The following is a 61,797-nucleotide window of genomic DNA, read 5'->3' as shown; positions in this document are numbered from 1 at the left end:
ACTGCAAAAAAAAAAACAAACTCTGAGATCGCAGATGCCCCCGGCCCATTTTTCCATGAAATACAAAAAAAAAAGCCAGATACCGCATCCAAAATGAAGCCTCCAATCCGTGCAAAGGAATATCCTCCATCTGCGTCCCGTAGAAAAAAAACCTTAAAAAACCCCAAAAAACTGTATTGGCCGAGACTGCAGCAAAAACACAGAGGAAGGAGTTATCGGTGCGTCCCTTGGGGGTCCGATCCCTGCCCACCTACCTGCTTCAAGAGGCAGCGAAAGGACCTTGCCTGCATCTGCAGAGATTTCACCCAAATTATTCAGATAAAATGTATATTCTAGAACTTTTTCCTAAAAAAAAAAAAAAAAAAAAAAAAAAAAAAAAAAAATTGGTTCAAGAAGCCGCCTTCCAGCAATTATTATGGAAACGGAAACTGAAACGTGTAGTATAATTAATATTTTAAAATGAAATTGCACTTGTATTTTATATGTGATGTTGGGGGGCTGCGGGTGGGATTTTCATTCTTTAGCGTTTAGCATTCTAATCTAAACCCAAAAAAAATGTTCCGGATGTAAAGTTCATTCCGCGTTGTACAAAGATAAACCCTGCTGTCCTGCGCTTTTATTTTCTCCTAGAAAAATAATGTTTGTCCAAAATAAGGTGTCGTTTTCTGGAATCGCTTTTTTGAAAATTTAGTGTTTTTATTCATTGTGATTTATCGTCCCTAAATCCACTTCCAAACCGCGTTAACCAACCTGAAGCCGCCCGCTTCTGATACGTAGATAATTAAGGAAAATCCTGCCTTCGGGGTTCATGAAACTTACCGTGATATGGTGGGTTTAAACAAAAAATTTTTTTTTTTTTTTTAAATATGTAAGTTTAAAAAAAAAAGTTGTTTTTTTTAAAAATGCAAAGCTTCCAAAGTTTAGAATATTGAGGATTTTTTTTAAATGTAGAGTTTAAAAAAAAAAAAAAGTTTAAAATTGAATTTTTTTTTTAAAAGTTTAGAATTGATTTTTTTTAAATTGAATATTTCCAAAAAGTTTAAAAATTGTAATTTGTTTCCCTGTTACTCCTGCAAAGTAAAGTAAATTCTAATTTAAGCAAAAAAACTTACATTAATGAGTAGCGCATAAACCCAATGAATATTACATTTACTTTTATAATATCTACTCCCAGCATGCATCTGACATCTCCTTTCCGATTGGCTGCTCATTCCGTGGATGTTAAATGTTTTAACCTATAGATGTGTGCCGAGTATCCCATCGGAACAATGAGCTTCACGCCATGTAGATTGTATAATAATCTATTAACGTAACCGCAAAAAAATCTAATAAACATTAGCTTTTGGGTTTTAGGAATTACCAAATCTCTTATTATTTTGTTCTAAATATTCTCGCTCTTCGTGTCCTCCTTACAGCCTCGAAGAATTAGGAATATTCCCAATGTTTGAATGTCAGGTGGTAAAAATTGTTTGTAAAATAAGGGAATATTATTATCATAAAAACAATGTATCCGTCTTCATAATCTTCATCATTCCGTAACCTTCTGAAAATCAGTGGCGATCTCGGAACGTTTCAAATTAAAATAATAAAAAAACAGAATTTATTTTTTCTAGAGATGTCTGTATTTTTGATTTTGCTGTCCATGCTTGGCGTGAATTTTGTTCAGAGAGCTTCAGCAAGTTGTGTAATTTCTGTATTTGCGCCGCTTAGCCGATCGGGACCTAAAATGCGTTGCATAGAAAATCAACCTGTAGCTTGGGAGTTTATTGAGCCCAGCTGTCCAGATGATGGGGTTTTTACTAAAGGGCTTGGATATAATAATAACCAGAATTCACAGGTGAACAGATTGATTAATCTTAAACTACCTGTAACCAAATTGTAATAATTATTGATACACATTTTGCGGCAACCACAAGAGCTTACATTTTTCATTAAAACAATTTGGATGTAGTTCATACAGAATTGGTCCAGAACAGAAATTAACCTATCTTTTTATTTTGGGGTTAAATGTTTAGCAGCTACATCCTCTTCTCTGCTTCCACTTCCAGCATCATCCATTATTGGCATAGGTTTAAAGTCCATTGAAGCTGCAGCTTCCCCTGCGGATTCTACCCATTACTAGCTCCAGATGCCCATGTAACAGGAAGTAGAACAGAGAGAAGGATATAGCTGCTAAACCACAAGAAACCCAGAACCTGGTTTTCTTTTTCATCAGAATGCATGGATCAACCCAAAAAAATGCTGGGGTTACTGCTGAGCGCCAGGATATGACATCATACCCTTTACAGGACGCGCAGGAGCCGGCGGAGGCGATCTATGGAAACTGTTCTGACTCTGCCTCCATACCGGGCCATCCGGGGAGATCAGTGACCTTTTAACCGGCTCTGGTGGGGCTACAGGGGGCCGACTGACTGACCACAAGAGGACTCCCTGGACCTGATGTCCTTGGTCATGATTTGCCATGGTTGGCATGTAGTGATATTCATGACCAAACCAAACAATTAGGGCTAAAAACACTCAAAAGTGCTGAAAACGTAACTTTTTTTTTTCAGCAGTACAACTCAAATATTTGTCATGTTTTTTTCTGCCCCAAAAAACTAAATTGGCGATCAGAAGTATCTCATGCAGCAGAAGTATCTACTGAATAAAGGTCGCTAGCACCCCCCCCAATGCGTCCAGTATCATCTCCCCCCTAGAGAAAGTGTGGAACGCGTTGCCCACCACAGGATATAAACTATTAAATCAATGGTATATTTACGGGATGGAGACAGCGGGAATGATTGTGTTAATATGGGTAATGAATGTGCAGAAGGAAGGGGTTAAAAATTCTCAATATATCAAAATGTTGGTAGTAATATAAAGTGTCTTATTCTTTATTAAATTAACGGCTAAAAAACAAGCGTATAAAAGACAGACTATAACAAAACAGACATTCAAAAAAAAGAGTAAAAACCCATTAATTACCAGAATAGACATTTATGTCAGTCAAATTATGGAGAATGTGTTCTTTTTTGTAAACGTGACGCACCTTTCAAGATTTTTTTGTAATATGCAATTAATTGTACAGATTTTTTTTATGTATATTTAAACCTTTTGCAACTCATTGAAAAGATCAGAATTCACGTACAAACCTCAGAATTTTACTTTTTTAATTGTAACTGTATTATAATCGTAAATTCATTGTATCATAAAAACTATCGAAACTGTAATAAAAAAAGTAATTTTACAGTTGTTTGGACTTTTTTTTATGCCAAATTGGAGCCCTGGGCATTGTGTGCTCCCCATTAGGTAGGTAAAAGGGGGCTTCTTACCCTCTTCTGAATGTATATGTGTGAGAGAGTGTTAGCATGAATGTGCATGTGTGTGTTAGTATGAATGTGTGTGTATGAGAGGGAGTGTGTGTGTGTCAGCGTGAATGTGTATGTGCCAGAGTGAATGTGTATGTGTGTATGAGAAGTAGTGTGGGTTAGCATGAATGTGTGTGTCAGCGTGAATGTGTATGCGTGTATGAGAACTAGTGTGTGTCAGCATGAATGTGTATGTGTATATGAGAGTGACTGTGTGCGTATGAGAAGTAGTGTGGGTTAGTATGAATGTGTGTGCGTGTACGAGAGGGAGTGTGTGTGTGTTAGTATGAATGTGTGTGTATATGAGAGGGAGTGTGTGTGTGTTAGTATGAATGTGTGTGTATGAGAGGGAGTGTGTGTGTGTGTTAGTATGAATGTGTGTGTATGAGAGGGAGTGTGTGTGTGTGTTAGAATGAATGTGTGTGTATGAGAGGGAGTGTGTTAGTATGAATGTGTGTGTATGAGAGGGAGTGTGTGTGTGTGTGTGTGTGTTAGTATGAATGTGTGTGTATGAGAGGGAGTGTGTGTGTGTGTTAGTATGAATGTGTGTGTATGAGAGGGAGTGTGTGTGTGTGTGTGTGTTAGTATGAATGTGTGTGTATGAGAGGGAGTGTGTGTGTGTTAGTATGAATGTGTGTGTATGAGGGAGTGTGTGTGTGTGTGTGTGTGTTAGTATGAATGTGTGTGTTTGAGAGGGAGTGTGTGTGTGTGTGTTAGTATGAATGTGTGTATGAGAGGGAGTGTGTGTGTGTCTTAGTATGAATGTGTGTGTATGAGAGGGAGTGTGTGTGTGTGTGTGTCTTAGTATGAATGTGTGTGTATCAGAGGGAGTGTGTGTGTGTGTGTGTCAGTATGAATGTGTGTGTATGAGAGGGAGTGTGTGTGTGTGTGTGTCTTGGTATGAATGTGTGTGTATCAGAGGGAGTGTGTGTGTTAGTATGAATGTGTGTGTATGAGAGGGAGTGTGTGTGTGTGTGTTAGTATGAATGTGTGTGTATGAGAGGGAGTGTGTGTGTGTTAGTATGAATGTGTGTGTGTGTGTTAGTATGAATGTGTGTGTATGAGAGGGAGTGTGTGTGTGTTAGTATGAATGTGTGTGTATGAGAGGGAGTGTGTGTGTGTGTGTTAGTATGAATGTGTGTGTATGAGAGGGAGTGTGTGTGTGTGTTAGTATGAATGTGTGTGTATGAGAGGGAGTGTGTGTGTGTGTTAGTATGAATGTGTGTGTATGAGAGGGAGTGTGTGTGTGTGTTAGTATGAATGTGTGTGTATGAGAGGGAGTGTGTGTGTGTGTTAGTATGAATGTGTGTGTATGAGAGGGAGTGTGTGTGTGTTAGTATGAATGTGTGTGTATGTGTTAGTATGAATGTGTGTGTATGAGAGGGAGTGTGTATGAGAGGGAGTGTGTGTGTGTTAGTATGAATGTGTGTGTATGAGAGGGAGTGTGTGTGTGTTAGTATGAATGTGTGTGTATGAGAGGGAGTGTGTGTGTGTGTTAGTATGAATGTGTGTGTATGAGAGGGAGTGTGTGTGTGTGTGTTAGTATGAATGTGTGTATGAGAGGGAGTGTGTGTCAGACTAGTTGGGGCCGATCTGCCGGCAGGTTCTTGGTTTCTGCGGTGCCTCTGAATTCCTCATTTACCGGCGGATCAAATGCTTTAATACCCGGATCAGACGTTATTTATGGAGCCGCAATTCTGACTTTTTGCTTTTTTATTCTTTTCTTTGGTCGGAAACAGAATTTTAATCTGTAAATATTTGAATGGAATGAAATATTTGGGAATTTGGCGGTTTTTCCGGAGATCGCTATTAAAGGCTTAGAATTTGGCGCTTGTGGCTTTATTTATGTTTTTAAGATAAGAACCCAAGAAAGTTTTTTCTTCCTTCAAGAATCTTTTCCAACACCCGAGGCGAGACAGACACAGCGCGCCAAAACACGCAATGCACATAAGTGTAACCGCACATGTGTACAGGAGGATGGGGGGCAAGATTTCCCTGGCCACAAGAAAACACAAACACACTGGGGGGAAAATGCCCCAAAACGACAAAGTGTGAAATTCCAAAGCACAATTTTCTTACACTTTGTCAATCAATAGAAGGAAAAGGATGATGGAGAAAATAATGAGACGGGTCATTTTAGTGACAAATTTTCATTAAAATACCAGTGTTTTGCAAAGGATCCTGTCAGAAAGAGACAGGGGGGTTATTAGATATTTGGTAGGGCAACTCTGACCCAGCGGAGCATTGGGTGGGGGGGGGGGCAACTGAACCTAATATAAAATATATGGAGTTTTTGGATTTTTCTGCAGTAGGCTTTTGTCATGCAGAAGTTCATCTGTTTTACCACTAGAGGGCAGCAAATGAGAAAAAGTTGAAAAAATGTTTTTATTTACAGGGATAAAGACACTGAAATTCCCATCATGCGGGCGCCCGCAACATCAAACCTCCCGACTGCAGGAAGGGAACCCAAAAACATTTAGACAGGAAACAACAAAACAGTTTAAGAAACATTGTTTCCTGGGGAGATGAAATGGGCCGCAGCTTGAATATTTATGCCGCCGCGTTTTTCCTGTCTTTATACGATAAAAAAATAAACAGGAAAGGGTCTTGTTTAGGGCTCCGTGTGCCAGGGAGGGGTATTTACCCATTAAAATGTGTCCAGACAGGCCGAACACAGATTATAACGAAAAAAGAAACACAAAGCAGATGCACAGTAAATCCGGCCCCATCTTAACTCCATCCCTCCTCCCAGGAGAAGACACGCCCATGCAGAGCTTTGTGCAGCCAAAAGGTAAATAGAGACAACAACTCTTATGCTGCTCAGCCATTAATAGGTATCCTCCTTTATCCTTCTCATTGCTAGCTTAACGTTGGAGTGTTATCTATAGGTTACACCAGGTGGGGTCTGTAGCCTTCATGGGGTCACTTTGCTTTGTAATGCCCCCCCCCTGCTGTTTTATCTGTTTATATAGTATTCTAGGACCTGTCCCGGATAATATTAATGTGGCATTTAAATTAATTTAAGAGGTTAAATGTTTATCAATGTATATCACACCAGTGTAAAAATAAGTGATGTCTCTAGATAAGTGGAACAGCCTCCCAGCAGAAGTGGTAGAGGGTAATAAAGTGAAGGAATGTAAACAGAAATGGGATAGACATCCGGCTCTTGAATCTAAGACGAGACCAACGACTGATTAAGGTTTGAGTCTTTACAGCAGGAAAAATGGGCGACTAGACGGGGGCCGGATGGGGCCGATCTGCTGGTGGGTTCTAGGTTTCTCGGTAAATCCTAAATTTCTAAAAAAAATATGAATTTAGCAACCGGGTTTTTTTTTGTTTTTTTTTATTAAGCTTCTGAAATCATCTATAGTAACGCAGCTGCGTTTGATTGGCTGAGCCCAGATATACATTATATATATATATATATATATATACATGTAGGAAGCCTCGTATAGTGAGGCGTCAGGAAGCGGCGTCTCCCGCAGCCAGCAGATCAGTCCCAGCCCCGGCGCCCGCGTTTCCCTGAGCAGAGGACGCGAGGAGCTTTCATCCCTCCGTCCTCATTCGGACAAAGCAGACGTCATCATTGTTCACAGGTCAGTGCTGGGAGTTGCCCCGCTGCCGCCGTATTGTTGCTCCGGCTTAAGAAGGGGGCTCTGGGGAGGCTGAGCGATTCAGCGATCGGCTCCCATTGTTGGTTTTTACAGCCGGTTAATAATTTGGTTTGATTAGAGGGGGGGAGCGGGGGGGGGGGGGTACTCTCCAGAAAGCGACCTCCGCAAAATTCCAGCAGAGAGCGCAGCTAATCGGGAGACACGAACGGCCCCGGCGGGCAGATAAATCGCCGACCACAACCCCCCCCCCCCCCACACACACACACACACACACACACACACACACACACGCTGCGCGATACACAAACTTTCACCGACGGGGATAACTTTTTATTATTTCCGAACCTAAAACTCGACTTTTATTTACCAGACCGAAAAAAATAAAAATGTTACTTATTTACGGTTAACTCTTCGTGGGCTGCAGAACCATCACTAGCGAATCACCGCGGCGGAACCTTCATGACGATCTGTTACAGAGTCGCTCTGAGCTTTAAATATTAACCCTTTAATCGCACAGACCCTATGACGGTGGTTCTAATAACAGTCAGGAGGTGAAGATATTCTGAACGGAGTCACCTGTATTCAAGTAGGGATTCCAGCAGTGATATAGCAGGGAGAAAGGCACAAATCGGGACGCTCAGATATCATTAAATTAGAAGAGAAAATGATGGAGTCGGCTCCAGACTATGAGACCCCAGAATCTGCCCCTTCACCCCGAGACTGGGATAAAAACCCTGACAATCTACCAATTCACCCCAAGACCTTGAGACTGGGGTAAATGTTTTCTCCCAAGCCACAGACTTGGGGGTTATAAGGAAAGGGGCCGAAGACTCGGTGGGGGGATATCATGGAGCGGTGATGAGGGCAGTTTACAGGATAAAAATAATCAGGAGAGACTGAGGGGTCTCAATCTGTCCAGCGTGGGGGAGAGAAGAGAGAGAGAGAGAGAGAGATGGGGAGAGAACATAGAGATGGGATGGAAGAGAAGAGAGAAAGAAGGGAATAGGAGAGTGAGAGATAGGGGAGGGAGCATAGTGATGGGATGGAAGAGACATGGAATGGAAGAGAGAGAGAGAGAGAGAGAGAGAGAGAGAGAGAGAGAGAGAGAGAGAGAGAGAGAGAGATGAGATGGAAGAGAGAGAGAGAGATTAGATGGAAGAGAGATGGGGAGAGAACATAGAGATGGGTTGGGAGAGAATAGAGAGGGAGGGATGAGAGAGACATTTAAATACATAAAGGGGTTTAACAAAGCACCGGAGAGAAGTTTATTTCAAAGGAGAAGAAAAGATACAACAAGAGACTGGAATCTAACACTAGAGGATCAGAGGCTGAGATGGAACGGACGATTTACATTACTGAGAGGGTGGTGGATAAGTGGAACAGCCACCCAGCAGAAGTGGTAAAAAGGTAGATTGCAGAATGTGGAGTAGGAGCTCAATAACATTTTGGGGAATGTGAATAATATATAATAATGTTGCTCCAAGGTCACATTGGCTCTGAATATTTTATGTGGTGGATAAGGTGATTTATTAAAATACACAAACATCCCAAAAACATTAAAACAAATAAACAGAATTTCAGATATTCTGCTACAAAAGCTCTTATTGCCTACAAATTTATAAATAATTAATATTTATAAAAAAATATTGTTATTAACTCAGCTAGACCTTTTCTTTAATACCGGGAAGAGTAAATGAGGGGGGGTATGGCTGTAGTGTAAGGGGTTAATAAGGCATCGGGGCGCTCAGCACCGATGACTCTCAGGCAGCGATCTGTGCGCCGGCAGGACGCGGCTCTGGGTCTGAATAATATTTGCTGCTCCGTCTACATATTTTATCAAACATTGTTAATTATTGAGCAGATGCTGAGCAGAGAGTTTGTTAAATGAATGAGACGCGTCCGTGACCTCAACAAGAGCGCCATGCAGATCTACCCCGAGACCCCGGCACAGGGGGTCCGGACGTTCAACGCAAATCAGCCACTTCTCGTAAATCCGACATTAAACCCATAAAATGGTGATTACAGAATAAAAAATATCAATGTATTAGAACCTTAACTTTCTCTTTATTCCTCCCTGCTAAGTTATCTCTCCCCTATTAAGTTGCTGATTGGTTCAGGCGGCCTTTGTAAGGTTTGGGGGGAGGACTACAGGACAGGGAATTAATGGATAATGCTGGCTCTGCCACAGACTGCCACCGGTCTCAGTTTCTGTCTGTATTAATAATTCGAGTTAGTTGCCCTCATTGGGGGGTTACCCAGGGGCCAATAATCCACCGACCGGCCCTGCTGTTTCCTGTTGTCGGATTTACATGAAAAGATTCCTGGAAACCAGAATTTATGGTGCAAAGTTACAAAAGTGAAACACTCAGCGGGAATGTTCCACCCGTTTCCATAGTAACTGCTCCGCATTTAGAATTGGCTGCTGAGCGCTGGATAAAGTCACGCGGTTTTGTTGCAGATGTGAAGCCTGATGTGGCTTCGTCCGGAGATCGGCCCCCAATCTGATGCTGAAAACAGAAGGGGATTCGGCTCCATTTGGACGCTTCGCGGGTTTTCTGGGACTGGGAGAGAATCCTCCGCTAACCCCCCCCCCACACACCAGAAATCAGCGATCAATATCCAGCACATAGAGACCCGGAATCTGCCGGCAGATCGGCCCCATTCGGCCCCCGTCTAGTCGTCCGTTTCTGCTGCTGAAACCTTAATCAGTCGTTGATATCGTCTTAGATTCAGGAGCCGTATGTCTATCCCATGCATGTTTAATCCCCTCACTGTATTACCCTCTACCACCTCTGCTGGGAAGCTGTTCCATCTATCTGCCTCCCTCTCAGTAAAGTAAAACTTCCTTCCATTCCATCTCAGTCTCTGACCCTCTAGTGTTAGATACCGGTCTCTTGTTGTAATTTTTCTCCTCCTTTGATATAAACTTCCCTCCCGTCCTTTATTAATTCCCTTTATGTATTTAAATATCTCTCTGCTCTCTCTCTTTATTCTCTCTTCCTCTCTCATCCCTATCTCTTCTCTCCTCTGTCTATTCTCTCTCTCTTCCTCTTCTGTCCTCTGTCTATTCTCTATCGTCTCTTCTTTCCTCTGTCTCTTATTTATTTCCTCTCTCTCATCTATTTCTTCTCACTCTCCTCTTTCCTCTGTCTCTTCTCTCCTCTGTAAGGTTCTTCTGAAGTTTGGGTAATTCCATGTGATTTAAAGCGGCGTCAGTTAATTGCTGCGTGTTACACGCGTGTCCTGCGGCGACACGCAGAGTGAATCCTCCTTCCATTCCGGAGTAAAATCCTCATTAATACAAAAGAACAAAAAACCCCGATAACAATAACGTGTTTTTAGTTCTTAACACTTAATACGCGGCAGAAAAAAACAAAAAACAGGATGAATCCGGAAATTCCATTTCTGTAAATCTCTATCTTTATTCCATTTTAACCCCGCGCTGTCCGGTGCGTTTAACTCTCCTCTAATCTGAAGGTTCATTTTGTTAGATTTTTTTCCAGATTTTGGATTAATAATGTGGGTTTTTTTCTCTTTTTTTGGGTGATATTTTCGCTCATCATCTGTCGAAACCTTCATCTCCGAATCCCAGCCCCCCGCCTCCTTACAGATTCAGCGTGAAATACTTACACTCCGTTTCTTGCTTTTTTTTTTTTTTTTTGTTAGTTTTTCTTAAAGGGGAGAGACGAGGAGATGATGGGTTTTTTCCGCTGCTGTAGGAAGACAGGAGAGATGATAGCGTGAAAAAAAACAAAACACAAAAAAAACCCGTTCCACAGGAGAAGGATGGCTTTCACCCACTCGCACATGATGGCATCCAGACGGCACCCGCAGAGCAGGCTGATAATCGAAGTGGACGAGTACAGCGCCAACCCGACCCAAGCCTTCACCTTCTACAACATCAACCAGGGCCGGTTCCAGCCGCCCCACGTGCAGATGTGAGTATCGAACCCCCCCGGACCCCCGCGGCGTGTGCCAAACGGGGACTTATAGTAATATCGTGAAGTGTCATTGTGTAATTGTATAGCGCCAACAGAGTCTGCAGCCATGTACAAAGACAGTTATAGAGAAAGCTGAGCAGCAGAGCTTACACTCTAAAGGGTATAATAAATACAATGTAGCAGAATCACCAAAGCCACGCAGTATCTATCCATCTATATATTTATCTATTATCTATTGATCCATCCATCTATCGGGGTCTCAGCCCCCCGTACATTGTCTCATATGGAACCAGCATTAAGCCGATATTTATCGCTGCCGATTCCGCTTTTGTGGCAGCCGCAGGAAATAATTTTTATATATAAAAGGCGATCGATCTCTCCCGGAACGGGCTGCTGTCTGTGCGTTTATTGCGTGAATAAATTTTCCATAATTTGGGTAAAATAGTTGTTCGCTATCAAGCTGATTTTTTGGGGTACCTTGTTTTTTTTTGCTATCATTTATTTCCCGTCGGTTGTTATTTTACAGAATACGCTTTCTTGTTTTTTTTTCTCTAGAAGTAACAGATGTCACGAAACGCTTTGGATATAATGGATAATTTATGAGTTTAGTTGTTATTAATGATAAACATAAAACAGGACGGGGGGGGCATCCGTTATACAGACCTCAGTTTTTTGGGGGGCGCCAGGAGCCTCCGTATCGAGAGAATTTATTTTAACGCTGAATATTGCTTGAATTACAAAAAAAATATGGAAAGCAAATTTAAAATAAGTTACACATTTTTATTTTATTCATTATTTATAAAAAAATAAGGAAAACGCTGTAATTTAAACACATTTTGTTTCATTAAGCTTAATAATTCTTCATATTTTAGTATACATTTTATAATTTATGATAAACATAGGGAAAAGTATTTTTTGGCGTGAGCAGATACTAAGGAGGAAGTTCAGCAGGAAGTAGATTCCGCACGAAAAATGCTTCCCCCAGTCGATGGAAACAGAAAATGCAATTAAACAGATAAATAAAATATGGATTATTATTAATTATTATTAGCACTTTTAATGTAAAGAAACCTTATTTTTATATTTTATTTTGCAATAATTAATTATTCCCTTCCTCGAAACCCTAAATGATACAAACGTAGCAAAAAAACTTAGTATTGTTTTTACTTTCCTCACCCCTTGACCTGCACATTAGTAACAATCATTGTTTTCATGACTTTTTTCTCAAATAGTTTAACATCCTATTATCACCCGCTAATGTCCGTTCAACTCGTTGCCCCCCCTCTCCCAAATATCGTTGGTAATTTAATTGAATTTTTTTATACAGGAAAGTGAATTTTCTCAGAGAAATCATAATTAATGATGTCACGGCACGGAGCGCCGCGATCGTCTCAATTCACACTAATTAAAACCCGACACGCTTTATGGTAACCGAGGGGAATTAACACCTAGAATTTCTTGATCCTTAATGGGCTCATATATTATATATTCTCAAGTACCTGACTGCTCGCCATTTTCACGGGGAATACTTAATTGTCATGTGACGCAAAAACTCATGGATTTAAATCTCAAATGCTTCTTAAATAATTCTGGATTGTTTTTATATTTTTAAATCTGTTTATTTGCTGAATGCAAATACCCCCCCCATCTTATCTTTTCCATCTCTGTACTCTAAATAAACCCAAGAAATGTATTAGAAGAACCCCCCTTATATGCATGTCATGGGAGAAGCCATCTTGACCCCCTGTTTTCAGGGTCTGCATGATTATTCCTCCCCATTAAGTTCTCTCTCCTCTACTCATAAGGTGCCAATTGTTGCCGATTGGTTCAGGCAGCCTTTGTAAGGGAGGGAAAGAACGGGGGGCTCAGCCCACTTGCGGGGAATGCGGCGATCAGCCGGGGCCTTCATCCACAAATTGCCCTATTTTCTATTGATTTATTTCGGTTTTGTAGCCGGTTTCCATGACGTGAGCTGCAGCGTCAGGGGCGTAAGTGAGGGGTTCCGATGGCGGTTGGCCCAGTGGGCCGGTTGGCCGGTGCAGCATTGGGCCTTATAATGCGCGATATTTAGGGTTGCCATTTTTCTTGCAAAAAAATACTGGCAGTGCTAATTTGCATAATTAATTATATATGTGTGACATCACAGAAACATAATGTGCACCTACCCCCCCCCCAATATTTCCTGTCACAGAAACATAATGTGCACCTACCTTCCCTCCAATATTCCCTGTCACAGAAACATAATGTGCACCTACCCCCCAATATTTCCTGTCACAGAAACATAATGTGCACCTACCTTCCCTCCCAATATTCCCTGTCACAGAAACATAATGTGCACCTACCTTCCCTCCCAATATTTCCTGTCACAGAAACATAATGTGCATCTACCCCCCAATATTTCCTGTCACAGAAACATAATGTGCACCCCCCCAATATTTCCTGTCACAGAAACATAATGTGCACCTCCCCCCCAATATTTCCTGTCACAGAAACATAATGTGCACCCCCCCAATATTTCCTGTCACAGAAACATAATGTGCACCCCCCCAATATTTCCTGTCACAGAAACATAATGTGCATCTACCCCCCAATATTTCCTGTCACAGAAACATAATGTGCATCTACCCCCCAATATTTCCTGTCACAGAAACATAATGGGCACCTACCTTAGCTCACTTTTATCAGTGCAGGCAGGAGCTGGGACATAAGGCCTTTTCCTCCGAATCCACAGGCAGTGAGCTTCCACAGGCCGGCCAGTCTGCGGATGCTGCCAGACTCCAGACCACTGGAGGAAGTGATGTCATGAAATTAAACATCACTTCCCCCCAGCGCTCAGCCTCCGCCAATCACCCTGCAAAAAATACCGGCCATTGCATTGCCAGTGTTTTTAATATACGGATACCGGCAGGGTGCTCTAAATACCAGCTGTGCCGGTGAAATACTGGCCAGGTGGCAAACCTAGCGATATTATGCATTATAACTTTAACATTATTTATATCTTCTCAGGCCCGTAACTGCCAAATATTATTCAAGTTTTAAAACCCCGCTGAGGCTGCCTTAATTCAAACTCTGCCCAGAAATACGTTTTTAATCGTGTGAAACGTTACCTTATTTTTTCAGGGAATGCTTAACTGTCATGTGATACAAAGACATGCAGGCTGTTGCTATAAAAACTGAAAAAAGTGATTAAATATTCAGAGGAAAGAATAAAATAACAGATCTGAGGTTTCTTTGTTTCGTGTGATAGAATTAGAGTGTAATTAATGTTTAAGTGGAACAGAAATATTTCATTCAGAAATATTTCAAGTTGTTTAAGTAATTTTGGTAACTCCTGGGACGTTACATCCTGGTGGGCCGATTATTCCTGGAGATTACTGGATGAATATTTTCAAGTTGTCATATAAGAGAATAATAATAATAGCAACGATAATAATAACAACAATAGTAACAATAACAGTAATGGTAATAATAATAATAGCAACAATAATAGTAATTATAATAATAGTCATAATAATAATAATAATAGTAGTAATAACAATAATAGTAATAATAGCAACAATAATAACAATAATATTAATAATAATAAAAATAGTAACAATAATAGTAATGGTAATAATAATAACAATAGCAACGATAATAGTAATTATAATAGTCATAATAATAATAATAGTAGTAATAATATATAGTAGTAATAATAACAATAATAGTAATAATTGCAACAATAATAACAATAATATTAATAATAATAAAAATAGTAACAATAATAGTAATGGTAATAATAATAACAATAGCAACGATAATAGTAATTATAATAATAGTCATAATAATAATAATAGCAGTAATAATATATAGTAGTAATAATAACAATAATAGTAATAATAGCAACAATAATAACAATAATAAAAACAGTAACAATAATAGTAATATTAATAATAGTAATAGTAATAAAATATAGTAATAATAGTAATAGCAACAATAATAGTAAGAATAATAATAATAGCAACAATAGTAACAAAAACAATAATAGTAATAATAATAACAATACTAACAATAATAGTGATAATATTAATAATAATAGTAAGAACAACAATAATAACAATAATAGTAATAATAACAATAGTAATACTAATAATAGTAGTTATAAAATATAGTATAATAGTAATAATAATAATAACAGTAAAAATAATAGTAATAATAACAACAAAAATAATAACAGTAATAATAATAATGGTAATAATGATATATTTCAGAACTGATTCTATGCTGTCCTGTACTTTCTCTTTCTTGCAGGGTGGACCCCGTACCCCATGATGCCCCCAAACCCCCAGGATACACTCGATTCGTCTGTATTTCGGACACCCATTCCAGAACCGACCTCATCCAAATGCCGTACGGCGATGTTTTAATTCACGCCGGAGACTTCACCGAGCTGGGACTCCCGAGCGAGGTCAAAAAGTTTAATGACTGGCTTGGTGAGTGTAACACGGAGGGTCCCGAATACTCAACAACGCAGCAGCTGCTGAACGACCCCCGATAGGAGGCAGAAGAAATTTGGTGAAAATCTAATTGCTTAAAAAAATAATAAGAAGAATTAATCATAATAATTCATTATTTTCCGATCGCTGACTGGTTTTTTTCTTTTAGGAAGTCTCCCCTACGAGTATAAAATCGTCATCGCGGGAAATCACGAACTGACCTTCGACCACGAATTCATGGCCGACTTAATCAAACAGGATTTCTATTACTTTCCTTCGGTTTCGAAACTGAAACCGGAAAATTACGAAAATGTCCAATCCCTCCTAACAAACTGTATCTATCTCCAAGATTCCGAGGTCACCGTCCGAGGATTCCGGATATACGGATCACCATGGTAAGCACTGCGTAAATTGTCTGCGCTATATAAATAAAAGATAATAAAAATGATGGATAATAATAAAATGTAATAATAATAATTTCAAAAGATAATAATAGTAATACTACTACTACTAATAAAATATCGCAATAAAATATAATAATAATAATAATAATAATAAACGTTAATAATAATAATAATAAAAGATAATAATAATATAATAATAACAATAATAATAAAATATAATAATAATAAACGTTAATAATAATAATAACAACAATAATAATAAAATATAATAATAATAACAATAATAAAATATAATAATAATAATAATAATGGTAAGCAAGCCAAACGTAGTAAAACCAACATCATTTAATGAGGACACCCAAGAATATGTTGTTTCTGTAACAATACTGCGGGTACCGAGCGTCAGCGTGTCGGCTGCTGATGTTTCGTATAATGTATTACTTAATAAAAATGTTAAATTCACTTTCTTACGCCCGGCGCCCACCTGAGAAAATGTTTATTCATCGGACGGATGTTTCCGCAGGCTTCTGGGGGAGAATATCTCTTACTTTTTTATATGATGAGATGCGAAATTTATTATCACGTTGATATAAATGTGTCACTCGTACGGGGGAAATGATGCCGCGGGCATATAGGCAAATTCCGGACAACATATGAAACTTCAATATGTTTGTCTTTGTCCGCCCCGGGGGAAATATAGAATTTGTCGCATTAATAATTCGTTGTTTGGCTGTTGATGTGTTTTTTTATGAATTGTTTTATATTTTCAGAATGTAAGAACATGAGAGTTGTAGAGAAGTAGTCAACTAAAGTCCCCCCCCCAAAATTCAGAACATGAAAGCCAAATGCCCCTTACCCTATTCTAAAACAATCAACACGTGGGGCACGTTACCCACCTGTGTTAAAGTATTTTATTAAAATAAAGCAGAGAAAGAAAAGTTGGTTTTGTTGAAGTTGGAGGTTTCGAGCTCCTAGGGGGCGGGGTTAGTGAGCTGAGCACTAATCAAGTTGCAGCTCTGTATTCTGTCAGACTGGGCTAAAAACATTTAAAGGAAGAGGCATACTTTAACCCTTTGCTGATCGTTTAAATCACATACTCAGACGCTGTCACTTTCCTGGTGGCTCCTGTGATGCACAAAATCGCTCCCCGACTCTGCTGTTTGCTGCAATTTTTATTTTATTAGTTTTATTTTAAATGATCTTCTGTACGTTTCCCAGGTGTCCTCAGTGCATCCTAATGGGAACTTGGAAAGTTCACTCAGTCATCACTCAATGCACTCAGCCTGTCACTCTGTACACTCAACCTGTCACCCAATCCACTCGGCCCGTCATTCTGTGCACTCGGCCCGTCACTCAATGCACTCGGCCCGTCACTCCATGCACTGGTGGCACCACGGACACTAGTGCGTTGTGGGGGCGCTATCCATGTTTTCAGATACACTGTTATAGTTGGGGGATTCTGGGGCTTCCAGCCGGGTAACCAGTACCATTTTAGCTGATATCTGTATTACCCTTTAATGCCCCCCCACCCCATATTGTGCCCCAAAGCCAAAATCTATTACAATGCGAGGTCGTGACATGTGGCCCCTGCCCATGCGTAGCCAAGGACCCCTGAGTGGGACTCCCCGGCACTAAGATGAGTCTGGACTCGCATTTCTATTTTTTATTCTTTTCTCCTGACTCCGTCTCGTGCCGCCTGGGGAGCTCAGCGGGGATTATCTCGGGATTTTTATCACGGAACGCGGGCGACCATTTCCCAGAAGTGAAAAAAAAAACAAAAAAACTGGGGGATTTTCATTTGTTTTATCTCTGTGTAGAATTTCAGTTTTTTGTACTTCTCCTCCGTGGAGCTTCTCTCCGTTATATGATTTTTTGTCTATTTATCCTGCCTGGCAGTAGATTGTCAGCTTTTCTACCAAGGGTCAGTGTTTGGGGTGGTATTCGGGTTCTTTGGGGGTAGATTCATTTTGGGGAGAAATGGTGCAGCCGCTCTGGAGATGCCCTACTTCTTTGGTCCTGTTTGGCTATTGTACTGCGCTACGGAGTGAGATGGTGCTATATAACTGCAAAAAATAATAATAGGATAGAAACAGAGAACCTGCCGGCAGATCGGCCCCATCCGGCCCCCGTCTAGTCGCCCTACCTGCAGGTGGCTTATCAATCTGTGGATGGATACTTCTGGATACTTTGTATCTATTTGGATCATTAGAAATATTGTAGGGAATGGTAAAGTTTGGGAAAGCTGCAGTTGCCCCGGGGGGCCAGCCCCGGACATGGAGTTTTTAGGCAGCATTCAGGGGGAATTTTCGAATTCATTTTTTTCCCGTGGGTTCCTCTCTTTTTTTTTTTTGACGTTCTAATTTTCAACTAAATGAGACATCTGTTTCAGGGAAGAAAAATTTGCTATGGTTGCCATAGTAACTATGAATCTGTATGAAATTTATTCTAATGGTTACCTCGGTGGAGGCGATTCTCAGCACAAATCCCGAATAATCAGTTTTTACCTCCATTTTATTATCTCGTAGGCGGGAATATTCTATAAAGTGATCTGATGTTAATGTATAACGGGGCGGAATAACCACATAATGTCATAGAAGCAATCTATTAACGGTCAATCATACCCCTGTCTGTCTGTCATAATCTTAAGCACGGCAATGTTTTACCCCAGTCTTAGGGTAAAAGGGCAGATTCTCAAGATTTTTTACCCAGTCTCAGGGTCTCGGGGTAAATGGGCAGATTCTCAGGGTTTTTACCCCAGTCTCAGGGTCTTGGGGTAAATGGGCAGATTCTTAGGATTTTTAGCCCAGTCTCAGGGTCTCGGGGCAAATGGGCAGATTCTCAGAGTTTTTACCCCAGTCTCAGGGTCTTGGGGTAAATGGGCAGATTCTCAGTCAAAAGCCGATTCCATACTCTCCTCTGATTTAATGATATCTGAGCGTCCCGATTGGTGCTTTTCTCCCTGCTTTATCACAGCTGGAATCCCTGCTTGAATACAGGTGACTCCATTCAGAATATGTTTACCTCCCGACCAGTCCTGGTTTCCATAACGACCGTGAATCTCCGTAAAAGCACACTAACGTCTTTCTGTCTATTTTCTGACGTGTAACTAAAGAATTGCCCCCTCCGCAGGCAGCCCTGGTTCTACGGCTGGGGCTTTAACCTTCCCCGGGGTCAGGCCCTGCTGGACAAGTGGAACCTCATCCCCGAAGGCACAGATGTTCTTGTCACCCACGGGCCGCCATTAGGTAAGGAATCGGAGCTATAAATGAGTTGGGTGTTTAGAGCGCGAGGATCCGGGGTTCCGGAACGTTCTATTCTTCTCTGGCAGCTGCTCCTGAGACGGATGATAAATTTGGATGCGTAGAGAACGAGCTCCGAGCGACTAATTACGGCTCCATTCACTGCACGCTAATGATACGAGGGAAACGATCCCGCGCAGGCACGGCCAGGGTTTATCCTATCGCTAAAAGCGACCCTATCAGTGCTGGAGGGATCTGCAGCCCCAAAAGGATCTGACGCGGGGGGAAGGTGCTTTGTATGGGTTTTAGAAGAACGTGCTTTTACGTCTCTTTTGTTACTTATTGTAACAAACCTTAATCAGTCGTTGGTCTCGTCTTAGATTCAGGAGCCGTATGTCTATCCCATGCATGTTTAATACCCTCACTGTATTACCCTCTACCACTGCTGCTGGGAGGCTGTTCCATCCATCTACCACCCTCCCAGTAAAGTCCATTCCATCTAAGCCTCTGCCCTGATGAGGTCATTCTGTTGCTGGGGTAAATTGTAACGCATTCTGTGCACTTTAAGGATTTTTAGACTGGGTCCCGAAGAAACTGCAGAGAGTGGGATGCGTGGAGTTACTGAACACCGTCCAGAGGCGGATACAGCCGCGGCTTCACGTGTTCGGTCACATACATGAAGGTAAGGAACCCACATACATGTTCCGCCGGCTCCAAACCAAGAACCGGTTACAGTTGTGCCGATTTCTGTGGCAGAGTCTGACGCGCATGGGCTGGGCGAGCAAAGGGAGGCCTTAACGTCCCTGTTAGTAAAGTATCATCGGGTCTCCGGATTACCCAATTACCTGAATAACTGATTTAAAGGTAACTCATTATGGCATTGTCAGCGACAATCGGGCTGAAAAGGTCCCAGAAGCCATGAGTTTCAGCGCTTACTCATCGTGCCCAGCCCCCGCTCACTCGCGCTGAGTTCTGATGCAGGTCGTGGTTTAGCTGGGATGCAAGGAAACCCTCACCAGGCTGCCCCCAAGGGCCGTTACTCAGGATTTTGACACCTGCGACCCGGTGGCTCGAGCGCAAACCTCACCTCGCTGTGCCTGGGGTAGTTGCTGCCCCTCTTGCACCGTGGAAGGTAGAACCCTGATAACTAGAACCAGGTCAGCCGCCCAATGGGATTTGATTAAAATTAACCCCCGAGTGCCGCGAAACCAAATCTGCTGAGCGGTAGGTTCTCCTCTGGTGGCGTTTCTCCGGTGATACATTGTTTCTGATTCCAGGATACGGCGTCATGGCTGACGGGACCACCACGTATGTGAATTCCTCGGTATGTACTGTGAACTACCAGCCTGTGAACCCCCCGATAGTCATCGATTTGCCAACCCCAAGAAACACGTGATTTCAACGAACGACGTTATTTGCTCTCAGCGGGACTACGGAAGACTTTATCTCCGAATCGGTGGCCGGCGTTACGCGGTATAATAACATCGCGCCATCGCCTGCACGTTTCCAGAAGTACTTACCAATCACCAGGATAACAGGATTTTTATGGGGGGGGCTGTCCCGGATTATTTATGGTCTGGTTATTCTGAGATAAAAAAGAAAAAAAGATTAAATTATCCAGAAAAAAAACAAACTTTTTACATTTATTTTTCATATTCTTGGTGAATTTTCAGCCAAACCGTCAGATTTTTAACTGGATGATGAGTCTTCTTCAAGGAGATAAACAGATAAACCCAGACCCCTTGGGCCGTCGATGGCACCATCAGTTCCCTTCTCGTTACAACAAAAACAAAAAAACAACAAAAAAAAAACATTTTTTCTTAAGGACAAAACTAAATAAATAAAAATCAAAATGAAACAAAAAGCACATCTTGCAGATTTCTTCGTCCCAAATGATGCTGCAGGAACTTTCTGGATCGTTGATGAAAAAAAAAGCACAGTAACTGGAATACAAAAAGAAACAAGTTTTACATGTTTTGGGTAATGAGCTTCTGGCGTGGAAATTGATATATAAATTATTTAACTGCCTCCGGGCGGATGGGGTTGACGCCGTTTTCTCTCCATTTAGTAGTTCATAAATCCATTTTTTCTTCATATACACACATTGCAAACTGGCCTCTCGTCTTATGAATTCCCTGAGCTGGGGGTTTCGGGCTCCGTGGCCCCCAATAACCCCTCTGCTGGGTGATGTCAAAACTTGAGAGATTATCGCTCTGTTTGGTTTTTATTTTGTTTGTTGATTCTAAATGTTTTTTTTGTTGCTTTCTTTTAAATTATGGCATATGTTGTATGTAAATAAAATTGTGTTCCAGGCAAGTATCTGAGAGTCTTTTAGTTTATCACAGTTAAGTGTGAATCTCATTACTGCCAAGTGTCTCTGTTTAGTTCAGACAGTCCCTCTCCCAAATACCTGTGCCTCTCTCTCCTCTGACAGCCACCTTTCCTCTCGTGATTCCCTCTTTCCTCTTGTGGTCCCTTCTTTCCTCTCTTGTTCCCTTCTTTCCTCACTTGATTCCCTCTTTCCTCACTTGATCCCCTCTTTCCTCTCGTGATCCTCTCTTTCCTCTCGTGATTCCCTTTCCTCTTGTGATTTCCTCTTTCCTCCCTTGATTCCCTCTTTCCTCTTGTGATTTTTAGATATCCCTACACGTATATAGCTCTCTGTTCCAGATGCCCCGTCTAAAGAACAAACTCCTATCATTAGAGTTAAAGCGCCCGACGCACGGAGCCGTTTCAATGGAGAACGGCTGAATCTGAAAAATAAAAATTTCAATTAGAATTTTTTAACATTCTCTCACTGTTTTGATTCGAACCAGTGGAATAGAAAGTGTTCCAGAATCCACCCCCCCCCCGACTCCAGATGGAGACAGGCAATTAAAATGCAAATTTAAAATGCAGCAGGTTTAACACAACTTCCAAGAATAGATCGGAACTTATTTAAGTAAACGCAAAGATGGAACTGCCCGAAAAAAAAAACAAAAAAACCCCCCAGCTAAATGCTGTCATTTCTAGAACTGCAGTCTGCCCCCCCCCAAAGTTATTTACAATAATTCTAGGTATATTTGTGACATCATGAGAAATGTCATGGTCTATATGACAGCATCAACATAAAAGATTTATTACTTGTCTAGATTCAATTTATCAACGCGATAACATTTTTTAAATTTATTTTAAGAAAATATTTTATTTTTATATTTTCAAAAAAAAAAAGTTGGTATTAAAAAATTAATTGGTAATAAATTGGTTTGTACGTTAATTACATGTTACGGGGTATAAAGGATCAGTGAAATCTTAGTCTGGCTTCGGTATACGCCGAATACTTTACGTATTTGGTATTTAAACTCAGATTTATGTTTTCTCCGGCAAAAAAAACAGACAGAACATGAAATGTTTGTTTAATTATAGTTTTGGAAACTCCACATGAAGTCCGTCGTTATTCAAGCCGCTCTAAGCTAAGAATTGAGACGTCTTCGCCGAAATGTTTTTGCGGATACAAATAATAGGAGGCGATCGCGGTTAGAGCGCCGTTAATGGCCGGGACGCGGGGGATTCTTTTCAGCTCCTTGTAACGATCGGATGAGAAGAACAGATGCTCGGTGACAGAACACGCTGGAAATGGAGGTTTTTTGTTAGGCTGAGTGGAATGCTAAAATAATTGTTGATTTGGTTCTCCAGGCAGCAAGGCTTCATGCCCTAGAGGGAGAGGATGGTAGAGCAAAAAAAAGAAATCTTGACTCTAATGAAATATTTACAGCCTTTCCCATCAAAAAAGGATACAGAAAAAAACGGCAATTCCTTCCAACAATCGCAAGACGGAGTTCAAGCCGAAAAAGCGTCTGTGAAGTTATTTCATTCTAATAAAGTGTCTGATAGCATAGAGAATGCATACCTTCCAAGTGCCCCTGTGTAGTTGGTCCAGTCACTCCTTGGGCCCCAAACTCCTGTGCCTTTCTTTCCTCCTCTGTGCCCCTCTTTCCTCACCTGTGGGCTTCTTTCCTCCCCTCACGCCCCTCCCCCATGCCCCTCTTTCCTCCATGTCCCCCTCTCTCCTCCCCGATGCCCCTCTCTCCTCCCCTGATGCCCCTCTTTTCTAGGAGGTCAGAATGTTTACTGGGTATAAGGGGATCGCAGGGTTCTACAGCCCTAATAATGTGTATAGAAACAGCAGGAAACGGCATTATAAATTAAACAGGGTAAATAAACCCCATTATTCTTCTTTTACATGCCCCGCCCAGTTACACAAATAACCCCGCCCCAGTCACAACTCTAACCACGCCCCCTAAAATAAAAGTGCCCTTGTTTCTCCACTTCAAATTAAGACAACCCGTGCTTTAATAAAATATTTTATCCATATATATATATATATTATTAATAAAATAAATTGAACAAATATATACCGGTATATAGTTTTAAGCATTTTCCAGAAAATATTCTTAAATAAATGCACAGCATTTCAATAAAAGCGATTTTTTTAATACTTAAAATTGACACACAAATTCAAACAGTGAAAGAAATTATTTAAAATATTATGTATTGAAGATAATCACCTGCGGTGCTCTTCGGATCGTTCAAAACCATTTATAAATACTTTAATTTGGGGTAAAAAAATAAAAAAAAAATAAAAAAAAATTTCCCTGAAAAAGACAAAGCAAACAATTTTTTTAATGCTCTGTAAAAATGATGAGCTCCGGGTATCCTGGCGGAATTCGGCGCCGCTGATTCCTTTGTTTAGCCGATTATTCTATAAGCCATACGATAATTTCCTGCTTCAACAACTTCAATTTCAACTCTATTATTTTCTCTCATGCATGTAAATATTTTTTTTTTCTTACTTCAGACAAAAATATGAAGATGATCTTATTGTGTAACGCTCAACCGCCCTAAATTGAATCGTAATGAAATGATGTGGCACATTCTGAGAAAAAAAAATAAAAAAAATACACATTTTTCGGAACGAAGGAGTCGGGAATTTGCCGAGCCTTCAGTAACTGATGCTGCCTTTTAAATTCAATTAAATGTGTCTATTAGTTATATTTTTATACAAAATTAATTCATAAATACATGCTGAATTTATTTTTAGCTGTCAGAGTTTCATTATAAACAGATTACCTTCTAACCTGTTTTATCGCTAAAGAAAATTCCAAATTTGAAATTATTTGCTAATATTTCAGGAATGTAATAAATTACGAAGACTCAGAATTAAAAGTAAATTCTCTTATTTTTAAGGAAAATAAAATCTCTGGGTTTTTCTCGCGGATCTGTGAGGTCGGTTTTGGGTAACGGAGAGCAAATGACCTCACTTCCTGTTAGCCTTTGGGTAATACAGAGACTGTGATCTCACTTCCTGTATTCAAATTGACATCCTGCGCTTCCTGTGTGTTGAATATAACCTCGGTATCCCATCCCTTCCCACCGACCTCTTACGACTAAATTTCACTGGATTTGCATTTTTTTAAATAAAATATATATATTCTGTTTTTCTGTTCTGTGGTTGACAGGCAAGAAAAATGATTTTTCTCCCCCGTATTTTAATTAACTGTGATTATTTTCCAGTTAATCTAATATACGGTTCTACTTCACTAAATTCATTCAATTTTTTATTTATATATATTTTATTTTATTTTTTTACATTTTTTATCTTGGATTTATAGAAACTTGAAATTATTCTCATTACTTTTGTCTGATTGCCCTAATTAGGAGAGTGGGGGGGTGGGGTGGGGGGGTGTTTGTGCCCGTTAGCGCTGAATGTAATGTCTGTAAAAACACTTATTGCTTTAGTTACTAATGTTACTTATTAGACTGTAGTTCATGAGCCGCGTCCGGACTTCATATCCCGCTGGAGGGATCATCGTTTACGGAATTCATCAATTTAAAGAAAAAAAAATGAAAACGTGGCGCGTCCCCCGCTAACAGCGCTGTATACAGACCAGCGTAGGTGGTAATCGATGCGCTTTATCGGAGAAACTCGCTCAAAAAGTCATTGTAGGATATTTTGGACTCCAAGTCTTTGTCGAAGTATCCGGCGATGTGGAAGAATTCGTCTTCGGATAGATTTATTCCAAACTTTTGTAAAACCTGCAAATAAATAACAAAAAAATAAAATAACAAATAAACAAACAAATAAAATAAGTAACTTCAGTAAAATAAATAAATTAAATAAATAACAAAAACAAAATAAGTAACTTAAATAAATAAATAGATGTCCACATAAAGTCGCACAGTTTTGTCCTGGTTGCGTCCCCACCGTTGGCAGGACTAGGACAAAACTGGGCGGGGCTAACATCGTCCAGGATCACATGTCTTTTTGTGGTTCCCCTATTAAAAGAGCACTATAGAGTGGCCCCGAAATAATGCAACTTAAGATTTTTCTGAGGTCCATTCACATTTCTAGGAGCTTCTCTGTGAACAGACATGATGTAGAAATATTTCAGGGTCATTAGCTCCGGGCCTCTCCCCACCTCTCCCGCGTGACGGATTCCGATGTGGGTTTGTTTTTTGGGCACAATTAGGAAACGGTGGGAAATTGGTTAAATTGAAAAGATCCCCCCCGATTTTGCTGCTCCGGACACCCCCTACGCAGAGGCGCGTTACCTGTTTGAAGTCTGGGATGGTTATATACCCCGTCCTGGGGTCATCGCAAGCCACGAAGGCTCTTCTCATCGGCCTCCAACAATCCCGTATCTTGGGCTGAATTCGGAGCATGGCTTCCAGGAACACCGGCCCCTGCGCTCCCGAACTCATCTGCAAACGCAAACAGAGACTCGCTCGCTCACACTCACTTTATTAAAAAAAACAGGGAGCTACAATTGGCCCTCTCATTGGCCCTAGCGATGGGGTACCCCTGAGGGCCCTTTTCTGGACTTTGGAGCCTTGTGGCCACATCGCATGCTGCCTTAAGGTTTATACTGGGGGCCATGAGTAGCGTTCATAATTGGGTCCCAATGGGCTCCCTCAACTCAGGAAACTTAGGGACAGAAGTTGAGTGTCGTTTAAGACCCTCTTGGACCTGGAAGGGCCCGGTCGCGTCAGAAGGTGGGGGACAGAGGGGCCCCCCAAAATAATACCCTAAATATGATTGCTGCGGACGCCCCCTGCCAGGGTCCCACACAGTGACACCACGTTTGGCTAGAATTATTATTATTGATATTTTGATGATAATTGTTACTTAGAGGGTCTCTCTCTCGGGGGGGGGGATCTCTTTCGGATGTGACCGCGCTCACTTACCGGGACCCGGGGCCTCGGCAGCTTCATCCTCCGTGGGAAAGTTGCCTCTCGTGGCTTTTGGGCGAAGACCAGATTCCGGAGAAAGTCGGAATAAGAGAACTTTCCATTGTTTCGCGAATCGTATTTGGTTAATAACCGGTGAAGGTCGTCTGAGGTCAGATCCACGCCGAACCGACTCATCACGTCTGGAAGAGACGGCAACACGGAATTCAGTACTGTGCGTCACGGTATATATATGTACAGTTTGTTTTTGGGTGTGGTTAGAGGCGGGACTATCTGTGTAACTGGGTGGGGCACTTAGAAGAAGAATAATCTTATTTACCCCGTTTAATTTATAAAGCCGTTTCCTGCTGTTTCTATACACATTATCGGGGCTTTTAGGGCTGCAGAACCCTGTGATCCCCTCATACCCAGCAAACATTCTGACCTCCTAGAAAAGAGGGGCATCAGGGGAGGAGAGAGGGGCATCAGGGGAGGAGAGAGGGGCATCCGGGGGGAGAGAGGCTTCAGGGGTTTGGGGCGAAGCATTTTCCTTGCACACTAGTAACACAGACCTATGAACTCTGTGACGGTCACTTCTCCGAGGCTCTCGGGATCTTTGGTTCTGCAGATTTTGTGAATTTTCTGCCAAACTTTTTGTAGATCAGTCCTGAGTTTGCTCTCCACTCCGTCACAATTCACAATCGGAGTGGAAAGAGGTCCGGCGGTGTGCGGCCTCGAAATACCGATCTGTAGAGACAGTAGTGAAGAGGGTGATGTGTGTCTGTGGAAGTTTTACCGGGTAGATAAGGTGGTAGAGGGTAATACAGTGAGGGTATTAAACATGCATGGGATAGACATACGGCTCCTGAATCTAAGACGAGATCAGGCACCAAGTACCTACGTTTGATTTATTTAACACGGGGGGTGCAGTTTTGGGGCGTCTGATCCCAGACATTGAGCCGGATTTGGGGCGGCCGTATCTCAGAGACCGATCCAGCTTCTGTTCGCCGCCTGAGTTTCGGGACGACGGGATTTCAGGACGGAACTTCTTCAAAAAATCACGATATTTGAGATTTCCGTACGGATTGAGCGGTAATGAATTCCACAGATTCTCAAACTGCAGAGAAAAGGGAATGAATGCGAGACAATAACCCCGGCACTGTATACAGTAATATAACCCCGGCGCTGTATACAGTAATATACCCCCCCAGCACTGTATGCAGTAATATAACCCCCAGCACTGTATACAGTAATATAACCCCCCCAGCGCTGTATACAGTAATATAACCCCGGCGCTGTATACAGTAATATACCCCCCCAGCGCTATATACAGTAATATAACCCCCAGCACTGTATACAGTAATATAACCCCCCCAGCGCTGTATACAGTAATATAACCCCCAGCGCTGTATACAGTAATATAACCCCCCCAGCGCTGTATACAGTAATATAACCCTGGTGCTGTATGCAGTAATATAACCCCCAGCGCTGTATACAGTAATATAACCCCTAGCGCTGTATACAGTAATAACCCCCCCAGCGCTGTATACAGTAATAACCCCCCCAGCGCTGTATACAGTAATAACCCCCCCAGCGCTGTATACAGTAATATCACCCCCCAGCGCTGTATACAGTAATATAACCCCCAGCGCTGTATACAGTAATATAACCCCCAGCACTGTATACAGTTATATAACCCCCAGCGCTGTATACAGTAATATAACCCCCAGCGCTATATACAGTAATATAACCCCCAGCACTGTATACAGTAATATAACCCCCAGCGCTGTATACAGTAATATAACCCCCAGTGCTGTATACAGTAATATAACCCCCCAGCGCTGTATACAGTAATATAACCCCCAGCGCTGTATACAGTAATATAACCCCCAGCGCTATATACAGTAATATAACCCCCAGCACTGTATACAGTAATATAACCCCCAGCGCTGTATACAGTAATATAACCCCCAGCGCTGTATACAGTAATATAACCCCCAGCGCTGTATACAGTAATAACCCCCCAGCGCTGTATACAGTAATATAACCCCCAGCGCTGTATACAGTAATATAACCCCCAGCGCTGTATACAGTAATATAACCCCCCAGCGCTGTATACAGTAATATAACCCCCAGCGCTGTATACAGTAATATAACCCCCAGCACTATATACAGTAATATAACCCCCAGCACTATATACAGTAATATAACCCCCGGCGCTGTATACAGTAATATAACCCCCCCGCGCTGTATACAGTAATATAACCCCCCCGACACTGTATACAGTAATAACCCCCAGCGCTGTATACAGTAATAACTGATCAGGGCTCAGAAAACAGAGCGAGAACTCATAAAAATGGCTAATATGCCGCGTTACATAACGGGGAGGAATAATGAGGAATACATATTCCTTATTTTAATAAGTTTGATAAAATCTGTTTATTTAGCGGATAGAACTGAAAGAAAAGGATTTGGAGAAGCTGACGGAGTTTTTATGAGAGATGGAACTCCGGCGAGGGCAGCGGATGTTTTACCTGCTCGTCTGTCAGAAGCAGAAAGTTCCTGCTGAAGGTTTCTCTGAAGTCCTCTTTGGAAATGACGTGAATGTTCGCGTAATCCCGCTCTGCGAACTCCTGCAGGATGGCGTCGGATCGAGTCCCGACTACCTCCTGGATGCGCGTCAGGATGTCCTTCGTCGTTAGTTTCTGGCTGGACTTCGGCCGGGTGGCTTTCTGCACTTTTTCGACCCAACTGGAGGCCGACTACAAAAACATATCAGAGATCGTAAAATATTCCAAGGACTCGTCAGGACCCGGCTGCCCCCCCCCCCATACGGAACCCGGAACCTTCTACAGGAGCGGCCCCCGAGACGCCAAATACTAACCCTTTAAGAAGATTCTACTTAGCGCCTCGTCAAATGTGTTGGCTCTAATACCGGTTGTCATGGAAACCTTGACTTGTCATTATTTAAAGATACACTTAATTGAGTCACCTGCATTCAAGCAGGGATATCAACCAATTACATACTGGGAGCAAAAGCACCGACTGGGGGTCTTATATATGATCCCAGCGGGGGGAGAATAGGAAGGAGTCAGATTGTGTGACCCCCAGTATCTGGGGGGCAAATCCTGAGCCTTCTCAGGTATGCCCATAAGACACAAAGCAAGATCTCTGTTTAACCCTTTAACAATCGAACAAAAATAAAATCAGCGAATACGGCATCAGGACAAAAAAAAAATTACACATAAATCCCCCCCCCCCGAATATTTCTCCTTAAATAACTATCCAGGCGGTAATAAAACAATTAGGGGTCCGCACTACCCCCCCCCCCGCATGCTTACAGCACCCGCTATGATCCATAAATTATCTTTCTGTTGTCTCTTTATTCCTCCCCGAACTAAATATTGAATGAATTGCCTTTTAAGCTGTCGGCACGTATTGTTCCGGAACGAGGCTTGACAGCGATTTATCGCTCCTCTATTTTTTGGGTTTCTTTTTAATAAAAGCCCACTTTCTATAAAAAAAAAATAACTATTCATCCTCTGTGTGCCTAATTGATGGCTACGGGTGAAATTGCTGCCTATCGTGTGAAATGCGTGGAAACGTCTCATGTGCCGGCGGTGGTCAGGGGGGGGGTTCGTACCTGCGCGGCGGGGGCTTTTCGTACCTGCGCAGCCGGCGCGGGGGGGTTGCGGAGGAAGGCTCTCCAGTCTATGGTGTGATCGGCGCGTGGAACCGCTTCCCGCAGGAGACGCTCGAATTGCTCGTCCGTGAGCTTAAAACAGAAACTGTCAAGAATCCTGCGCAGTTCGGGGGGCTTCACTGACCCCGCGGCGTCCGCATCAACCGCCGAGAACGCCTGCAAAACAACAAGAATAACATTATTTTCATCTGTCAATTTGGGGAGAAAAAAACGAATCTGTGGGTTTATTGGGTTAAATAAACTCTATGTTTACAGGAGAGCCTGGCATTGACTGGTTGGTTCAAATCTGTTGGTTATTAAGACACCGGCATTCTGTACTATTACACAGCAACAGAGAACCTATTAGCCCCATCCGGCCCCCGTCTAGTCGCCCGTTTCTCCTGCTGTAAAGACTCAAACCTTAATCAGTCGTTGGTCTCGTCTTAGATTCAGGAGCCGTATGCCTATCCCATGCATGTTTAATACCCTCGCTGTATTACCCTCTACCACCTCTGCTGGCAGGCAGCACCACTTATCTACCACCCACTCAGTAAAGTAAAACTTCTTTCCATTCCATGCCTTTGTGTTCCCTCTTGTTGCCAAAATGCGATGCAGGAAAGTTTTTCTTTTTAAATATAATTTCATATTTTCACCCAAATATTAAGAAAGAGGCAAAAAAAATTGTCCTGAGGGTTATGGGCATTTTTTTGTGAATTTCTTTATTCAATATGGTTTTTTTCTATCCTCTAAACTGCAAAATAAAATTAATTTTTCCCCCAAATCCTTCACAAGTCTATTTTCTGTTACTGGTGGTAAGGGAAGAATCCTAGAAAGGTTCCTTAGCGGACGTGCCGTCGTGTTGGACGCGAGACTAGCGGAGGGTTAGCGTCTGAGCGCTTTGGGCCGCGCCGGGGGGGTCTCACCTTGTACAGCTCGTCGTACGAAGCGGCTATGGCTTCTCTCAGCTTCCCGAGCGCCTTTGGGGGGCTGAGGTGGAGGAAGCGGTCGGGGGGGCCGCTGGGTTTCTGGCCGTACTTTGAAGCCCGTCCGTCGTCCACGACTCTGAGGAAATCGAAGTACGAGAACTTCCGGTCCCGGACTCTGATCCTCAACCTCGGGGAGAGAAAATAAAAGCATCCGGGGGATTTAGTCTGCCGACGCTCCGCCGGTAAAGCTGCTGTTCCACTTACTCTCCGGCATCCAATAACTAAGGAAATGCCGCGTTAGAAGCACCGGTCCCGCTGAATTTCCCAATCCATCCCACAAATAATAATGACAGCGTCCAAATTTTGAATTCTGCATACATTTTGCCGGGAACACTTTAAGTGTCATGTGATGCAAAAAGCAGGCGCTGATTGGTTGTTACCGTAGAAACTGTAAACAGCTTCATAAAAAGCCCTGTGTTGGTTTTTTTTGCGATTAAATATTCAGAGGAAACCGTAAAATGACGGATCTGCTTAAAGATGGGGCTTTAAGGGTATTAATCTGGGGTGACTGTGAGCTCTATAGCCCCCCTTTCCTTTTCCATTTAACCCTGTCATTGACAGCACCGAGCACACGAGTTAACTAAATGGAGGCGATGCGCTCACCTGCAGAGGAGGTTATCAAACTGATCGTCGTCCAGATAAAAGTTCATCTCCTCCAGCATGCGTCGGAAATCCTGGACGGTAATAAAGCCATCTTTATTTTTGTCCATTTTAGCGAAAGCCGCGGCGAAATCCTGGTAATATTCCCTGAATTTATCCCTGGGGAGGAAAAAACAGGAATCGATGAGGAGAATGGGAATAACTTGCTTGAATAGTTACTGAAGAAGATGGAACTCCAAGGCAGCTCAATAATAACAAAAAGTTTTACTTTACTGAGCGGGTGGTAGATAAATGGAACAGCCTCCCAGCAGAGGTGGTAGAGGGTAATACAGTGAGGGGATTAAACATGCATGGGATAGACATACGGCTCCTGAATCTAAGACGAGACCAACGACTGATTAAGGTTTGAGTCTTTACAGAAGGAGCAACGGGAGACTAGACGGGGGCAATTATTATTATTTATTTTATATATAGTGCTATCATACTCCGTAGCGCTGTACAATGGCAGGAGGGGCAGGAGTGGGTTTATTGCCCCGCCGGCATCTTACTTGATCTGCTGCTCGATGCCCCCGAGGTCCAGCGCTTTGGTCTGCCGCCTGTGAAAGGCCTCCAGGTCCTCGGTCATTTTTTGCTGCCCGCCGTAATGCTTTAGCAGAGATTCCCGGTTGTTGTCGGCGATGCGTTGGCTCGGACCGCCGTCCGCCGGAGCGAAATGAACGCCCAGCTTCTGGAGGAACTCCGCGTGGCCAAGGTGTCCTTTACCCTCCGGGTCGTACCTGCGCAAAACAAACATTTAAAGGGGCCGCACGTAGATATAATATCGGTGCCCAGACGTCTAAACCACGCGCAGACCCCCTTCGCTAAGCCAAACGCCGCACGATCCGCGTATATTTTACTATAAACCGGACAGACGGCCGTTTCTGCCATAATTCTAGAAGCGTCTCGAAAACAAATAAAGGCTCCGGATACGAAGCGGCGAGAAGCGATTAAAGCCCCGCTGTGTGCCGTGATTTAAAGCACAATCTACTCGACGCAGCGATCTCCCAGAAACATCAGAGACGCCTGGAACTATTCACGTTAAAACAGCATAGAATCCGTCTATCCGTCTACCTATCTGTCTTACACACGGTTCAAAAGTTTGGGGTCACTTAGAAATGTCCTTGTTTTTGAAAGAAAAGCACATTTTCCTCATTAAAATAACATGAAATGGATCAGAAAACCAGCGCAGACGGGGTTAATGCTGTAAATGACTATTGTAGCTGGAAACGGCTGATTTGTAATGGAATCTCTTCCAGATTCCATTAATTCTTTATCACTCCTGGGTTCCAATGGCCCTTTATCACTCCCATCACTCCTGTGTCCCATTGGCCCTTAATCACTCCCATCACTCCTGTGTTCCAATGGCCCTTTATCACTCCCATCACTCCTGTGTTCCAATGGCCCTTTATCACTCCCATCACTCCTGTGTTCCAATGGCCCTTTATCACTCCCATCACTCCTGTGTTCCAATGGCCCTTTATCACTCCCATCACTCTTGTGTTCCAATGGCACGTTGTGTTCGCTGATCCGAGTTTAAGTTTAAAAGGATAATTGATGGTTAGAAACCCTTTTGTAATTATGTTACAGCCAGAAATGTCCTCGTTTCCATGAAAACAGCCAAATGACCCCAAACTTTTGAACGGCTGCGTGTATTGTTTTGGAAAATGATCTCCCTATAACGGGAGTCCCGGCCTTTTTGATGTCAAATTAACGCATTTCGATATTTCTGTTTTTGGAATTTTGGAATGAATCCTGATTTGTTTCCTTGCTGTTTTTAACCCCACCTGTTCCACAGCTTTTCAAACTCTTGCGATGTAATTGGAAGCGAAAAACGAAACAAGACGTTCCGTAAATCTTTTTTCTGAATGATGCCGTTCCCCTCGCTGTCGAACTCGCAAAAAGTCTGTAAAAAAAACCAAAAAAAACCCCACAAGCAAAAAATAAGACACATTCTGCCCGATATTGTTCTCTCCGTGAAATATTTCCCCTTTTAAAGCATTTTTTTTCTTTGGTGTCATTCAACAAACAGACCGCGGACCCCAAACAGGCAAAGAAAGGGTTAATTACCGAGTATTCCGGGACAATATCTAGAATTTAGTTTAGGGGAATTTTAGAAGCTAATTAGATTTTTGACTGATGGCAGCCTGTGGCAGATCCAGCATTATCTGATCAATTTCCTGTGCTGAGGCCAATCAGTAACAATCAGCAACTTATCGGCAGGAGAGAGATAACTTAATGGGGAAGAATAATCTCGCAGGTCCTGAGAACAGGAAGCTGAGATGGCTCCTACCATTGTGCACACATAAGCGGGGGGGGGAGTTCTAATACATATATGTTGATTATTTTGGGTGACAGACCCTCTTTAGTATGTATACACGCGGTGCGTGTGCGTGTGAGACGCGTCGGGTCGTCCGGACGGGTTGTTACCTTGGCTAGGTCGTGCCATCTGGCCTGCGCTTTCGTGACGAGGTAGTAATGAGCCTGTTCACACGCCAGATCCGCACAGTCCGAGGTCTGCTTCTGCCTTGGGAGACACATCGTGTGTTAGTGATATTCCACGGCTAATTCACTAACAGATCATTTTCAGCAGCTTCGTTTATAGCTTTGTGAAGGTGGCAGATAAGTGGAAGGGCCTCCCAGCAGCAGTGGTAGAGGGTAATACAGTGAGGGGATTAAACATGCATGGGATAGACATACGGCTCCTGAATCCTAGATGAGACCAACGACTCGTGATGTTTAAATAAACGCTACTTCACGGCCAATTAAATTTTCATGGTTTTCTAGGAAATCGAAGCTCCGCGCACGGCGTGACTTAAACGATAAAGATCGGCGAGGCCCGGATTACGGCACCCGCCGCCGGTGACCCTAATTCCTAAAAAAAATAATATAAATATCTAGGATTTGGAGGTGGGGTGTAGTCAGGAAGTGGGCAGGGCAATAAAAACACGTTAAGCCATGCCTTCTTGTTGCCATATCACCTCCGCTTTAGGTGTCCCGTTACCCCCAAACAATGATACCTGTTTATGGGCGAAGTCAGCCCTGCCTGGGCTAGGACAGGCACCACATCATAGCTGCCATAGACATTCACCAGTATCAGGCACACGGTGGCCAGATTATGGGGTGGGGGTCTGCGAGGCTGAGGTTTTTAACCCACCTGTAGAATGAGTTCAGCCACGGGGGGCCGTCGTCCTTCTCCTGCCTTTGCACCAACTTTAAGAATTCCACGTAGTTTAAAGTTGAATTGAGATTCAGCCCGAGAAGGCCCAGCAGCCTCTCAAACTCCTTCTGCGTCAAGACGAACATGAAGCTGTCGAGCAGGCGGCGGAGGTCGTGCATGGAAACGATGCCGTCACGGTTACCGTCTATTTTATAAAAGGCCGAATACGAGTCCTGGGGGGGGCGAGAGAAGCGGGGGTGAGAGAGACGGGGGTGAGAGAGACGCGGGGGTGAGAGACGCTGGGAACAAGACATGCGGGGAGAGAGAGGGATGGGGGGTGAGAGAGACGCGGGGAGCAAGAGACGCGGGGGAGCGAGACGTGGCCCGGTGACAGGTGAGACAGGTAAACTATACATCGTATCACATACCCAGTGGCAGGGCCCAGGGCCGCTGGCGGAAGGAGCTGGGATCCCCATCATACTAACCCAACCCAGGCATAGCAGGGTTTGGGCAACTCGCGCCGTTTAATCGGTTCCGACCGTTATGATTGAGCTTCCCGCGCTCAACCTGGGATATCGAGAAAATATGGCCTGGTTACGGCCCTTGGGGGCCTGGAGTTTGACACTCCTGCTCAAGGAGAAATGCATCTGGCTTGAGGAAGTTTTACTTTACTGAGAGTGGTAGGTAAGCGGAACAGCCTCCCAGCAGAAGTGGTAGGGGTAATACAGCGAGGGTATTAAACATGCATGGGATAGACATCCGGCTCCTGAATCTAAGACGAGACCAACGACTGATTAAGGTTTGAGTCTTTACAGCAGGAGAAACGGGCGACTAGACGGGGGCCGGATGGGGCCGCTCTCACATTATATGTTTATTATGATATATCGCGGCTCTGTCTCGGGTCTTATAAAAGATCTAGAAGAGGCAGAGAGCGGTGATGGGGGGGAGAGCGGTTTTGAAGTCTTCCCGGCGCATGGTGTGTGAAGTCCGCACCTTTAATAACACAGCCTGCGTTCAAAGAGCTCCGAGTGAGTGACGGGGGCCGTAGCGGGAGCTTCGCTGGGACGTGGGGGGGGGGGTGGTGTCTCTGATCTCTGTATAGGGTTTGGGTGCGTTTGCTGTGAATTCGGTCGAGCAGCAGGGAGCGGGAGGGATTTTTACATATTATTATTATTATATTATTACTGAACGACCAGCATTTCTTAAAGAAAAGGGGGACCAATCAGCAAAAATCAGCAACCTATCAGCACGAGAGATAACGTAACGGGGAGGAATAATCCCGCAGATCTGTGACGCTTAGACCGCGATGTTCTGTGGGGAGACGCGGAACGCGCGGGGGGGGCGCCCACCTCGTAACCTTCGTGCAGTTTCTCGGCCAATTGGCTCAGACATTCCTCCGCCTTGGTGTAGTGAAACCTCGTCCGGTTCACGCGGTGACTTGGGCTGTTCTGTAAGACGTCCCCCGGTCCCTCGCCTGTAGGGACTGTCCAGAAAAAGACAATTTTAATAACTTTTCTCTTTAAATGATTAATTCAAATATCAATATTTGTATATTAATGAAAATAAAGCCAATTAATATAAATTAAAGCAGAACATTTTTTTTTTCCATTATCAGTAAAAACTGCCCATATGTTAAAGTACTTTTAAGCGTTTCGGGTTTTTTAAATGAGGGTCTCTTGAGATTAAAACATTGTACTTATTATTTTTGTTCACTTGCAATTTACTAAAATTTATGTATATGAAAAAAAAAGGATTTGAATATCATTTTTGTCTGGGGTACCTTGAAATAACGACACGAAGTCTAAGTAGCCGAGTCCTTCTCCGGTGAATCCCAGTTTCTCGGCGAGTTCGTCAAACTGGTCGTCGTCTAGATGGATTCTGTGATCTTCCAGAACCTGCGGGATTCAAGCCACAAATTAAAGGGAGATTACAAAATATTACAAATATCATTACAAAAAAATGTGATTCTAATTATTCTCTCGATGTCTCCAGAAATTCTGTCCGATTACGTCTCCCCGTCTCCTCTGCTTCTTCTCTCATCTCTTCAGGTTCTTCTGTCTTCTTTCTTCGCCCGCTTCTTCCCGGTATCAGCTCCATTATTCGGGTACTTCGACAAAAGGGCGGAGCCGACGCGCACACCTTCTCCCCTGATTGGAGGAACGAGGGAAAGGCTGTCCCTGTGGCTCCGCCCCTTTTGTGGAAGTATTCAGAGAGGTCAGACTATTGCAGACGATTAACGGAGAAAGAGAAGCATTTCTGCCCCTCTCTATCTCCACAAATCTCTCTGTATTGTTTTTATTTACCTCCGCAAAAGGGCGGAGCCATGGAGCGCACAACGGGGACAGCCTCTTCCCTTCCTCCAATCAGGGGAGACCGGAGTGTGCGGAGGCTCCTCCCTCTCCTCGTGGAAGTACCCGGATAATGGAGCTGATACCGGACGAAGTAAGAAGATTGAGAAGAAGGTAGGGAGGCATTGTGAGAGAATGAATGAGAGCAAGTGAATTAGAGTGTGAGAGTGAATGAGACGCGAAGCTGAGGTCTGAATAAAAGACGACCTCGTTTATAAGACAAGGTCCTATTTTCAGATTATTTTTTTCATTGTTTTAGGATCAAGCAAATAATTGATTAGGAAAATGCAATTAAATTTGTTCTAAAATAAAATATTTTGGAAATACGGAACGTGTGGCTTTAAGAGAAAAGTTATCAGATCTGTCAATAAAAAGCATTTCCAATTTCCGCAGAGCGCGAGTATGTTAATGATCTGAAGGATTTCTCCGAGGAGAAGGAGCTTCTGTCAAAAAAAACGACGCCACGGGGATCCACGGAATTCTGAAACTTTGTTTCTTTCAAAAAAGTTCCGTTCTGGGCCCCCCGGGAAAAAATCTGGTTTCCAGAGGAGTCTCTTGGGAAGAAATTACCGACGTAACTCAGAAGTGACGGATAGAACTGGAGGAATAATTTCGCCGGATTTAGCTGATAAGCGACAGCTGGAATCGAAATTTTTTCCACCGAACTTGACAGCTTTTTTTTTTTTTTTTTTTAAATTCATCAAATCTCGATAAATCTTTTTCCTGAAAAGCTGTCTCCTTCTGTCTCGATAACGTATGAAATGTGTCAGCCTTTCTACACAGACGTCAATGATACGGAAGGTGACATCTAAACATTATAGATCGTCGGAAACTGAAAGCGATTCAGTCTGAGATCCAAATATTATTTTTTTTAAAAAGCAACATTTACCAAAATCTAGAAAAATCTCTGACTATATTCTAAAATATATTTATATTTTTTAATATTGTAATATTTTTTATTTAACTACAGTTGAGATTTTAATTAGAAAAAGCCATAATATAATATCCTGCCAGCAGATCGGCCCTGCCGGCCCCCGTCTAATCGTCCATTCCATCTCAGCCGCTGATCCTCCGTTAGATTCTGGTCTCTTGAAAGGGTTAAACGTACATCCAGCATGCGAAGGGTAACGCAGTAACGTATTTCGCAGATACCCTCATTTATTATGTGCGTTAATTACTGTGTTGCTCGCGGGGGGACGCGTTAATAGACAAGAGATTCCATTAACAGGTTAACAGAGAGCTCGCCGTGATACGGAGTCTCGCCTGCCATCGCCCGGCGCGTGCTCGCGGAACGCGTCGTCGCCTTATTACTGTTATACATTAGAATTAGACGGATCTGACAAACGGCACGCTGGTGGGAATCGGACCCGTCGCTGGCGCCTTGGCAGCATCTCTGCAGAAGTGGCAGATAGTTGTTACATTTTAACCCTTCATAAGCCAGGCCAGTGAGAACAGCACTGTGTCTTATTAATTTATATGGAGCGGCGCTGTACAATGGACATCCGCATCTCAGTTTGGACGGAACCAAAATGAACACTTAATTGCCAGGTGACAAAAAAAAAAAAAAAAAAAGTGGACACCGGTCTCATATAGGAAAGAGGAGGAGGACATGCTTCATTTTGTGAGTTACTGGAAAGGACATGCGAGTTCAGATTGAACTCGCATGACCTCGACTGAAACTTGCAAAAACGTGAGGTCAAGCGCAAGTTGTTTTGCGAGTGTTAGTATTGGAGGTCATGCGACTGGAGTTAACCCTTAAAACACCTTCTTGGTAATATTTATTCCAGATAGGATCTAAGATGTAAATAATTGTGTTTCTCACCTTCCTGAAATCTGCCTTTGTCACTTTTCCATTTCTCTGCTTTTTGCAGGCGAGGAAACTGTCTTTGGTGGCAAATTCTTGAATATTCATAGACTCCTTCAGCTTCTCGATGACACCATCCACGGTGATCTTCCTGATCAGATGATTGGCTTGGTGATCAATCTCTTTCATTCTGCCACAGAGAGAGACATTGTTAGAGGGAGACTGCAGTGACCTCTACAACAGTCAAGGTATGTTAGAATAATTGAGAACAATGTAGATCAGTCCCATCCGGCCCCCGTCTGCTGTAAAGACTCAAACCTTAATCAGTCATTGGTCTCGTCTTAGATTCAGGAGCCGTATGTCTATCCCATGCATGTTTAACCCCCTCACTGTATTACCCTCTACCACTTCTGCTGGGAAGGCTGCTTCCTGTATCTACTACCCTCTCTGTACACATTATACTGCTTCGGTTATTGACAGTGTAAGGTGTGATGTCTGGAGTTTGGTTGCATGTGACAGATCTGAAGGTGAGTGATTTGGAAGATGATTTACCTGTTGGAGAGGTCCGTCTGCCTGAACTCCTCTCTGCACTGACTCTCATTGAAGATATTGGTGCTGACGCCATTAATGTCCTCGGCGTGCGACAAGACGATGCCCATGTTCTGCAGGAACTCTGGGTATGCAATGTACTGGCAAGAATCGTCCCCATACCGCTCATAAATTCTAGGAAAAAAAAGGTTAAATATTTCTTTACATTTACATTTTCTCCTAAGGACCAAAAAATGTGCAAAACGCGTTTACACAAAACCTATGTTTTGGGAATAATTCACAATTTTCAATAATGGCAAAAAAATCTGAATACAAACTCAGAGCAAAGATAAGGACATGGATAATTCAACAGAGTAGATTCCAGTTTTGAGGATCTGTGGGGTTTGATCCAAAGCCAACACAAAGTGATGCAGATTAAGGGTCCTGCTTTTTTATTATTATTGGTATCAATATAGGACTAATGAAAGTCTATGAAGGAACGGAGTTATTACTGTATACAGCGCCGGGGTTATTACTGTATACAGCGCTGGGGGTATATTACTGTATACAGCGCTGGGGGGTTATATTACTGTATACAGCGCTGGGGGTTATATTACTGTATACAGCGCCGGGGTTATTACTGTATACAGCGCTGGGGGTATATTACTGTATACAGCGCTGGGGGGTTATATTACTGTATACAGCGCTGGGGGGTTATATTACTGTATACAGTGCTGGGGGTTATATTACTGTATACAGCGCTGGGGGGTTATTACTGTATACAGCGCTGGGGGGTTATATTACTGTATACAGCGCTGGGGGGTTGTATTACTGTATACAGCGCTGGGGGTTATATTACTGTATACAGCGCTGGGGGTTATATTACTGTATACAGCGCTGGGGGTTATATTACTGTATACAGCGCTGGGGGGTTATATTACTTTATACAGCGCTGGGGGGTTATATTACTTTATACAGCGCTGGGGGGTTATATTACTGTATACAGCGCTGGGGGTTATATTACTGTATACAGCGCTGGGGGTTATATTACTGTATACAGCGCTGGGGGTTATATTACTGTATACAGCGCTGGGGGTTATATTACTGTATACAGCGCTGGGGGTTATATTACTGTATACAGCGCTGGGGGTTATATTAATGTATACAGCGCTGGGGGGTTATATTACTGTATACAGCGCTGGGGGGTTATATTACTGTATACAGCGCTGGGGGGTTATATTACTGTATACAGCGCTGGGGGTTATATTACTGTATACAGCGCTGGGGGATTATATTACTGTATACAGCGCTGGGGGGTTATATTACTGTATACAGCGCTGGGGGTTATATTACTGTATACAGCGCTGGGGTTATTACTGTATACAGCGCTGGGGGTTATATTACTGTATACAGCGCTGGGGTTATATTACTGTATACAGCGCTGGGGTTATTACTGTATACAGCGCTGGGGGTTATATTACTGTATACAGCGCTGGGGTTATATTACTGTATACAGCACTGTGGTTTATGCTCGGGGAGAATTTCGTGATTTCTTTTCCATGGGTTTACGAGCGTTACGCACAGTTGGAGGTGTTCGCCGGATAATGCCGGGCAGTGCGTCTGCAGGATTGTTTTAAAATGTTCCCTGCTGATGATTCCCTGGTTTTTACTGTCGTACGTCTGCAAAGCTTTGGAGAAGCCCCTCCAGTTACTGGTGATTTTTTCACGCAGAATGTTTTCCATCTAACGGGGAAAGACAGAAAAACCGTGACGGGCAGATCCAACGACAAAATAATATTAACAGATTTCGTCAATAAAACGTTAACTATCAGTTAACGTCAGAGCAAGACAGGGAGTTAAAGAACAACTCTCATCACCCTCAGCTAGCCTACAACTGGCTGACATAATGAGCAACTTTATTATAACATATTTGCTAACCCTTTCAACCAATAGGAGCGCAAGAAAAGGCGTTAGATATGACGTAACATGTAAAATAGGGATGGAGCACAGAATGAGAACATGCGTGGGTACGTAGAACGCTCCTGTTATTGGAAACATAATTAATTTATATTTTTATTTTTAAGTTCTAAACACAGATATTCAGCCGTGTTGTATTTACAAGAATAAAAAAATAAATCTGAATTTTTCTGACATTTTCCATTAAAATATCGTTTTTGCATCTCATTTCTTTTTTTTCTTTTCTTTTTTTTTTTTATTGCTTCCCGAATAAAAAGATCTGTTTGTATCCTCCAAGCAAGCGATTCGCAGACTTGGGGGGGGAAGTAAAAGTTTGAGCCGGCTGGCGGAATAAATTAATTCTTATTTAAATGGTTTGATGTTCGTCTGCCGACTCTGCATTTTAAGTAGCGCTATTATGTTGTTAAAAAGATACAGAAACGTGGCAGAGCGATTTACATACAAACATGCTCTTTATCTACACGCCAATCATTAGCACACGCTAATCTGTAGGAATATTTATTTTTTTGTAATAAAAAAAAAGCAAACCAAATGAGTAAATAATAAAAAAAAATTACATTTGATTAAATCTATTTCTGAGCTTGAATTATTTATATATATATATAAAAAATAATGATAATAATATTAATAAAATAATATTAAAAATATTAATATTAATAAAATAATAATAAAAATAATTAAAAATACATTCTTACATTATGACTGATTATACCTATCTACATTTTATTTAAAAATTTTGCTGAATTAGTGACAGATACTCACTGCGTCCCATGACACTTGGACTGGGATTTCCCGCATTACCTGCCTTTTATTATTTAACCATTTATGACCTGTCTAAAGAAAGAAAGAAAAGACGTTTGTGACCACAAAAAGAAATTAATATTTAAGCCGAAAAAAATAATCCTTTGGCGGTTCCGAAATATTCATTGCATATGCATCCCGTTCAATGTACATCTAATTTTCTGTATAATATTATTCATTTTGAAGCAACGGTTTAGGATGGGCGCAAAGTTTTATCTCCTTTACTCCACCTCGAGAAACTGGTAACAATATAATTCCTTGTAATTTGATACATTGTATTTTAGAACTTTTTCTACTTTATACGCTCAAAAAAATGAATTACAAAGTGTGAGCAGCGATAGAAACCTAGATTTCCCCTGCATGTTTAAATCCCCTCACTGTATTAGCCTCTACCACTTCTGCTGGGAGGCTCTTCTCGTGGCAAGAGCCTTTAAGGGACTATCTGGCATTGACTGCGATTATCAGGGATAGAAAGCGGGGAGCCTGAGCGGTACCCGAAATCGGGATTGATAGTCAGCGGGGAGCGCCACGTACCACAGATTCCTTCTCCTCGAACAGGTCCAGGAACTGGTGGTAGCTGATGAATCCGGTGTGCTCGGGGTCCAAGACGATCATTAACTCTTTAAACTGCGCATCCGTGATCCGGAACAGCATGCAGTCCACGATCCGCCGCAGCTCCTTCCTGCTGACCTTTCCGTCGCGCCCCTGATACACACAAACATGAAAGTGCTTCCCGGCCGCTCCGACCAAACGTATTTTATTGCTATTTATTTTAAATCAAATGTGGGTTTAGTGAAAGATTTCAAACGGCCGACCGCCCGGATCCCACTGTGAGGCTGTTCCGTGTATCTACCACCCTCTCAGAAAAGTAAAACCTCATTACATTCTGTCTAAGCCTCTGACCCTCTAGTTGTAGATTCACAGCTCTTTTATACTGACACATAAAACGGGTCTCAATCGGTAATGAGTATCTACCTCATCCAGCACTAGAAATGCTTCCTTCAGGGAATGGTAGGACTCCTGCAGATGATTCCGTAGTTTATGAAGAATATGATCGGTTGGAAAAGTCACGCTCGTTCCTCTCACCGGATTGACCCTGAAACACAAAGAGTGTTCAGATCCGGCCCCGGGATTTACCGAGATCCGGATTCAAATAAACCCTCGATCCACACATTACAGGGTGGAAAGCATGGGCCGGGATAGTAAAGGGTTAAACGGCACGGAAGGCACCCGTTTTAGGTGGGACGTGCCACTTACTTGTGATTGGGTCTAATGGGCAGAGTCTGCCCGTTCTCGATAGGCTGCGGCTCCTGGAAAGCTTTCAGAAACCGTTCCCATTGGATACTGCCTGGGGATTTAAATCCAAGCCTAAGAACAAAGAGAAAGAATAATCAATATTCTAATTTATCTATACAGTATACAGGGGGGTGGCTCGCTGATTTATCTATACATTATACAGGGGCCGGTCACTGATTTATCTATACATTATACAGGGGCCGGCTCGCTGATTTATCTATACATTATACAGGGGCCGGCTCGCTGATTTATCTATACATTATACAGGGGGCCGGTCACTGATTTATCTATACATTATACAGGGGGGCGGCTCGCTGATTTATCTATACATTATACAGGGGGGCGGCTCGCTGATTTATCTATAACATTATACAGGGGCCAGTCAATGATTTATCTATACAGTATACAGGGGGCCGGTCACTGATTTATCTATACATTATACAGGGGGGCGGCTCGCTGATTTATCTATATATTATACAGGGGGCCGGCTCGCTGATTTATCTATACATTATACAGGGGGCCGGTCACTGATTTATCTATACATTATACAGGGGCCGGTCACTGATTTATCTATACATTATACAGGGGTCCGGCTCGCTGATTTACCTATACATTATACAGGGCCGGCTTGCTGATTTACCTATACATTATAACCGTTGGATGGCCTTTTCCGGTCCGTCATATTTATTGAGTATTTAAGACATCGATTCTTACCTGTTCATCAACTCAAGGAACGCTCCATTTGGTAATTGGAAAATAAAGTTATTAAGCACTGATTTTAAGTCATCCAGAGCGATGTATCCGCTGTCGGCTGCATCAAAAGTTCTGAAAGCCTTAACGAGACTCGAGTACGAAGCAGGGATCTGTAAAAAATTTAATTATGCAAAGAATATGTTTAGAAAAACGTACATTTACAGTTTGTTCCCTCCCCTTTTCTATTATTCCATGTCAATACAATTCTCTCCGATAACCCAACGCATTTTACAGAGAAAGCTATAATTTAAGACTAAAGAATCAGAAGATTAGATGGAATGGAAGATAGTTTTACTTCTGAGAGGGTGGTAGATAAGTGGAACAGCCTCCCAGCAGAAGTGGTAGAGGGTAATACAGCGAGGGGATTAAACATGCATGGGATAGACATACGGCTCCTGAATCTAAGACGAGACCAACGACTGATTAAGGTTTGAGTCTTTACGGCAGGAAAAGCCATTAAAATGTAGATATGGTTTTGAAACAAATACCTTAAAAAAACATTTTTTATACATTTTATTTATATCCTTAAAGAATAAGTCTAACTGAATGAAAATGCAATGTTTGCCCCGTACGAGTGCATTGTATGTGATGGAATATTCAGATTCGTGGTATTGTATACTCATTGGCTGTTGCTATGGTAATGCATTGTTCCACATAATAAAAAAAAAAGAAAAAACACTGCACGGCAATCTGTTATAGAATTATGATGATTTCTACCCAGAAGAAATCTATTCAGTCAGTTAAATGGAAAATTGTGGAAAAACGGAAAACATGGAAATGTTTGAAACAAGTGCTTTAACCCCTTCGTGACAAAGGCTGATTTTACTTTTTGTACCCTTCGTGACAATGGCCGTTTTAACATTTCTGCGCTGCTCGTGTTTAGCTGTAATTTTCTTCTTTCCCGTTTACTGAACCCACACACATTAGATATTGTTTTTTTCAGGACAAGAAGGGCTTTCTTTAGATGACATTGTTTTGATTGTATCATATTATTTACTATTAAAAAAAGTATAAAATATGGTGAAAAATTTTGAAAAAAATGACTGTTTCTAACTTTTAGTTGAAAAATCTTTTACTCATCTATAAAAGGTAATAAAAAAACCTGCTAAATAGATTCTACTATTTGTCCTGAGTTTAGAAATACCCAATGTTTTTATGTTTTTTTGCTTTTTTCTGCACGTTATGGAGCAATAAGTACAGGTACCGTTTTGCTATTTCAAAGCCATTTTTTCCAAATCTGGTAATTCTTCCCCCCATGTGCCATTTCGGGTATCTTTGAAGCCGGCCAATGCAATTTACCCCATCAAGTCATATATTTTTGAAAACTAGACAGCCCAGGGTATTCCAAATGCTGGTATTTTAACCCTTTCCAAGCACTTATTCTACCATCAGCCTTTGTCAAACTTTATGGTAGTAATTTTTTTGCATTTGTTTTTTCACACACATTTTACTTTAGGTATAAATAAACAGGTTCTGGTATATGTCACTATCAAAAAACACCCCAATATGTGTTTAGCAACATCTCCTGAGTACAGCGATACCTCACATGAATGATTTTGCCTGGCTGTTTGGGGGCAAAAGGGCCACATTTGGGGCATGCACATTTTTCAATGTTGCACTTTGGCATTTGGGGATCCACTGCCCATGCCCTATTTGGTACATCTTTGAGCCGGGCCATTTCAGTATGCCCAACAAAACCATATATTTTTGAAAACTAGACACCCCAGGGTATTTTAAATGCTGGTATTTTAACTCTTTGCATGCACACATTTTACCACCAGCATTTTTTTAAAGTTTGCAGTAGTATTTTTGTGTGTGTATTTTTCCCACACACACCTACTTTATGTATGAATTTACAGCTCCTGGTATATGCCGCTGTCACACGACACCCCAATATGTGTTCAGCAACATCTCCTGAGTACAGTGATACCCCACATGCATGGGTTTGTCATTTTTGGGGGGAACTAAAAGGCCACATTTGGTACGTGTGCATTTTTCTAATTGGAAATTAGATGTGTGGCCATCCTTCCCCCCGTGTTAATTGGGACCTTGTTGAACCCGGCCAATTCAATTTACCCCATCAAATCATACATTTTTTAAAAGTAGACACCCCATGGGCATTTAATATGCCAGTATTTTAACTCTTTCCATGCGAGAATTGTTTTAAGCTAATATGCTAATTTTAGGACTTGCTCACAAAAATATATTTTTTATATATATATTTTTTTTTTGCCTTTTTTTTTTTTAACATTTTTTTTCAACTTGAAGGTTCCCCTGATAGTGACATCAGTGGGAAATTATTTTTACATTTTACTGTTTTTTTACTATTTTTTTTCTAATTATTATTAATTTTATTTTATTTTTAATTTATTTTTTCTAATCACACTGTGATTAGAAAGCTGAGCTCCATTGACTTGCATGGTTGAATGCAGTACCTATATTCAACCTGCAAGTGGAGCCAGAGTTCTCTAGAGGGTCTGGAGACCGTCTAGCGAACTTTTTAGACTTTATTGTTTCTGTATTGAATTTTCCCGGACCGCCGCCATCTTGCAGATGGCGAAGATCACCGGCAGCTGCGGCTGTGACCGCTCTCCGGAGCGGTCACAGCCCATCCAAAGGTAAGTGTTTGGTGGCGCTTGATGCCTCCTGATCGAGGCATTCCAGCGACACCATTTAAGTTTAGGAGGCGATCGTTGATCGCCTCCTAAACGCTTTTAAAACGGGCGTCCGCCGCCATACAAAGTATGGCGGATGTTGACGCCCCGGGGAGGGGCCAGAGATGGCCCCTTTGTGCCGATAATGGCGTTGCTGAATGCCTCGAGGTCGAGGCATTAGAGCAACGCCGTTTCGGTGCAGAAAGCGAAAATAGACCGCTTTCTGCACCCGTTTAATGACGTGCCGGTCCTGGCACGTCATTTGTCGTTATCGACATGAATTTCCGTGACGTACCCGGACCGGCAATTGTCATCAAGGGGTTAAAGTCGCCGAGATCGGATAACACTCTTCATTACGGAGACAGGAGCCTCAACGCCATAAAATAAATGACAGCGGTAATTAAAACATCCTTCCGGCATCGTTTATTTTTGGGGAAATTAAAAAGGAACTGATCATTTTTAAGATAGCAAACTAATATTTTTTTGGGGGGGGGGTATAAAATAATTCAATAATACGCGTCAATAAAAAAAAATGTTGTTGGGACTGCCCTGGTAAATTCTGGACTATTGGTTGCTATTCTTCAGCGAAGATATAGATTGCCTCCCAATCCAGAACACAGCAAAAATAAATATTTTCCAGAATTTATAGGGTAAAAAAGGCCCAAATGTAGGCAATACCAACGCATTTTGCTGTCTGGTTGGTATTTAATATATATATTTTTTTATTAAATATTAAATTCATATTTTATTTAAAATAATAGTTAAAAGGATATAATTAAATTAATATCTAAAATGATATCATTAAATTAATATTCAAAATATGAATTGAGCCATTTCTTTTTTTTTTTTTTTACTTTTGTTCCCTTTGCTCGTGGTAATATATTTGAAAAATTAAAATTGTAATTTTTTCATTTATTTTATAAAAAAAACCACACAAATTGAAATATATTTTTACCGCTTTCCTAAAAGCTGCTTCCAGATCCTCGGCGGTGCATTCCTCCGCAGCGAGACCCCTGGACGAAGATGAGGGTCTCCAAACATTTTGCCTTTCCTTCTCCAACCGCACACTTTCCCAATTTAAGGCTAGAACGACATAGCAATATGCAAATTAGCACAATCATTAAACAGAAGAAAGATATAAGATAAAGATATGTGGGCCGGTCATTAATTAGTATTTAATTGCATGAAATGAAAATTAAAAACTGGGAAAAAAAATAAGTGGGGCTTGATTAATCTTTATAATATGTATATGTACCCCCCATGCCGATTGTCATGCGGTCCGGGCGAGCGTCGCTATCAACAATGTAATATTGTAATCATAACAATAAATCATCATAGGGCATTTTTAGGAGAAAAAAAATCTTGTTTTTATGGGGGGGGTATGAAATGATTTTTTTTAAATATTATTTTGGCTATTACTATATTAAAGCCAATATTTATAGTTTATATTAATATATATTTATATAATTAATATAAATATATACATTTTCTATAATATATAGATTTATTAAATTCCATTTTTTATTTTATTATTTTTTGTATTAAATATTTTTGTTATCATCTTGTGTTTTATATTTAAAGAAATGGGTAAAAACAACAAAACGTAGTTATTTAAATAAGGAAAAGCTATTTTTTTTGTGGCTGTAGAACATGATGATGTAATCGTTACCCGTGTTTGGTTGCATTATGGTTTAACTCAAATAATAAAAAAGGTAAAACTTTAATTAAAGCAAAAAGGAGCTTATGGAATATGATCTATGAATTCGCACTTACGTCATCATTAAAGGGTTAACCGTTCCTGTTGTGGCATCCGGTGAATGCAGCAAGAAAACGGCAAAGTCCATAAAGATTACAAAAAAACCATTCAAATGCCCCAAATTTCACCAGAAAATAACTGTAAGCTAAGATGTTCCGTATCTTATATATTTATGTATAGCGACAGCCTTAGCAGATCGAGCATTTTATTGTTTCCTCTGATTGCTTAATCATATAAATCATATAATCTATAGAATATAGAATATAATAGAAAAGCAACGTCGGAGAAGCTTTTTTCAGTTTCTATGGCAACAACCTATCAGCAGCGCGTTTATTCGTCACATGACAAATAAGTGTTCCCGGCAGAATTATGAATGGAAATACATTTCACATGATTAAAGGATTATTTCTGGGAAGGGTTTGAGGGGTTTTCTTCCTGTTTTCAAATAATTTTGGTTAAATACACTTGCCCTCGGCTACTGTTTCTTTCACGGGCTGGCTGTGGGCTTCGGAATTCAGCCCGAGGTTTCTCAGCATCTCTCTGTAATCCAGGGTGTTCCCTTTCCCGACGCAGTACTGATTCCAGAACCTGTCATCGCAAAACAAGATTTTCCAGGGGGAAAAAAACAAGAATTCAGGAAAAAAATGCAAGAAGCAAAATGCATTCATAGCAAAAAAAAAATCAAACACAGAAATAAACTGATAAAAAAAAAAACTGGTTTCAGTAAATTTAGAGAAAGCTGTAAAAACAGACGCTGGGAACTGAAGCGGAACGCGACGGGAGCAGAATGACCCAGGATGCGCAAAAAAGGCAACTGCCCAAAATAAATCGTTAATCCTAATTAGGTCATAGGGCCCCATCCGGCCCCCGTCTAGTCGCCCGTTTCTCCTGCTGTAAAGACTCAAACCTTAAACAGTCGTTGGTCTCGTCTTAGATTCAGGAGCCGTATGTTTAAATCCCCTCGCTGTATTACCCTCTACCACTTCTGCTGGGAGGCTGTTCCACTTACCTACCACCCTCACAGTAAGGTAAAACTTCCTTCCATTCCGTCTCAGCCTCTGATGCTCTAGCGTTAGATTCTGGCTTCTAACTTTTCTCCTCCTTTGAAATAAACTTCTCTCCTGTACTTTGTTTAACCCTTTCATGCATTTAAATGTCTCTATCACATCCCCTCTCTCTGCACGACTTCCTGCTGCCCCCCAGCTCAGAGTAAGAGGGGACACTGCGCATGCACACAGAGATTTATATTCTGTTTATCTGACTGCTCCTCGTTCTCCGGCTCTCAGTATGGAAGCGTCTCTTTATTACAGCAATGAAAAGTAACTGCGTTTTTATTCTCGCTGTATGTGCGGCGCGCGGCTCGCTACGCGGTGCGACGGCTCGGGGGGAGCAGAGCCGCTGAGCAATAAAATCCCCCCCTCTTTTTATAAACTCTCTGCTATGATTTTTAGTACTTTAATTGAAAACCGCGCAGCCGTCCGATAATTTACCGCTTTATGTGAATTAGAGGGCTTTAAGCTGTTTGGAAATCGCGGTAAAGAATGTGAAGCTTTCTGCCAAATCCGACGCCGGGCAGGGTTATTGTCCACCGAATTCTCACTGCCGGTGAACCAGTCAGGCCGGCGCACATAAGGCTCCAACTCACAGGCTTATCACGTGGGGAAGAAGCCGCCGCGTTTCATATGATATTGGAAGATTTATCCCGATTGCCTTTAAAGGGACGCGACGGCCGCGATCTCTACGCGGTTATTAAATGATCTTAAAATAAAGTGACAGGCCGGAGAGAAACGGCTGAGGATTTATTTTATGGCAAAGAAACTGTAATAAAATATACGAGGCGACCGATCTAACTTGTAGCTTAAACTTGATCATCGATGTGATCTTGTTAAATTGCTGGAGCCCCTGACATAGGCATAGAACGGGGTCCCTGAGATTACTTGCATAGGCGTAGCCTGGGGTCCCTGAGAGCATTCACTTAGACAGAGCAGCGGGGGCCCCAAAGAGTACCGACAAAGCTCTGGGGTCCAAGAGAGTAGTGAGATAGACATAGCACTGGGGCCCCTGAGAGTCCTTGCATAGGTGTAGCACGGGGTACCTGAGAGCACTGACAGACATAGCACTGGGGCCCCTTAGAGCCCTTGCATAGGTGTAGCACGGGGCCCCTGAGAGCACCGACATAGATATAGCACTGGGGCCCCTGAGAGCAGTGACGCAGGGGCAGCACCAGGGGCCCTGGGATATGTGCTTAGTGATCAGTAGCCGGGATTCTGGAACTTACTTCTCATACTCCGCGTTCTTCATTTTGAAGCAGTGGCTCTCGAGGATCCGGCGCAGCTCGTGCTTCTGGATTTGGCCGTTTTGATTGTAATCAAACAGTCTGCAGGCGCGAACCACGTTTTTTAGGTTCTTTGAGATCTGTAAACATAGAAGAAATTCTCTGAATCAGGTCGTTGCTTCCAAAGTCTGACCTTCACAGTGAAAAAGTACCGTAAACATATTAACATTCCTGTAAACATCGGTAACATTCCCGTAAACATTAGTAATATTCCCGTAAACATCGGTGACATTCCCGTAAACATTAGTAATATTCCCGTAAACATCGGTGACATTCCCGTAAACATCAGTAACATTCCTGTAAACATATTAACATTTCTGTAAACATATTAACATTCCCGTAAACATCAGTAACATTCCCGTAAACATCGGTAATATTGCCGTAAACATCGGTGAGATTCCCATAAAGTTTATTATTTTTCTACACGATAATCTCATTATCTAAAGGTAAAACAGTTCATTTTGGGTTATGACGTGCGCTGGGGAGCTGGAATGTATCCGGATACCGCGTAGAGACCGTTACCGATGCAGCCCCCCCACGCGAACCAAAAAACCCATAAACACATAAAAAACGCGTTCGTTTTATTATTATTTTTTTGTTGTTCTTGTTTATGTTTTCTCTTGAAATTGTCATTCTCAAGAAAGGGACAGAAATGGATGAAACGGCACAGATGAGCCGTTATCAGGAGACATTCAGCGCTAAACGATCTGGAACGGAATAAGTATCGAGACGGCGAGGTTGTCCGCGTTGGCTGCTTTCCCGCGGCAGCGAAGCCTAACTTGTCTTTTTCTATTGACTCCATCTGTTTACGCTCTGCGGAGGATCGGCGCCCCGCTGCGCACACTTCCTATTTACCAGCTGGTAGCGCTGGATCCGTTCCAGGCTCTGGCACTTTGCCTAGAAACACAAACGGGGCTTTTAATACTTTGTTCGTCTCCCGTTTTTAATTAACTATAGAGTCCGGTACAACTAGACGGCGTACATAAAAATCAATGTGTTCAGTGCTAACCTTCTTAAACCCTGGCGGATCGGCCCCATCCGGCCCCCGTCTAGTCGCCCGTTTCTCCTGCTGTAAAGACTAAAACCTTAATCAGTCGTTGGTCTCGTCTTAGATTCAGGAGCCGTATGTCTATCCCATGCATGTTTAATACCCTCACTGTATTACTCTCTACCACTTCTGCTGGGAGGCTGTTCCTTTTGTCTATCACACTCTCCTTTCACAGACCTGTGGCCTTGTTATATCGCATATTGACATGTATCAATGCTGTTTTCTGTTGATCTGCGATACAATGTAAAGATATCCCCTTTCATACATCAATTAGTTGTTTTTTTTTTCTATTTTCGGTAGCTGAGACAAAAGGACAAAATCCTTCACCTAAACATTCGCGCCAGGCCCAGCCCTCTATATTTTTGCAAATTTTTTTTAAAAAAATGGATATTATAAATGTTTCAGACTCGTTTTTCAGATATAATAATATTGTTTAAAGAAAAAGTATTTTTTTGTCGATATTTTTTACCTAAACCTCAGGGAGTCATAGTTTTTTTTATTGAAGTCGTCGTGGAAACCTTTTTAAATGATGCCACACCGTCTCAGCGACTCGTCTGTGCCGGAATCTCGCAGTAATCCCTCCCGCGGAAATTCTTTTTATTTTTATTGTTTTGTAAAATAAAAGCGGCTCTAATTTGGCGCGGATATGATTAAAGGCCGTAATTTTGGAAAGACTTTTATTACACGCCAGGCAAAAATGATCAAAGCTTATGTAGACCTCTGGCAGGGAAGGGACCAACAATAACCCTTAAGATTTCAGGTTTTAATCATCCCCTCCGACACATGCAGGATTAGAGAACAGCGAGAGACGCTGGGCGGCGGATTGATACAATTACTACATCTCCACGCGGCCGACCAAAGTCGGAAATGGCACATTAACAGACACAGCCCAAAGTTCCCCACTACTCCCAGCTACTCCCAGACTCAAAATCCGTAGAAGATATTCTCTTAACTTTTAATTTCTGAAAAACAATAAAATAAGACAATTTCACTTATGCAATTCTGGGGTAACAGAAAAGCACTCCAAACCAATAGACAGAGGGACCAGGGGATGGACCGGTGGATGGACTAACGGATGTGTGGAGAGGGACCGGTGGATGGATGAACATGTGGAGTAGATGGAGGGACTAATGGATTGTCTGACAGAGGGACCAATGGATGGACAACTGGATGGATGCGTGGACAAAGGGACCAGTGGATGGGTGGATGGACTAAGGGGTGTGTAGAGGGGGAATGGTGGGTGGATGGACGGATAGGTGGATGGATGTACTAGCAGATGAATGGACAGAGGGACCAATGGATGGACAGGCGGATGGATGGACAAATAGATGAGTGGACAGAAGGTTCAGCCAATGGACATTGGACAGGTGGATGGATGGACTGGTTAATGGATGGACTGACGGATGAGTGGAGAGAGGGACCAATGGATGGAAGGGTGGATAGACATGTGGATGGATGAACGAATGTATGTGTGGACATAGGGACCAGTGGATGAACGAAGGACGGAGGGACAGATGGACGGATTGGTCGGCTCCTTGGATTATCACATGGATCTACAATTATTTTGACTCCACAGATCCCATAGACTGTAAACAGGGAGAACGGAATTAGCGTCTGTATTTTCAGAGGGGTAATCGGGGGTAAATGGCCAAGCGTAACTTTCAACCTTTGGTGTAACAGGGGCTCTAGAGAAAGAGTAGCATCCCATCAGCTCTCAGAATACACAAAAGCTTACAATCTATTATATAAAAGCACCCTCGTCAGACACTGGCTTGGCGACCGTCATCAACGGACAGACAGACAAACCGACAGGATACCTTCCAAGCAAACTCTACATCAAGCTGCTATAGGGAAAACATGTTTTAATTAGATGAAAACCCTGCCGCAGTATAACAAGATTATGCTACAATAACAAGGTTTCTTCTAATTACAATTTAATTGGCTGATCCTAATTAACCCAGCTTTAATTATCTGTAACTTGTCTGGGTATTTGTTAGTCTAAAGCCTCGATGCTAACGGCTTTTGTTTTTTGCATGAGGTTGAGAAATGTAATTTTCACGTTACGAAACTTTTATAAACAAGACACAGAAACTTGATAATCTGCGTATTAACCGTATTTATGCCCAAATAGTGCACATTGGATAGGTTACTCCTATTTAATGGGCTGTAATGGAGATGCCAGGTTATGATGTCATGTCCTATCAGCATAGGTTATGATGTCATGTAACAAGAGCATAGGTTATGATGTCATAAATATATATATTTCTTATTTTAACCATTTTAACATGGGGTTTATTCATAGAACTGAAAAATGCAGGATTCGGGGAAAATCCAGAAAAAAAAAACTCTGATATATTCTGTGCCATTCTTTGCGAGTGTACGAGGACCACTGACTGTGAAATCGTTGGTTCCACGAGAGCTTTGCCGCCAGAAGGTTTGTTAACAGTTAATCTGGATTCTCACCTTCAAAAATTAAAATGTGAAGAAAACGGGCAAAATCCTCCAATCTCAATTAAACACTTAAAGTGTCGCCTATTGGTGAGATAACGCAACGCGCGCTCACCGCGGACGCCGAGACGTCTCCTGCCTCACGCGCCCGCGAGCCATCTCTCCCGCAACGATGACAGCGACAGTTAACGCTAAAATATATATATTAACCCGTTAAACTCCAGGTAAATCCACACGACATTAAGAGTTATAATAATTAAAGAAATCTACTTTAATGTTGCATTGTATTGCAGTTATTTATTATATATATATAGTATATTATATATAATAAATATAATATTATAATTATTATTATTATATACTATATATACACACTATATATAGGGTCACACCGCACCTTATAAATTTTAAGGTTTCACGGGTGCAATCAGGGGCCGCCATCACAGCGGGTACAACCAGTAGGGGCCGGTTTGTTAATAAGTTTACTGGTTCTGTAAATCTCATACCGTACCATGTGTCTCAGCTGGGTCTCCAGTTCATTCAGGGTGAGAACCTGGTTTCCTTCGGCGAGACTCCACCTGAAAAAGAGACATATTCCCCAATTTAGGCGCCTGTCTAAAGAACCCGCCGAGACCTCTCGCTCGAAGTCTGCGTGCTGTGAAACCGAGGAGTTCCATCAGCCGCAGCTCTGTCGGTCGGAAGCAGCAGGGTGGTGGTGAGAGTAGAAAACACGCGGTATCATTTTATACTCCGCTTACAAAAAGTTTTATAGGAACCGATGATGAAGACGAATGTTACGCAGCGGGTGAACATCAAACTGGGAACCGCAAAATATAAATAAAATTCCCTTTATTGAAAATATTGTCCAGTTTCCAGCTCCGGAAACAAATTGATGGAGTTTTATAGAGCCTGTCGGATGCCAGAAAAAGTGGGAACGATGGTTTATGATTAAAGCTTCCCAAAAGAGGGTTTGTGTGTGTATATATATATATATATATATTTTTTTTTTTCTTTCTGTGCTATATAATAGAAATAAATAAATATATAAAGTGTCGCGCAAAAAGAAAAAAAAAAAAAAAAAAAAAAAAACCACAATTTAAAGATATAAAATTCACCAAAGTTGTGACACACACAGTGTATAATCCACCAGAAATATAATTGAAAACAATACTTATATCCTCAATTAAGTGGAATTGGCATCCAACCGTTTTCAAATGGAGGCTTGTTGACATATGAAAATCAAAAACAAATAATAATCATAGTGCTTTCTATATTATATCAGTGAAAGACTTCCCCCCCCAGGATAATATTGCACTCACGTAAGGTTGAGCAAAACAGCTTGCTCAAACTAGACAAGCGTTGTGGGATTTCTCTCCCAAGTTGTATCTCCTCCGTTGTTTACGTTTGAACCGTTTTCTGATCCATACAAATAGCGAAATGCAGATGGGGAGACAGGATATGTATTGCAAAAAGATTTATTTGCAGCAATAAAGTGCAATGTGCTCTTGAATTAAAGTCTCAAAGTATCGGAGTCCTCTTTGTAGCTCCAACCGGCGAGAAACAGCTCCCGGGTATAACGTCAAACACCTAACCTAGGTGTTTGACGTTATACCCGGGAGCTGTTTCTCGCCGGTTGGAGCTACAAAGAGGACTCCGATACTTTGAGACTTTAATTCAAGAGCACATTGCACTTTATTGCTGCAAATAAATCTTTTTGCAATACATATCCTGTCTCCCCATCTGCATTTCGCTATTTGTATGGATCAGAAAACGGTTCAAACGTAAACAACGGAGGAGATACAACTTGGGAGAGAAATCCCACAACGCTTGTCTAGTTTGAGCAAGCTGTTTTGCTCAACCTTACGTGAGTGCAATATTATCCTGGGGGGGGAAGTCTTTCACTGATATAATATAGAAAGCACTATGATTATTATTTGTTTTTGATTTTCATATGTCAACAAGCCTCCATTTGAAAACGGTTGGATGCCAATTCCACTTAATTGAGGATATAAGTATTGTTTTCAATTATATTTCTGGTGGATTATACACTGTGTGTGTCACAACTTTGGTGAATTTTATATCTTTAAATTGTGTTTTTTTTTTTTTTTTTTTTTTCTTTTTGCGCGACACTTTATATATTTATTTATTTTTTGGGTATAGGGGGTATACCTCTAGTGCTCGCAGCATCCACTTATTCTTTTGAGTAGTATTTACATTTTTTTGGAGCTATATATTCTTGTATACTTTAGCGCTTGATCACTATATAAATTATTAATAGAAATAAATGGCTATCATGAAAATCCTATCAGCTTTTCTGATGTTAAAAACAACCGTGAAAGCGTTGTAAATAATAACCTGCTTTGGTGACTAATAGCCAAGAGTCTAAAGTATGGGAGATATTCTTTAGACAGGTTTATTATATATGCATTAGATTTAACAGTAGGCACAGGGGTGGAGGCAATGCCCCCCACCGCAAAACCAGGGGCAAATCATCCTCTTGGGCAATCAGGTCCTCCGGTGCGTCAAAGATCAATGATCCCGTTACAAAGGGAGTACTGCCTCTGCGGAGCTTACAATCTAAGAAAAACAAACTGGCACGCGGCAGTCTCTGAAACGCTCGGCGTATTTGGGAGCAAAGACCAGACTTAAAGCCGCCTTTATATACGAGGCAAAGATAAGTATAAGAGAAGCCAGGGGCAGCGTGGTTTGGGGGTCCATGACGCTAAGCAGCCCCTAAATAACTACTCGCAGGTATAGGTAAGAGGAAGCTAATGAAACAGCGCAACGGAATCTGTGGGCACTATTCGGAAAGATCTGTGTTTAAAAGATAATTGGGGAAAGTCTTTTTAACATACAAAGAAATACGGAAAAAAGAGCATTCCCAGAATATCGGGTTTCACTAAATCCACGTTATTTGTCTGTCCAAAGCCAGATACAAAAGGCTTTTAATGTATTTGCCTTTTGTTGTTTGAAGGACAAATAACGGGTCCATAAATCGTTTCTCTAACACAATAATCTGTTGCTATGTTGTTGTGCCCTTGTGTCCTACTGAAAGGAATGTTTTGGTTCCCATTCAGACCGGTGCGCTGATACAAACTGCAATGTTCGTGGTTACATTGTATCCAGCGGGCAGGAGCCGTACGTGCCAAAGGCTTCTAGGCTTCATCAGGTGCGATTAGATTCCGGATCCTGGTTACAAACCCCACTGATCACAACAAAAGAGCGTCGCGTTTCCAGTAATGATGATGAGTTTATACTGGGAAGGAGGTTGGGCGAGCGCCCAGCATTCACACGGCTCAACGCGGATTAGTTATAGAGTGTGCCTGCCAGATACTGTATCTTTTTTGGGGGGGCCTTTTACAGAAAGGATCTCCTTACGCACAGGTGTGATGTATGGGGTTGAGGTCTATTCGCTAAATTGGGGATTGGCAAAAAAAAAAATGTAGGTCTGCTAACGCCAACTCGCAAAAAAACCCACTGGCAACCTGCATTCGCTCGCCTGAAACTTGCATAATGGGAACGCAAGCTGTTTAGCACGGGAGGGCATGCAAGTGCTGGAGAGTTTGCCGTAGCGTGATCAAGGCTTTAAAAAATGTCTATATCATCCTTTTTTTTCATTACACATTTTTTTTTTTTTATTAAAAAACCATGCAATTTACGCATATTAAATAATTTTTTTAAATGTTGGCTTGCGGCACTTAACAGCCTGTTTTACGATAAACTCTACTGTTCAAAAGTTTGGGGTCACTCAGCTGTTTTAATGAAAAACAAGGAAATTTCTGTCTGTAACATAAATGGAAAAAAGCCTTTTAAACTTAAACTTGGATCAGCGAACACAAAGTGCCATTGGGACACAGGAGTGATGGGAGTGATAAAGGCCATTGGAACACTGGAGTGATGGGAGTGATAAAGGGCCATTGGAACACAGGAGTGATGGGAGTGATAAAGGGCCTTTGGGACACAGGAGTGATGGGAGTGATAAAGGGCCATTGGGACACAGGAGTGATGGGAGTGATACATGGCCTATGAAGAGATTCCATTAAAAATCAGCTGTTTCCAGCTAGAATAGTCATTTACACATTAACCCCGTCTGTGCTGGGTTTCTGATCCATTTCATGTTATTTTAATGGACAAAACGTGCCTTCCTTTTGAAAACAAAGAGATTTCTAAGTGACCCCAAACCTTTGAACCATTGTGTAGATCACTCCTCCTATGTAGATGTTCCACGTTCATTGCGACGCTGGCGGTAACAAGAAGTGGTGGCATTAAGATAAATACCAGAATAAAGCCATACCTTCGTTTCACATTCTTGCTCTGGGGCGAGCGCCCGCCGGCTCGGTGGAACATTTCCAGGAACTTGAGATATGGAACGGCTCCGTTACCCAGGATGGGAATCTGCGGCAGCAAAATGGAACAATCTATTGATACCTTAATAGAAATTATATAAATACCAACCAAGCAAGAATATATGCTTTTCACATAAATTTTTTTTTACGAATTATAGTCTAGTTTGTGTTTTATAACTGAAATTGTATTACAAATATAGCAAAATAAATAAAAAAAGAATAGAATTTAATAAATGGATCACATCTGGCCGTTGCGTTTGATTGCCCGTTTATATTTTTGCACAAACATTTCTGTGCGCGTGATTGATCATCATAAATAAAGGATTATATGGAGGTTAACACCATCCATCCATGGGATTTTTATTCCTCGGCTAAGAGTGATAGGAGCAGATCTAATTGTAAACATAACGTGGATATAAAGAGGAGTGGAGAAGCTAGACTCAGGGGTGTTTCTATCTTATTTGCTGAGGGCTATGAGAATAATGGGAGTTACAGATGCAGATAAATTCTGTCTGTTAATCTGCCCGTTCTGCTGGCTCTAAGCCTTCAAACATTACTTGGTCCCTAGTCTTGTTTTATGATCAAGGAAGACCTATGCCTATTCCTTTGTATGAATTAAAAAGAGGCCACCATGGCTTTTCAGGGCGTTTCATGTGCAAACCCTCTGAACCGCATGTATTTAGTATAGAGAGGGTGGTAGATAAAAGGCACAGCCTCCCAGCAGAAGTGGTAGAAGGTAATACAGTGAGGGTATTAAACATGCATGGGATAGACATACGGCTCCTGAATCTAAGAAGAGACCAACGACTGATTAAGGTTTGAGTCTTTACAGCAGGAGAAACGGAGCGACTAGACGGGGGCCGGATGGGGCCGATCTGCCGGTGGGCTCTAGGTTTCTTGGGGGGAAAAAAAAAAAAAAAATCACACGTAAAATGGAAAATGACCTTTGCCAACAATGCATCAAACTGCGTCTGCGTTAACGGCAACACGAAGTTCCGAAGCACCCGGTAAAACTCTCCTTTTGTGACGGCGAAGCTCTGATCGGAGTCTAGAGTCATAAACGCGTTTCTTAAATCTTCCCCGATTTCGGTAACTCTCCACTGTAATATTTTTTCAACGTCCGATACGGAGAGGCTGGGATCCGGCGCGGAGATCACCGAAGAAACTGCAAATACCGTTAATAAGAAGGGAGAAGATAAGAAATACACAAATTGTTACAAAACAGACATTTTGCCAAAAAAAGGGTTAAAAAGGAACATTTGCGCTCCGCTCCAGCTCGTTATCCCTTTTTCATTTGACCGGAGACCTCGGGATTGAGCCGATTTGCGTTACGTACTTTGGGAAGATCTGACAGACGATGCGCTACTGCTGCGTGAGAGATATTTGCCCGGCGTAGACGGCGGCCGGCCAGCAAAGGTGATTCCTCGAGTCTGGGGGCGCAAGTCCTTGAAGCTCTCGGCACTCGTTACTCGGGAATGCATTGTATCCTAAATACAGAAATAAAAATTAAACAAATCTGCGTATAATTCCCGCTTCTCCCAATACAAACGATAATAAAAAAAAAATGATAACCTTTTAATTAAATGTCAATTAATTTCTGTCGGTTTTATTCCTTATTAACCATTTAAATGCCGGATTACCCACCTTAGAGGAAGGGGGTATTTCTCTCTTGTCTGCTGAGGGCTATGAGAGTGAGAATGAGTCTACAAACCCTCCGTCCCCGTCTGGGGTATTAAGGGGTAAATACCCGGTGGTAGGTACAGACGGTCAGGGGTATGCCACCTGTGCTGCCTGCCAGGGGGTGCTCCGTACCGGTGTCCAGGGTGCAGTCCGGGCTCCGCTGTCTCAGGTACCGGCAGCTTCCGGGGATGCTGTGTGTTTCAGTGACGCTGTTACCGCGGTAACCAAATCTGCCGCTGATTGGCCGAGACGGGCGCACGTGAAACATCTTCCCCACCCATTTGAGTTGGAGATGGAGGTGTGGCCAAGGGGGCGGAAGGGAAATGTGCGGCTGATCGAGGACAGATAGCGATCAATAACTGGTTAATAACTGATTAATAACTGGTTAATAACTGATCAATAACTGGTTAATAACTGATCAATAACTGGTTAATAACTGATCAATAACTGGTTAATAACTGGTTAACGGCAGATTTATAGCAGGATTTAAAATACTTTTAGGTCAATATCAAACGTTGTGATAATTCACCATAAAATCAGCAAATATATTAATATTTAAATAATATTTAATTTATATTCTGGGACATTCTAACTAAATGTGTGATTTGGGTTCATTGTTTATTATTATATCTGTGATAAACAGCACCAGGTTACATTATCATAAATTATTAGTATTACTATTATTTATTATTACTAATATTTATTATTACTATTATTAATTATTATTTATTATTACTAGTATTTTATTATTATTTATTCTTATTACAATTATTAATTATTATTATTACACCTAAATCCCCTGTTGCCCCTCTTTCTTGTCTGTTCTGTCCAACTAATTACCTGGCAGGAGTAGGAATCCTCCACTCCGACCACTCACAGCCAAAGCTGTAAAATGCACGTGGGTTACCAGCTAATACAGCCGCGCATTTCATACAAACCCACAACCCACTGGCAGATCGGCCCCATCCGGCCCCCGTCTGGTCGCCCGTTTCTCTTGCTGTAAAGACTCAGACCTTAATCAGTCGTTGGTCTCGTCTTAGATTCAGGAGCCGTATGTCTATCCCATGCATGTTTAAATCCCTTCGCTGTTTTACCCTCTACCACCTCTGCTGGGAGGCTGGTCCACATATCTACCACAAAGAAACACAAAGCAAAATGATGAATAATTGTTCTTGGATATTCCGTACAGAATAAAACTCAGTCCCATTCGTCCTGGAATGATGTTGCTCTCCGTAGCCAGCGCCCGCGTTATGATGCCGTCTGTAAAGATTGAGAAGTTTAATTTGCCCGAACCCCGGGACATCCGCTGCGTTTTCTAAGCTGTGATTTACAG

The 61,797-nt window shown here is 42.0% G+C and overlaps 2 protein-coding genes across 2 annotated transcripts; one reads left to right on the top strand and one right to left on the bottom strand.

Moving 5' to 3' along the window:
• The first annotated feature begins 10,747 nt into the window (after positions 1 to 10,747).
• On the top strand, positions 10,748 to 20,416 carry LOC149274889 (metallophosphoesterase domain-containing protein 1-like). The gene is made up of 6 exons (XM_089505147.1): positions 10,748 to 10,899; positions 15,193 to 15,374; positions 15,547 to 15,772; positions 18,911 to 19,026; positions 19,589 to 19,702; positions 20,298 to 20,416. Exons 1-6 carry the CDS (start codon positions 10,748 to 10,750, stop codon positions 20,414 to 20,416), a joined length of 909 nt encoding a protein of 302 aa, XP_089361273.1.
• Positions 20,417 to 24,972: 4,556 nt separating this feature from the next.
• Positions 24,973 to 60,732, bottom strand: LOC149274888 (EF-hand calcium-binding domain-containing protein 6-like). The gene is made up of 30 exons (XM_089505168.1): positions 60,532 to 60,732; positions 60,121 to 60,271; positions 59,729 to 59,949; positions 58,733 to 58,833; positions 54,945 to 55,016; positions 51,095 to 51,239; positions 50,886 to 51,022; positions 49,087 to 49,195; positions 44,159 to 44,307; positions 43,406 to 43,516; positions 43,235 to 43,244; positions 42,683 to 42,853; positions 40,953 to 41,113; positions 39,395 to 39,565; positions 38,861 to 39,032; positions 36,471 to 36,585; positions 36,040 to 36,173; positions 34,688 to 34,923; positions 33,961 to 34,057; positions 33,318 to 33,436; positions 32,043 to 32,270; positions 31,498 to 31,653; positions 30,832 to 31,021; positions 29,870 to 30,085; positions 28,761 to 28,988; positions 27,128 to 27,343; positions 26,926 to 27,007; positions 26,245 to 26,429; positions 25,612 to 25,761; positions 24,973 to 25,095 (listed from the first exon to the last, which is right to left on the bottom strand). Exons 1-30 carry the CDS (start codon positions 60,730 to 60,732, stop codon positions 24,973 to 24,975), a joined length of 4,557 nt encoding a protein of 1,518 aa, XP_089361294.1.
• Between the last annotated feature and the right edge of the window lie 1,065 nt (positions 60,733 to 61,797).

The sequence above is a fragment of the Sceloporus occidentalis genome, unplaced genomic scaffold, assembly GCF_023333645.1.
Source record: "Sceloporus occidentalis isolate IW3139 unplaced genomic scaffold, rSceOcc1.0.p SCAF_313, whole genome shotgun sequence".
Taxonomy (NCBI): Eukaryota; Metazoa; Chordata; class Lepidosauria; order Squamata; family Phrynosomatidae; genus Sceloporus; species Sceloporus occidentalis.
The sequence above is the reverse complement of the archived record's forward strand: the minus strand, read 5'-3'. Positions and strand labels throughout refer to the sequence as shown.

What these genes read in the sequence shown, in the direction of transcription:
- LOC149274889 (XM_089505147.1), top strand. Translation starts at nt 10,748, where the DNA reads ATGGCTTTCACCCACTCGCACATGATGGCATCCAGACGGCACCCGCAG. An exon ending in CACCCACGGGCCGCCATTAG is followed by an intron (nt 19,027 to 19,588) that starts GTAAGGAATCGG and finishes GTGCACTTTAAG; the next exon opens with GATTTTTAGACTGGGTCCCG. An exon ending in GTTCGGTCACATACATGAAG is followed by an intron (nt 19,703 to 20,297) that starts GTAAGGAACCCA and finishes TTCTGATTCCAG; the next exon opens with GATACGGCGTCATGGCTGAC.
- LOC149274888 (XM_089505168.1), bottom strand. Translation starts at nt 60,732, where the DNA reads ATGTTTCACGTGCGCCCGTCTCGGCCAATCAGCGGCAGATTTGGTTAC. An exon ending in CCGTCTGTACCTACCACCGG is followed by an intron (nt 60,272 to 60,531) that starts GTATTTACCCCT and finishes TTCTGTATTTAG; the next exon opens with GATACAATGCATTCCCGAGT. An exon ending in TGCTTCTGACAGACGAGCAG is followed by an intron (nt 27,344 to 28,760) that starts GTAAAACATCCG and finishes TTTTCTCTGCAG; the next exon opens with TTTGAGAATCTGTGGAATTC.